General features: G+C 46.3%; 1 protein-coding gene and 1 non-coding gene across 2 annotated transcripts; one reads left to right on the top strand and one right to left on the bottom strand.

Moving 5' to 3' along the window:
• Nucleotides 1-39,965: 39,965 nt before the first annotated feature.
• Nucleotides 39,966-44,647, bottom strand: LOC136551607 (phosphatidate cytidylyltransferase 1-like). The gene is made up of 11 exons (XM_066543156.1): nucleotides 44,202-44,647; nucleotides 43,832-44,085; nucleotides 43,598-43,749; nucleotides 42,995-43,136; nucleotides 42,045-42,201; nucleotides 41,444-41,491; nucleotides 41,118-41,204; nucleotides 40,890-41,018; nucleotides 40,758-40,814; nucleotides 40,301-40,384; nucleotides 39,966-40,208 (listed from the first exon to the last, which is right to left on the bottom strand). Exons 1-11 carry the CDS (start codon nucleotides 44,292-44,294, stop codon nucleotides 40,131-40,133), a joined length of 1,281 nt encoding a protein of 426 aa, XP_066399253.1. The 5' UTR covers nucleotides 44,295-44,647; the 3' UTR covers nucleotides 39,966-40,130.
• Nucleotides 44,648-60,809: 16,162 nt separating this feature from the next.
• On the top strand, nucleotides 60,810-60,916 carry LOC136553067 (small nucleolar RNA R71). The gene has a single exon (XR_010782972.1). It is a non-coding gene; the product is annotated as a small nucleolar RNA R71 (small nucleolar RNA).
• The last annotated feature ends 11,173 nt before the right edge of the window (nucleotides 60,917-72,089 follow it).

Raw genomic sequence — 72,089 nt, 5'->3', positions numbered from 1 at the left:
TTAAACTTGTGTTTGAGTCGAATAAATGTGTTATGTCAAAGTATGGAACCTTTGTTGAAAACGGCTATGAGAGCGGAGGCTTGTTCCGCTTGTCTTTGGTTGATACTTTACCTCTTGCAGTGAATAATGTCGTTAATAACGTTAATGTTGAGATGAATGTTTGGCATTCTCGATTATGTCATGTTAATCTTGGTTGCATGTCCCGCTTAGCTGGTTTGAATTTAATTCCTAAATTTGACGTTGCCAAAAGCTCCAAATGTCATACATGCATTGAGGCAAAACAACCTCGCAAGCCTCACAAGGCAGTTGCGGCGAGAGAGTTGGCACCACTTGAACTCATCCATTCCGATATTTGTGAAATGAACGGAATTTTGACAAAAGGTGGTAAGAGATACTTCATAACGTTCATAGATGATTGCACTCGATATTGCTATGTGTACCTAATTAAAACAAAAGATGAGGCATTACATTATTTTAAAACCTTTAAAGCTGAGGCTGAGAATCAACTTGAAAAACATATCAAACGGTTGCGGTCCGATCACGGGGGAGAATATTTCTCTAATGAATTTTCTGAGTTTTGCGTGGTGCACGGTATAATTCATGAGAGGACACCTCCATACTCACCACAATCCAATGGGATTGCTGAGAGAAAGAATCGCACTCTAACTGACTTGGTGAATGCCATGTTGGAGACAGCTGGTTTATCTAAGGAATGGTGGGGTGAGGCAATTTTAACTGCGAATCATGTCCTAAATAGAGTGCCCATAAAGAATAAAGAAATCACTCCATTTGAGGAATGGGAGAAAAAGAGATTAAATATTTCTTATCTTCGCGTTTGGGGTTGTTTGGCCAAAGTGAACGTGCCAATAAACAAAAAGCGAAAGCTTGGACCAAAAACTGTAGATTGTGTTTTCCTAGGCTATGCCATTCATAGTGTGGGCTATCGTTTTTTAATAATAAATTCTAGTGCTCCTAATATGGCTGTTGGAACGGTCATGGAGTCTAGAGATGCCACGTTTTTTGAGAATGAATTTCCAATGAAAATAGGTGCATCTAGCATGTCTAGTCATGATCCTGTTCCTGAACTTCATAAATCAAATATACACGCTGATGATAACACCCATGAGCTTGAGCAAAATCCTGAGGAGGATGATAATACTGTCACTCGAAGGAGTAAGAGGCAAAGAGTTGCAAAATCCTTTGGAGAAGACTTTATTATATATCTCGTGGATGACACTCCCACAACTGTTTCTGAGGCATACTCCTCTCCTGATTCCGACATGTGGAAGGAGGCAGTGCAAAGTGAGATGGACTCCATTATATCCAATGGGACGTGGGAAGTGGTTGACCGTCCATTTGGTTGCAAACCTGTGGGCTGCAAATGGGTGTTTAAAAAGAAGCTGAGGCCTGATGGTACAATTGAGAAGTACAAGGCTAGGCTTGTTGCTAATGGTTATACACAGAAGGAAGGTGAAGATTACTTTGATACTTACTCACCTGTTGCTCGATTGACGACCATTCGTGTGTTGCTATCCCTGGCTGCCTCACATGGTCTTCTCATTCATCAGATGGACGTTAAGACAGCCTTCCTAAATGGAGAGCTTGAGGAAGAGATCTACATGGATCAGCCTGATGGGTTTATTGCAAATGGTCAAGAGGGTAAAGTTTGTAAGTTATTGAAGTCCCTGTACGGCCTAAAGCAAGCCCCCAAGCAGTGGCATGAGAAGTTTGATAAAACTTTAACATCAGCCGGCTTTGTTGTGAATGAAGCTGATAAATGTGTATATTATCGGTTTGGTGGTGGTGATGGTGTGATACTATGCCTATATATGGATGATATATTAATATTTGGCAATAATCTAAATGTGATTAAAGAAGTAAAAGATTTTTTGTCGAGTAACTTTGAGATGAAAGACTTGGGAGAGGCTGATGTTATTCTCAACATTAAGCTTTCAAGGGAGGAAGGAAATGGTGGGGTAACTCTTATGCAGTCTCACTATGTGGAAAAGGTCTTGAACCGATTTGGGTACAGTGAGTGTACGCCTGCTCCTACTCCGTACGATCCAAGTATTCATTTGAGGAAGAATCACAGAATTGCAAGAGACCAATTGAGATATTCACAGATAATTGGTTCTCTTATGTACCTAGCTAGCGCAACCAGGCCTGATATCTCGTTCGCTGTAAGCAAACTGAGCCGGTTTGTGTCAAATCCGGGAGATACTCACTGGAATGCTCTTGAGAGAGTGCTGCGCTATTTGAAAGGGACAATGAGTTACAACATTCATTTTTCCGGGTATCCGAGGGTACTAGAGGGTTATTGTGATGCTAATTGGATTTCTGATGCGGATCAGCTGTATGCCACGAGTGGATACGTGTTTCTATTTGGAGGTGGTGCTGTTTCTTGGAAGTCTTGCAAGCAGACTATCTTAACGAAGTCTACAATGGAAGCAGAACTGACCGCATTGGATACCGCTAGTGCTGAGGCAGAGTGGCTCCGTGATCTCCTGATGGATTTGCCGATTGTTGAGAAACCAATCCCAGCAATTTCCATGAACTGTGATAATCAAACTGTGATCACTAAGGTAAACAGTTCTAAGGATAACATGAAGTCCACAAAGCATGTGAAGAGACGTTTGAAGACTGTCAGAAAACTGAGAAACTCCGGAGTAATTGCATTGGACTATGTCCATACATCAAATAATCTGGCAGATCAATTCACTAAGGGTCTATCACGCAATGTGATAGAAGGTGCGTCGAGGGAACTGGGTTTGAGACCCACATAGAGCCATCAACAGTGGTAACCTATCCTATGTGATCGGAGATCCCGTGAATTAGGATGGCGAAACAAGCTGTTGATTGACTGAGGGAGAGACCCCTTAGATTATAGCTCAGTTCATTGGAGATGCACCGTTTCTCCAATACTGTTAGGCAGGATGATTAAGTTCTTAATGTGATCCGAGCGGCTTGGTATAGCGGGGATGTTGTCCTACAGAACATCCTATAAGGAACACACCTATATGAGCTCGATTGCTAGTCACAATCTATAAGATGTGGGTAATCTCTAGATGCTCATGAAAAGGCCTCGAAGTGTGACTTATATGCTTCAAAACAGAGGGAAGGTACTTGGCAGCCTAGTATCAGTTAAGAGGCTATGTGAAACTCATCTCGCACAAAACTGTCAATTCAAGGTTCTGTCCATTGTTCAGTTGTGGATGAGTGTAGCTAGCTTTCTAGATGGATGTTCAACTTAACAGTCTCCATCGAAACACTGATATATAAAAGGAATGTGGTTCTGAGAACTTCAAACTGCGTACCCTAGAGTTTGGTGGGGATTGTTAGATATTATGGGCTTGGCCCATTTATTTAATATCTTTATTAAACTCTATGGTCCGTACATGTACATTAATGGTTTTATACCATATGGGAATTTAATCGAGAGGCGACTCTACTTAAATACTTGATCATTGATCGATCTATTTGAGAAGTAAAAGTGAATCACCTAGATGCCACACGCGCGCGCGCGCGCCGCCGCCGCCGCCCGGCCCGGCCCGAGCCCGTGCGCGTGCGCGTGGGCGTGGGCGTGGGCGTGGGCGTGGCGAGGCGAGGCAGGCGGGCGGCGGCGAGCGAGCGGACGGGCGGGCGAGGCCTTTATTTTTGAAACTCCGTTTCCGTTTCCTGTGACGAATTGATTGGAGGTTAACTCCCGTGACTTCTGGCTCTCCGTCTCCGTCTCTCCCACCGCAGAAGGGAGATGTGACCCCTCGGCGTCGTCGACTTCTCGTCTTCTGGCCTCTGCCTATAAAACAAATACTCCCCTCTCGGTTAAGTTCTCTTGGCGAAGTACACCACTTTCCAGCAGCGCAAGTTCTTCCCGTTCCACCTCCGGCGAGCACCAGAGATGGAAGAGTAGGCCTCCGGAACGCGTCTCCGTCGTGGGCTTCACCTGCTCGGGTGAAGACGGGCGATTACGTTTTTGGGGAGTGTCGGTGGTGGCACGACTACTCGCTGGTGAACCTGTAGCGGTGCCTCTTCACGGCGTCCTTTTCTGCACTGCATCGAGCGAGACGACTACAACAGCAAAGCACCACCATGGCTTTTCCTGGTGCGAGCGGCTCCGCCGCAGGGTATAATCTCCTTCACCCTCTTCTGAATTTCATTATCAATATTATGATGTTCCTAGGCAATACTGCTTTTATATTCAACATGCTCTGTTTGGTTGATTTGGATGATTATGCTAGTACTGGTTTTCTGGTTCCTTTTAATTTTGTGATCATCATGATCTTGATATTTGAGAACACATCTTTTATATTTGTGATCATGTCTGTGATGCTTCAGCTATGTAAAACGATCATGTCTGTGATGCTTCAGCTATGTAAAACAATGTTTCACATATGTTTCGGCTCTATAATTTGTCTTATCATCATGTTAACATTTGTCATGAATTGTTTCTGTCTTTTTATTCATGACTTCACTCTCCTTTTTATTGCGTTATTTTTATGGATTAAAATAAATATGAAAATGCCTTATTTTTCAACAATTATTTCTTGCAATCCTAGCAAGGCTTGCATCTGTTTCTAGCAGAAGATTAACAACGTCAATGTGGCTCTGAGTTGCAGCGGTGTCCAAAGCTGTGGCATTTACAGAATTTGTTGTCATAGCTAACACGGGAAAGGTCTGCAATAGCTCTTTCAAGACATCTGCAAAACCAAAATTGAACTAATGGCTCCGTTCGGCTTACCCATATTCGGCTTGTTCAGCTTGTTTTTTCAGCTAGAACAATGTTTTTCTCTCACAACAATTAAGCCAGAACAATGTTTTTCAACCAAGATTCACCGAGCCGAACGGGGCCAATATGAGTCTGTTTTTCTGAAAGAACAAAGAAGAGAATATTATACATGCTTTGCAAAAGAAATATCGCATTGATGGACATGAAGTGTACAATGCACACAAGCTGGTCAGCTATTGTTATTCACAACATCAGCAAAAATGTGGGTACAACAGCTCACTAAACTCAATTTTCTGAAAGCTCACAGAAAGTCGAACAGTCGGTTGAAGAACTGGCGACGGCAAAAGGTCAGATTTCATAAACTAAATGTTCGGCTAATGTTCTGTCAGTCTCTAGCTTTCAGCTTTGCTTGCTGTCTGTAGAATGTAGTTTACATGTGCAATATGCATGCATCCGCATATATAAGTTTATGCTAAAACTTTAGTTGACATGATGACATCACACTTTGTAAAACATCACATATTTACAAACGAAATAAAGGAAGTACATGTTATAATTTGCTTATGTATACATTATCATGTACTCCCTAATGTCAAAAATACTCATCACATTTTACTTTGCACGGTCCATGATGCACGTTTGACCTTGTCAAATTATTAATACACAATCATGGATTCCTTCAAATTTATGAGACTTTGCAAATATTTTTCAATGCAAATATACACATATGTATCTTAAATCTTTCTGTAGTAAATAATTTATGAGTTATTAATGTTGTTTTTAAATGTTTGATCAAATTTTGTTCTAAATGACATGTTCTTGTGACCGGAGTATTTGGGGCAACTAATAAGAACGGTGTATATTTGATTGGCGACGAGGAATTGAAGCTAAGTCCAGCGTGCCTAGGACAAGGCAAATCTATTGTAGATAGAACCACGGATCTCGCTCAGGATTAATAACGGTATAAAAACACTCAATCAAAGGAGAAATGACCTCTAGTCTTCTTTTTAAAAGTAGGGTCCCACCTAGGTGTTCCCTTTGCTTTCATCCAAAACTAGGAGAGCATCTCCAAGAAGCTCTCTACATGGTTCTCCATCTCAAATTTTACAAAACGAAATAGGAAATGAGGTTCAAATAAGTTCTTTGAGCCACTTTCCACTAGTGAAGTGGAGCTAAATCTGGCCAAATTGCCAACTCAGTACTCCCTCCGTTCCAAATTATAAGACATTTTTTTGTTTTTCTAGATATGTAGTTTTTGCTATACACTTAGATATATACTATGTCTAGATACATAATAAAAACAATATATCTAGAAAAGCCAAAACATCTTATAATTTGTTTTTTTATTACAGGTTTCTCACCTCTTCCTACATGGGCGGTGGCCCTCCATGGCCCAGGACCCAAACAACAGACTTGTTGATGCTACCTCCCATGCAACCACCACGCTATCTAGCACAATGGTGCCCACCACGGCTCGTTGACAGCCCCATCTAAAGATGGCAACCTGAAACCTGATGGGTTTTTACCCTATTAGGGTAAGGATATGGGTTAATTTCTCTACCTATGGATTTGTTAGTGGGTAAAAAGTCAGACTCAGCGGGTTTGCGGGCATGGGTCTGGGGACGTAGTATCTAAACCCGCAAACCCATGAGTTTTTTAAACCGGGTCTATCATAACAGCACTATGCCACACAATCATATAATTATATTGATTTGGAGCAAAAGTCAAGTAATCATACTAATATATATATTGATTTAGAGTTATTTATTGGGGCCTAGGGATACCGCTGAAGCGTGAAGTCGTCCTTGGGCTCTCGGCTGAGAAGATTAATGTATTAATATATATTTCTTCGAGGATTTGCGTCATCTGAAAAATAACCAATATAAATAAATTATATTTAATAGCAATTTGGATACTAGTTCGATATATTGAACATTTGTGCTATTCATAAATTTGAGACCCCTCGGTCTAAAAATATTTTTATGGGCAACCCGTTGGATACCCAACACCCGAATGGGCATGGGTTTGGACATAAAATTGTACCCGTGATGGGTCATGGGTTTCTTAACAGGTAGAATTTTTATCCACGGGTATGGGTTTGGGTTGGTGAAACCCAACGGGCTTGTACCCGTTGCCATCTCTATCCCCATCTACTCGTTTGAGGATTTGCTTGCGAGGCTGACTCTAGCACCATAGAGAAACTCTTGGAGCTCCTCCCTAGGAGTTTCTCCCTCAAAAGCAGTCATAAAGGAGTCTTTTAGTTATGTGCCATTATAAAAGATGGTCCAGATCTATGTGCCACTAAAAAGTTCGAACGTACCCAGATGCCATGACGCTAAACTTTCTTGCCTTCCACGTCATTCCGTTCACTTTGAGCTCTAACGCTGTCTAACTGGGATGGGAGAAGTCCAAAATACCCTTGCCTGAATGCACGTAAGTGTAGAGGAGAGAGGCATCAGAGACGATAGTATAGGACAGCGTGGGGCCAATAACATAAAAATCAACTTGTCAAGAGAAAAGAAAAAAAACAATGAAGCCCTTATCCTGACTCGAGAAGCTCCTGTCTGCACTATGGGCCTAGCGCGGCCGATTTCCGACGAGGGAAGGCCATGCTGGCAGCAAAGGATGGCTGAGCGCCCACCCTAGGAGGCACGCACACCAGCCGGTGCTCGTGTTTTTGAAAGCAGCGGCCTGCAGAGATGATGCTAATGCCGAGCGCCATTGACTCAGACGCGGAGCAGCGCTTCAACCACCGTCCCACCACTTCACACCCTTGCAGGCCAAGCCGAGGTCGCCACCAAGCCCGCCTCCCGCTCCTCCACCCCGCGCTCGCAACTTGAGATATGCCTGAGTTCACCATTCCTGCCGGTTGTCGCCGCCATGGCTGCCACGCACGGCAACCTACAGCAACCCCCTGGGCACAGCACAGCCGCACCAGACTCCCCAGCACGGGCACGTCGAAGACCGCAGCCGGGAATGCCGGCAGGGACACAGCGGCGTTGACCAGCGTCATGCTCCGGACGACCCCTGTGTTCGCCGACGCAAACGCGGCCCCGGCCACGAGCGCGGAGTCGTGCAGCACAGGGTGGACGGGGGCCACGCCGAGCGCCTCCACGGCGCTCGCGACGGCCGCGGCCGCCTCGTCGAGTGCGTGCGGAGACCTCCGCGCCGGCGGGACGGCGGCTGGCGCCTCCTGGTACAGGACCTCGCCGGTCTACACGAGGCGCTCGAAGATGTGGAAGATGCCGCAGTTCATGATCTCCTCGAGCGCTGTGGCATGGACGCCGTGGGAGGAGAGCGACTAGAGGCAGCATTGAGGCAGCGCCTTTCGTTGGCATCCAAGACGGTGCTGGCGGTCGCGGCCTCGCCGTCCCCATCGTGCTGCGAGCGCCCGCTGAGCCGGGGTGGGGGAGGGGGCAGCGTGGGGTGCAGGTCATCGTTGGAATTGCTCGGCGGCGCGCCGTTTCGGCGAATGGGTGGTCATCGCCGGCAAAGGATCCAACGAAGGCGGTGCATAGCTCCCCGATCAACGAGGGCATGGGCACGGGCTCAGCCTCGGCTGGCGTGTGACACCCCCTCCGCCGATGTCCCCTTGACGCACGCACTCCATCCTCGGAGTGGTGGTGCCGGTCGACGACCACGCTCGCAGGACGCCCGAACGAGCAGCAGGTCGAGGTGGGAGTAGGCATGCGGAAGCTTACAACGGCTGGCCGGCGAGAGGGGCTACGGGCGCGGCAGCCGGTGTCCTGCTCAACTTCCGCACGCTGCTCCTGTCATGTTCCTCCATGGACGCGAGCGCCAAGCCCTGCCCCAAGGCTGCGTGGGACGTCCCCGGTGCCAGCGTCGCGGCCGCCGCTGTGTACGCCCTGCCCCACGCCGCGAACGTGCAGACACCATGAGCGCCTTGCCCTGCCCTGTGGCCGCACGGGCGCCGCCACGAGCACCCCGCCCTGCCCCACGGCCGCATGGGCCATCCCCGGTGTCGGTATCGCGACCGCGGCTGCATGTGCCCTGCCCCACGCCGCCGATGCGTGTGCCGTCCTCGACACCAGCAGAGTGGGCGCCGCCACGACTGGCCCGCCCCACCCCCGTGCGGGCGAGCTCCGCCCCGGCCACCGCGACGGCGCACAGACGAGCTCTCCCCGGCCGTGTTCTTGAGGAGGAAGAAGTTGCCCGGGTCACTTATAGCTTAGCCCCACCGGACATAAAGAAAGAAGTGAGAGGATAAGGTTGTGAGAGAAGGATATTTTAGACATTGTGACTGACTGGGCCCACATGTCAGGGCTGCCCAACGGTGGAAACTAAACGGAAGGTGGACGGAATGGCGTGTGGGGCAAAAGAGTTTAGCGTCTTGGTATCAGAATGTGTTCGAACTTTTTAATAGCATATAGACCTGGATCATCTTTTATAATGGCACACAGATAAAAAGCCTCGTCATAAAGCCATAAACCTCACGCGGTCTCTATGGTACAGACAAGGAGAGGCACTCTACCACCACACTTAATAAAGAATAAAGAATAAAGATGAAATCGGATCATATACGAACAAACATTGCAAATGTGCGAATTCAGGTAGTAGTTTGTTTCTATGATTTAGAGTCAGATAGGAGCAGTGGCAGATGTGGCAAAAATTGGCACTTATCTCAAATATGTATAAAAAATCCAACTTTGAGGGTATTTGGATTCAGATATAGTATAAATATTAAAGAGTTAAATGCATCGTTGGTCTATTATTTTTTTATTACTCATATTTCACTTAAGTCCATCAACTGTAAAAATGTTTTTTCGATCCATAAACTTTTAAAGCGATGCATCTCTAATCCATACCAATCGTTCCTCTTTTTTATCTTTTGGGATTGGGACAGTCTACGGTGGCGCTGATCTATCTTCCGGAGGTAGTCCACGGTCAGCACATGCGGCGGCACCGCGTCCGGCTGCTCCACAGAGGCAGGGGCGGTACCTGGCCACGCGTGAGCTCGCCAAGTTGCACTACATCCAGCTGCTCACCATCGTGCAGCTTGACAGCCTACGGCGGCGGTCGGCAGGCGATGAGCAATATCGTGGCGGCGAGGCTGAGCCAGGGCGAGCCGCCGCTGCGTTGGGAGGTCGTGGAGTACATGCTCCATGCAGACTCGCACGTCTGGAGCATCAGGCGGAGCCAGGCCAACTTCTTCCGCGTCACGGCGCTCCTCTTAGGCACGGCCAGCACCGTACCGTGCACGGCAGGCCTCTAGAACTACCGTCGCCGGCCACCGCACATGGACGCGAGGCTCTCGTGCGCCGAGGCGACCCACCCGACGAGCTCGACGAGGAGCTGGACATGTTCCCGACGTTGAGTCCCAACGCTGTGGTGGGCCTGCCCTACGACCGGCTGCGGAGCGCGGACGGGAGGGAGAGCGCATCCGGGTCGTGTCGCTCGTCGTCGGCCTGTACGTGCTCCGCCACCCGAGGTTCCGGGGCCGGATGCCGTCGGCTGCCAGCAACTTTAATTTTCCAAGAGGCTGCCGTCCCGATCTGACACTATGATGTAGCCTACTGCAGTTCATTGCCACTTTGCGATTGTATTGGTGTTCAACAGCAGTACTGGAATTCAAGTTCCAAACATCGATCATAAACCCAATTGCATTTGCATTTACATTTACATTTACAGAAAACTCAACTGACAAGCTCATTTTTCAGCATACGAACCATTCCATAACTCGAACCGAGAATAGAATCACGATTCTATGTACACTTGTTAATGCAATCACGATTCAGATCATCTTGGGCAGCATGAAGGGAATGCAAAAATAGAACGCTGATCATATATAGATTCACAGTACAGCCTCCAGCGGATGCAAGGCCAAACCAAGACCAGGGCCCTGCTGGGCAACCTCAAGGAGGTGCAGTGGATATGGGGCCATGGGGGAGGCCTTCGCGGTGAAGCACCTCGTCGGTGCCGACGCCGACACCGTGGGCGCCGAGGCCACGCTGCTCACCATGGCGCGGTGAAGCACCAGGTGGCGCAGGTGCCGCTGCTTACAGTGTTGCTTATAAAGAAATTTGTTTGATTTGCTAAACAAGTGCTAGCCGTTTGTTTATATTTGACCTTTGCATATCAGTTATAAAACTAAACCATGTATCCGGTTTACAGAAAATGACGAATGCAATGATTTACTGCATGTCCTGCATGTCCTTTATGTTGAGAGGAAAGGAGGTTGATGGGCCCTACTGAAATTAGGGACTTCATTAATTCCTTAAGATCTACATTTTCATCCTTTGAGGTTTGTTGTGAAATAACAATATATTTTTCTATATCTATACGTTGCTATCAGATTTTTTAGAAAAAATAGAAAATCCATGGTGATGAAAAATACTTTAGATAAAGCTATCCAGACTAATTTTTCATGACATATGCAGTCTCAAATGCCTTTTAATTGGCTCTGCCAGATCTTCACATATGTGGTAGTCATTCTAATATGCATCCATCTTATGCTTAGGGGTAAAGCTTTTGCTTATTTCTTTCACTAAAATGAATGCATTTGTTTTTCTTTTCAAAATGATTTCTGGTGAGGATGCAAAATTTAGTTTGCTAGAGACTAGCCTTGCTATTATTCCAGGGTATGTCACTAGTCTGTTCTTTACTTTGTAAGTTCTTTTTTTATACGTACTGATGATGTTTACTCTCAAATAAGAAATAGCTAAACAGACTACATGCTTTGTTTGACAAAAGAATAAGCAAAGTTATTGCCATCAAAAAATTCCCAGCAGATACTTTCTTTTTCTATGTTCATTAATTTGCTTCAATTGATTCATGTTGCCTATTAATCAAAGTTTATCAACCATGAAGTTGCCGGTTCATAGCCTGTGTTGCTTTCTTGCGGTTGGTAATGGGTTTCAAGTTGTTGGTGAAAAGATATTTTCATTGAAACTGATCTATGTTGCAAACAAAAAATTTGTACTTGTATAGCTATCTTCATATTCCAAGCCATGGCCTTATTTTCTGGAACAAGTTGTTTCTAAGAGTTTCTTTTCCAGCCAGACTACCACAAGCAGGAGTATCAGTTCAAAGCTTAGCTGCAGTCAGGGTCTTGGTGCATTGCAGCGACTGCCATCTATGCTTAATACGAGTCATTGAGATGAATGACTTTTAATACGAGTCATTGAGATGAATGACTTTTAACTTAGTAATTTTTTTATTTAGATGGACAAGAGGACAAAGATTTGAATTCAATGATGGCTGCCATTATTCAAACTAGAAAAAGAAAAGGATGTGAACCTAGAGAAAGAAAGAATTACTTATGTGGTCCAATAGATTAGAGAGATAGAATGAGATCTTTGCATATAAATAACAAAATATGGAAGAATAATGTAACTTGTGTGGACATGGAAATTATAATAAATTTATTTTTTTCTGAAACAAGGACTTTTTTTTAAGATGAACATATACATGATCTGTGTGTACGGGCATTGCAGTGGCTGCCATCTATGCTTATTATGTGGCATTGAGATGAATGACTTTTAACTTAGTAATTTTTTTTCATTTAGATAGACAAGAGGGCAATTTAAATTTATATAGCTGCAGCATAGATGTTGCTTTCAATGATGGCTACCATTATTCAAACTAGAAAAAGAAAAAGATGTGAACCTAGAGACGCTCCAGGATTTGAGTGGCAGGACACTCGTGCAAGTTGAGGGCCCTGATTTGCCTTTGTTTGTGCTTGAGGATAGGGACTTTAGAATCTGAACAGTGACAAGGTGCTATGAAACAAGCAGACCAACATGCTATTCTGATATAGACATGTATGAAAACTGATTTTCATTGGCCGTCAGCTGCTTTGATGTATGCAATATTAAATCAGTTTGTGTCATTATTGGTTTCTCTTGCACAAGTTTAAAACCGGATATGTTGAACCACCCAGAGTTACTGGAATTGAATGCCACCCTAGCATTTGAAGCTACTATTTGGAGGAAGTAACCATCAAACCATTGTGTTTTTTGTTGGCAATTGGAAACCCCACCGAGAATGACACTGGTCCAAGAGATATCCCTGGCTTTGGTGCTACTATGAGCGTCTGGCTACTATGGAGATACCTTGGATTGTGGTGACCAGGTGGCCTTTAATAAATTGTCAAACAATTTCGACTCCTAAGCATGCTTTCTCAAAGATGTGTTTTCCTATATATTTGGGATCATTGCCTTGGTTTCCCAAGCTATAGAGATCAAGCATGTGAAACAAAAGATGTTGATGTTTAAATCCTCTATGAAACATGCCTATAAACGAGCTTGTCCAAGCTTGGCATCTCGTGCTTCTGTTGAGTCGGAGTCTGAGTCTGTCGGCTTGGATAGATATGAGGCTTGGCTTGGTTTTTTTGTCTTCCTATCATTTTTTAGAATCATAAGTCAATCTCATTCTATGTTTGAGTATAATTTAAATTACCTAATATCACAGTAAAGTTAGCACGGGCATTATACCAGCAGTAACTGTAGTTTGAGATTTCCTAGTGGGAAGAAGAAGGGTAGTTCCCTCTCAGAGTAGTTTCAGACTTCAAATGTGATAAATGAATTATTTCACATTTTTCAGTTATTAATTATCTCAGTGACTTTTAGTTTTCTTTCACACCTAAGAGTAAAACGTGGACACCGTCATCGTGCGACATACGTTGGGTCATCGGTGAAGGGACTGTGACGTCTAAGAGGGGGGGTGAATTAGGCAACTTAAAAACTAACTCTTAACTATGGCCTCTTTTTCTAACTCTAGCAAAACATATGCAATAGATAAACTATCTAAATGTGCAACTACGGTTTTGCTAGTGTGTTGCTATCTCTAATGCAAAAGGAGTAATACAAATAATGTAAATGCGGAAGCTAAAGAGCAAGGTAGAGATATGCAAACTCCCATCGACGACTCCGGTATTTTTACCGAGGTATCGAGAAGCGCGCAAGGTTTCTCCTAGTCCTCATTGGAGCCCCTCGTAAGGAATCCCTCGTAAGGGCCAAGCTCCTAGTCGGGTAACTCCGTGGATAGCCTCGGACCTTCCCCACGCGCAAGTGGGTCTCCGACGTGCCTTTCGGCAAGCCTCTCTCAGATGCTCCCCGTCGTCTTCACTATCAAGTTTTTGACCAAAACACCGCGGACCTTGTTCCCTCCAGTACACGGTGGCGGCCACACCACAAACTCGATTGGTGTGATCTCACAAGACTACAAGCCCCTCCGATGTACAACAATGGTGCTCGCAAGCACCGAGTGATAAGAGGTATGCAAACCTCACTAAACACTAGGCTTATACCTAAAGCAAGCGCATAAGTAGTGGTCTAATCAACCTAAGCACTTCGCAAAGCACCTATGCTAATCACCTAATAAAACACTAAGTACTATGCAAGTGGAGATCACTAAAATGGTGTATCAATACCTTTGGTATGTTTTCTCAGCTCCACACACCACAAATGGCTGGTTGGGGTCTATTTATAAGCCCTACTGAGAAAGTAGTCGTTGGGGACGAAATCACGCTTTTCTGCTACTGACCGGACGCTGGAGTCGTCTTGATCGGACACGTCCGGTCGTCCTGACCATTGGAGCCACGAACAACTGATCGGATGCTGCCAGCGTCCGGTCACTTGCCATCGGACGCGTCTGGTCGCAAGTTCGCCGCTCTAGAACCTCTCTGTACTCGATCGGACGCTGTTGTCCTACGTCCAGTCGATTTGCCGTCAGCGTCCGGTCACTTGCTGAGTGTGTTGCCGGACTGATGAACAGTGCCATCCGTGCGTCTAGTCGATTCACTTGTTCAGCGTCCGATCGCTGCTGCTGATGCCTGCTGTTGCCGAGCCACTGATCGAAGCATCCGGTCACTTTCTTTCAGCATCCGGTCCAGCGTCCGGTCACCTCTGTGAGCTCGTTTCTTCGTGATCTTGCGTACGGCTTAGTTCCTTTCTTCATGCTTGGACTTTGCTTGATATCTTGGGTCTACTCTTATGCTCCTAAGGTCTTGCTTAAGGTGTTGATCATCGGATCATCACGTCGTCTTTGTCCAAGTCACATCTTGCATCCTATTGAACTACAAAACAATCACTTGCAAATTCATTAGTCCAATTTGGTTGTATTGGTCATCAAACACCAAAATCCAAAGTAAATGGACCTAGGGTCCATTTTCCTTACAATCTCCCCCTTTCTGGTGATTGATGACAACACGACCAAAGCAAGCAAATAATAAAAATTTTGAATTTAAAACTTATCTACCTGCTAGGATGCAATGCAAGGGGCAAGGTTATATGATGCTAAAAGATACTACTTGTAAGACTACATAAAAACTTATCTTGCCCTTGCAAATGTCCCTATGTGGTATTATGGATTTGAGCCCTGCTTCCTATAAATTCTTCCCATTACATAGGCTAATCCATAATCCACTACATAAAAACTTATCATGCCCTTGCAAATGTTACTATGTGGTATTATGGATTTAAGCCTTGCTTCCTATAAATTCTTCTCATTACATAGGCTAATCCATAATCCACTATCCTCCCTTTCTCAGACCATTACTATAAATTAATGCTTGCTTTTGGTCCTCTAAATTCTCTCCCTTTGGAATCAAACACCAAAAAGGAAGACATTAGTAGCACAAGAGAGGGTCAAACTTTGAGATCCTTTGTGTGTAGAGTGAAATAGATCACAAAATTTGACTCTCACATTATATAGACTAAGCTCCCCCTAAATATATGAATACATATGATAGAAGGCAAAGCATATACATAATTGGCAAAGTATTGCACAAGGGAATTTAATCTATATAATGCACGGAGAAAGCATATAAATATCAAAATGAAATCAACATGATGATATTGGTTTAGAAATACCATATGTAGATTTCTACCACTTGCAATCGGTGGTGGATATTTGAAGTATGATGCTTAACTCCGAGGACTCCATTTTTCTTGCAGTGAGACTACTACACACATGATAAGCTTGAAAAGGTGTTAGTCTCAAAGCATCCAACTTATAGAGTGATCTCCCCCTAAATTTGTGCATACAAGCATGGAATACTTGTAGGAAACATGCAAATTGATTTTAGAATAAAAAATACCACTTGAAAGATGACATCACATGAATGTGAGAGTCATTTTCAAAGGCGATATTCGGGAGAAATTATCTACAATTTGGACTTTGGCACATATTAGATGAACAATTGAAGGACAAGCTATGTGTCGTGCTCCTAAACAATTTTAAACCATGTAGGATTGCTCCAAGGAATAAGAATGAAACCGAGCAAGCCTACCATATGAAATACTTAGTGTATGCATGACAAAATATATAAGAATGCAAATGCAAACCTAGGCATGAAGAGCAACTAGATACTAAAAGATACCAATTGTAGGAAAAATTTAAATCTAATACCAATTGAAGTAAATTGAATCTAGTTACCTAACATGGGAAGGGGAATTTGGGTCCATAGTATTCACTAACGCACTTGGCAATGCTTTTGTCCATCATGATGCATCCCATGAAATGCACCCATACTTTGCCAAGTCTCTAAATTCCCTGAAGTCCACCAGACTTCTCACTTCCCTTTCGGGATCCAAACCTTATTGGTGCTCTTCATGTTGGAGATGATTTCCTTTAGCACCCAAAAGCATTTGACCCCATTGTTGGCTTGCTTGTTCACCTTGATGGCCACCATCTTGTCATTTTTCTTCTTCTTCAAGAGATAAGGTGTGGAGACCTTTTTGTCCACCTTGTTGGTGTAGGTGTTGGAGAGCTTGCTTGTTTGTTTTTTCTCTTTCTTCTTTGTTCCTCCCCCATTCTTCACCTTGCACTCATAGGACTTGTGACCTTCCTTGTGGCACATGTAGCAAACCATGGTTTGTCCTTCATCAAGCTCCTTTACACCCTTGATGATGTTATCTTGATGAAGTCAGGCTTGCTTCGCCTTGCCTTTCACTTGAGTCATGTCCTTGGTGAGGCGAGCTACTTCTTGCTTGAGATGCTCATTCTCATTTGCAACCTCTTGTGTGCATGTATCTACAACAATTTTCTCAACACAAACTTGGCTGCACAAAGATGAGTCTAAACATAAATCATTACATGAAGTAGAGGCATCTTTTTTAGACATGTTAGAACTTTTCTTTTTAGATGCCTTAGTGGGGGTTGTACTAACGGCTTCAAGATTAGCAACTTTATTAGTTAGCTCATCACAGTGTTTGCACATGGTTTCCATTTTAGCAAGCAAACTTTTATAAGCATCTTGTGAGCTAGCTAACTTTTCTTTTAATTTTTCATTTTTCTTTACAAGTTGCTCATCATTGATTGTGCATGCATTTGTTGTTGCACTAGCCTCAAGTTTCTCAATTTTAGTAGATAGTTCAACATTGAGATTAGCAAAGTTCTCATATTGTTCAAGCAAAGTTTTATATGCTTCTTATGAACTATCTAGCTTTTCTTTTATTTTTCCGAGCTTCTTTTGTTGACTAGTGCAAACTTTAGCATAATTAAAATTTTGTTGTACAATTTCTTCATACTAAGGCATTTCATCATCACTATCACTCTCACTAGAGGATGAGCTTTCGTTACCTCATGCCATAAGGCACACATATGAAGAGCTTGATGATGAGTGCTTGCGCTCTCGCCTCTTGTGATGGTGTTCTTCTTCACTTGAAGAATCATCCCATGACCTTATTGATGTGAGGGCTTGGTTCTAGCACACCTTCTTCTTTGTCTTGGGTGTGGGCTTGTTTGGACAAACTTCCACAAAGTGCCCCAACTCGCTGCATCCATAGCATCCTCTTTTTCTTTGCTCATTTCTTTGATTGGTGAAGATGATATCTTGAATTTGGATGGGCACACCCTTAACATTGAGCCTTTGGATCATCTTCTCCACCTTGTTGATAAGTTTGATTGATTCTTCATCAAGGTGGGAGGTGGAGGAGGAAGATTGATCATCATCACTTGAATCTTCTTCATCATCATCATCCTCATCTTCTTCTTCTTCTTCACTTGAGGAGGTTGAGCTTGAGCTTGAGCTTGTCTCAACTTGCTTGCCCTTCATCTTTTTTTTCTTGCCACATGCAAGAGCTTTGCCTTTGCTTGATGAAGAGGCTTCTTCTTGACCCATCTTGCATGACATTTCAAATGCCACTATCTTGCCAATGACTATGGCCGGGGTCATGGTGCTCAAGTCCTCCATGTTGTGAAGGATGATGATGATGCTTGCATATTTCTTTTGTGGTAGCACGGAGATGATCTTCCTCACGATGTCTACGTCGTCTAGCTTTGTTAATCCAATAGAATGGAGCTCATTGATAATTAGATTCAAATAAGAATACATATCACGAACAAGCTCATCATCATTCATTTCAAAGGAATCATAATTTTGTTTAGGTAGACAATGTTTTTGCTCATGAACATTACTTATGCCCACATAGAGCTCTTGAAGTTTTAACCAAATTTCATGTGCCATATTTAAAGTGAATACTTGGTTAAACACATCCATGCTAAATGATTCAAACAAGAAATTCTTTGCTCTAGCATTGAAATGAATTTCCTTTTCATCACTCTTCGTGGGTTTATCAAGATTCTTAATGGGTTTCATCCCATCATGAGTGACTCTCCAAACTCCTTAATCAACCGCCTCAGGGTAGCAAGCCATTCTAGCTCTATAGTATGGGAAGTTAGTGCCGTCAAAGTGTGGAGGCCTAGAGTTATACACCCCAACCACTCTAAATAGCGTCGGCTCAATGGCGGTTAAGCCAAAGGTCCAAATTGAGCCAACCGGCTCTGATACCAATTGAAGGGATCGTGACGCCTAAGAGGGGGGAGGGGGTGAATTAGGCAACTTAAAAAACTAACTCTTAACTATGGCCTCTTTTTCTAACTCTAGCAAAACCTATGCAATAGATAAACTATCTAAATATACAACTATGGTTTTGCTAGTGTGTTGCTATCTCTACTGCAAAAGGAGTAATACAAATAATGTAAATGCAGAAGCTAAAGAGCAAGGTAGAGATATGCAAACTCCCATCGATGACTCTGGTATTTTTAACGACGTATCGAGAAGCGCGCAAGCTTCCCCTAGTCCTCGTTGGAGCCCCTCGCAAGGAATCCCTCGCAAGGTCAAGCTCCTGGCCGAGTAACTCCGTGGATAGCCTCGGGCCTTCCCCACGCGCAAGTGGGTCTCTGATGTGCCTTCCGACAAGCCTCTCCCGGATGCTCCCCGCCGTCTTCACTATCAATCTTTCGGCCAAAACGCCACGGGCCTTGTTCCCTCCAGTACACGATGGTGGCCACACCACAAACTCGGTTGGTGTGATCTCGCAAGACTACAAGCCCCTCCGATGTACAATAATGGTGCTCGCAAGCACCGAGTGATAAGAGGTATGCAAACCTCACTAAACACTAGGCCTAAACCTAGAGCAAGCGCATAAGTGGTGGTCTAATAAACCTAAGCACTTCGCAAAGCACCTATACTAATCACCTAATAAAACACTAAGGACTATGCAAGTGGAGATCACTAAAATAGTGTATCAACACCCTTGGTATGTTTTCTTAGCTCCACACACCTCAAATGGCCGGTTAGGGGTGTATTTATAAGCCCCACTAAGAAAGTAGTCATTGGGGATGAAATCCCGCTTTTCTACTACAGATCGGACACTTGAGTCGTCCTAATAGGACGTGTCCTGTTGTCCCGACCGTTGGAGCCACGAACAACTAATCGGACGCTGCCAGCGTCCGGTCACTTGCCATCGAACGCATCCGGTCGCAAGTTCGACGCTCTGGAACCTCTCTGTACTTGATCAGACACTGCTGTCCTACGTCCGATTGATTTGCCACCAGCGTCCGGTCACTTGCTAAGTGTGTTGCCGGACTGATGAACAGTGCCATCATTGCGTCTGGTCGATTCACTTATTTAGCGTCCGGTCACTGCTGCTGACGCCTGCTGTTGCCAAGCCACTGATCGGAGCGTCCGGTCACTTTCTTCCACCATCTGGTCACCTCTGTGAGCTCATTTCTTCGTGATCTTACGTATGGCTTGGTTCCTTTCTTCATGCTTGGACTTTGCTTGATATTTTGGGTCTTCTCTTATGCTCCTAAGGTCTTGCTTAAGGTGTTGATCATCGGATCATCACATCGCCTTTGTCCAAGTCACATCTTGCATCCTATTGAACTACAAAACAATCACTTGCAAATTCATTAGTCCAATTTTGTTGTGTTGGTCATCAAACACCAAAATCTAAAGTAAATGAGCCTAGGGTCCATTTTCCTTACAATCGGTCTACCGCACGCCCCTGCAATCCCGCTCGACACCGGAAGGTGGTTCCAAATACATTGATCGGGGCTTCTCTATGGCATGTGATCCGTGGCTCGAGCAACCGCTCTCGCAACGCCTCGCCCTCTCCCTTGCGCTGCCATCGCCAGCACCGTCGCCTCCTACTCATGTCACCGACGCATTGGTTCCTAGAGTTGCTCCGTCGCCCCGATGCCGCCGTACGCCATTGCCTCCACGATCGCTAGCCGCCACCCTGATGTGCTGACAACTCCACGATCTGAGCATCGCCTAGAAAAGGTAACCTCACTTGCCTCCTTCTTTCTGTTTCTCAGGAGGTACAAAACCCTAGCAGGATTCTCACTATGTATTCTCTCCGTCTCGCTGCGTTGATGGTGAAGCAGCAGGTGGATTCGTACCAGGAGGTTAGGGTAAGGCACAGTGAAGGACCTAACGCCAGAGCTAGTGAGCGGAGGGTAGGGCAAGGGTCCAGCACTACCACGCTACCATCCTCGATGGCGTTGTCACTCCTAGGTGAGGTTCGCTCTTGCAATCCTTTTTGTTTATCTCAGACTCCCTCCATCCCGAACTCTTCTCTTACAAGCCCGCGGGTAGAGTGGAACATTAGAATTCCCCTGTTTTGAGTCGTTGTATGAGTCAGGATATGTGCTTAGGGTGTTCTGTAGATGCAATTTAGGGCATTTAGGGTGTTTTGTGGATACGATTTATTAAAACTTTATGGCAATAGAGTTATCTTAGGTTGAGGTGTCCTTATATCTAACTGCAGACATCAACTAGGTGTGGTATTAGCTAAGTATGGTCTTATGTTGTTGAATTTGCTTTTTTGGTGTTATTGCCACTTGTGAAACACCATCGCTAAGTTGAACTTGGAGACACTTTGTTGTCTTTTAATTGAAGGCTAATTTGTAGATTTTATTTCAGATATAGCACAATAAACTGGCTAATTTATATATCATGCAACAGACTGACTATCGGGGACCAATACTAGGGTACCCAAAGAGGAGGAGCTAATAACCATCAACGTTGACTCACCCGAGTGGTCAATAGCACAACTACAACTCTTGCCGACCCCTAGGTATGCAAGCTCCGCCTTGCCCGACACCGAGGCCATGGGCTCCACCTCGCCTGACCCCTAAGGGTGGCTCCTCCTCGCCCAACACCGAGGCCAAGGGCTCTGCCTTGCCCGACCACCGAGGGTGCACTCCACCTTGCCCGACCTCTAGGGGTGGGCTCTGCCTCGCCCGACCCCTAAGGGTGGCTCTGCCTCGCCTGACACCGAGGTCATGGGCTCTGCCTCACCTGACACCGAGGCTACTGGGCTCTGCCTTGCTTGTCCCCCGAGAGCGGACTCTGCCTCATTTGACACCGAGGCTGTGGGCTCCGCCTCGCCTAACCTCTAAGGGCTGGCTCTACCTCACCCAACCCCCAAGGGTGGACTCTGCCTCACCCAACCTCTAGGGGCAGGCTCTGCCTCACTTGACCACCGAGGGCGCGGGCTTTGCCTCGCCTGACCCCCAAGGGCAGGCTCCATCTCGCCTAATACCAAGGCCATGGGCTCCGCCTCGCCTGACCTCTAAGGGTTGGCTCCGCCTCGCCCAACCATTGGGTTTGGGCTCCGCCTCACCTGGCCTCTGGGGAGGAACTCTGCCTCGCCCGACCCTAAGGTCGGGGGCTCTGTCTCGCCCGACGGAGACCCACGCCGCCGCCAACCACTCTAGGTCCAAGCGTATGGGCCTAGGTCAAAGCTCCGACACCAAGAAGAAGACTGACACGCCTCAATGTAACCCACAACCACGATGGGCCATACTTGAGAGTTCACATCAGGAGCAGCGTCGGGGGTACCGGCATTGTTCTATCTAACCCCCGTACAAACACTGATGGGCATGTCAGTTCACCATGATGTCTGGCAGAACCAAGTGGAGCACCATGATCGACAGACGACGCCTAAATGTGGTGCCAGTGACAGACAGGGCTACGACATGAAGCTGTCCCTATTGACATCTACGGGGTTGGTGGGACCTGCATAGAACAGAAGAAGAACCCGATGATCCTAGAGGACTTATTCTCCTTCTATTTCTTCTTTTTCCCCTCTATTGTAACCCCTGCTTTCCCTTGGCCTATAAAAGAAAGCAAGGCATCCCATTAGGGGGTTGAACCAACGACCGATCTGGCATCCTAACACATCCGAGCTCGACTCAAATCCAAACCGATTGGAACTCATCGCAACACACCACTAGAGACTTGGGACTCATCCCTCTCTCGACCGTTTGTAACCCCCACTATGAACTTTTAGTGCTAGTAACATGAGCAGTAGCAATAAACTAGATATAGGGACATTCTACCCGAACCAGTATAAACCTTATGTCCTCTTAGCACACCATCCGGGCTAGACACGCAATATTAGAAATTTACTTGTTGGTGGCAACTCGAAACACCGACAATTGGCATGCTAGGTAGGGGCCTTTTGCGTGTCTCGACATCCACACTAGGCCTTGGATGGCTAGTAATGACCTTAGCTGGGTCTCGAGCGCACACGTGCACTTCGGGGACCTAGACTTCATCATCATGGCGGAGGGAGAATTGGCAATGGCTCCTACCGCCATCTGGCCTCTCCACTTCCCTAGCCTTGACGCAATCGCTGAGGCACTTGAGGAGCTACAGCTGCATGCACTAGAGGCTCGTGCCCTCAGAAGCAACCGGCTCCTTGATTTTGACTATGGGAGGTTAGAGCGCCAGCTCAATGCCTTCCTAGGACCCTAGCCATCCTAGAAGGGCATGTGCCACCTCACCTTCTCGTTCACCAACGTCATGGCGTAGCTTGCTAGACTGGGAGCCACTCTCTCTGGAACACCTCATTCGGAGCACCCCGATAGTGCCCCCATTTAGTCTCTGCAACGCCGCAGAGACTGACAGCCACCCTATGGCGCAATGCATGCCTTCATCCCCCACGAACGATGGGTTTGTGGGGATGACCGAATATATCGCGGAGTCTTTCCATGACCTCCTTGTGGGAGAATTAGAGCTGCCCTCTGGCTCTGACTCTAGTAGAGGGAGTCATCACTCCTCTCGTGAGTGTTTCATGGCAGGTACCCTCGAGGGACATGTTGAAAGCATCCACGAAGAGGAGGCTACCCCGATGAATGATCTCGACGATGAGGTCGTGGGGGAGACAGGGGCCCCACCCCGCCTACAGATGGAGTAGCTGAAGGCCCAACACCTAGAGCTCGAGGAAGCATGACTCTAGCTCGAGTAGGAACGTGCAGAGCTCAATCAAGAGATCGAGCATCACAGTGATGGTGGGTGTGAGCGCACCATGGCCCGCGACGTGAACCAGAGGATCATCGCAGATGCTGAAGCCCTCCCACACTTTGCCTGGGCAAGCCAGAACATCACTACTATGGTGGCCTTTCTCCATGGGCTTCTAGGGCCCACGACGCCTAAGGATCGATGGGCCCACCACGAGATTCGCACGCCGCTCGAGCATGCGGCAGCGCAGCAGGCCAAGAGCTCGCTGTTTCGGTGATACGAGCTTGATGCCAGCCAGCGCACACCCTTAGAGCGACCCAACAAGGACGCGTCAGTCCACCAGGCGCCACAAGGCAACAGGTAGCGCACCATGTTCCTGGTGCATGAGCATCTCGGCTATAACCGTGATGCGCGCGACACCCTCAATGCCTGCAAATGTACCCGCGATGATCCGAGAGAGGGAGCTAGACATGGCTATCACCCTCATCATGGCAGACACTATGATAGTGCACAAGGACCAAAGCCCAAGTCCTAGCCTACCGGGGCCTCAGGCCTTTGGCCGACACACCCTCAACGCTGCCTTCTTGCCAAGGTACAGGCCCCCATCAACATCTCGAAATACTCTAGGGAAATAAACCCTAGACTGTGGCTTGAGGATTATCGGCTTGCCTGCCAAGCTGGTAGAGAGGATAACGACAATTTCATTATCTGCAACCTTCCAATGTTCCTGGTCGATTCGGCGCGAACATGGTAGGAACACCTTCCGCCCAACAGAATCCAAAGTTAGGCGGACCTAAAAGAGATCTTCGTGGGGAACTTCCAGGGCACGCACAAGCATCGTGGGAACCCATGGGATCTCAAGAACTGCTAATAGAAAGCTAGAGAAACCCTTCATGGGTACATCTGGTGCTTCTCCCGGCAGTGCTATGAGCTGCCTAATGTCGCCAAAGCCGATGTTATAGGAGCTTTCCTATCTGAGACCACCTATGAGTCCCTGGTTCACAAGCTAGGACATAAGGGCCCACAAACCACCAAGGAGCTCCTCAACATCACCACTAGCCATGCCTCGGGCGAGGAGGCGGTCGGAGCAATCTTCAACCGCCTCAAGGGGCAAGGCAAAATGGGACGAGGACGTCGGCGAAGGTGCCTCCAACTGTCCCATCAAGAGGAAGAACAAGCAGTGGCATGAGGGCTCACTCATGGTTGTCATCGATTGCACTATTAGAAGCCTATGCCTCCAAGCGCCATTAGAAGCTCGTGCGCCACGAGGTCTATATGGACAAACTGGCTGTGCCTACCTTCCTCCGATGGTCGGAGTCTACCATAACCTTTGACCGGACCGACCACCCGGAGAGCGTCCCACAACCAGGGAGATACTTGCTCGTGGTCAACCCGATCGTCAGCACAAAGCAGCTCACCAAGGTACTGATGGATGGAGGCAGCGGCCTCAACATCATGTACGCCAAGACGCTCGATGCTATAGGCATTGACCAAGCGTTCATCCGACCAACTAGAGCGCCTTTCTATGGCATCGTGCCTAGAAAGCAGGCCATGCCACTTGGGCAGATCGATCTACCCATCACCTTCGGGGGTCCATCCAACTATAGGATGGAGACCCTCACCTTCAAAGTGGTTGGGTTCCAAGAAACCTACCACGCCATCCTGGGATGACCATGCTACGTGAAGTTCATGGCCGTCCCCAACTACACCTACCTAAAGCTAAAGATGCTAGGCCTAGGTGGGGTCATCACCATCAGCACCTCCTTCTAGCATGCCTATGAGTGCGAGGTCAAGTGCTACGATCACGCCACGGCAATCATCACCTCCGGAGAGCTCACGACCATCAGGAAGGAGGTCACCGAAGAAGCACCCAACCCCAAGGGGTCGGTCGAGTCCTTCAAACCAATGGAGGGTGCCAAGGAGGTCCTCATAGACCCTAGCAACCCTAAGGGCAAAGTGGTGCACATTGGCATCACACTTTCCTCCAAATAGGAAAGCGCGCTCGTTGGCTTCCTCCGTGCCAATAGAGACATCTTTGCACGGAAACCCTCGGACAAGCTAAGCATCTCGAGGGAAGTCACCGAGCATACCTTGAAGATCCGCTTAGGCTCCAAGCCAGTGAAGCAACATCTGCGTTGCTTCAACGAGGGGAAACATAGGACCATTGGCGAGGAGATCGTGAAGCTTTTGACGATTGGGTTCATCAAGGAAGTGTATCACCCCGAGTGGTTAGCCAATCCCATTCTTGTACGAAAGAAGAGTGGGAAATGGAGGATGTGTGTTGACTACATGGGTCTCAACAAAGCATGCCCAAATGATCCATTTCCTTTGTCACGCATAGACCAAATAGTTGACTCTACCTCAGGGTGTAAAACCCTTTGCTTCCTTGATGCATACTTTGGGTACCATCAAATCACGATGAAAGAGTCCGACCAGCTCACTACATCTTTCATCACAACCTTCAGATCATTTTGCTATGTCACGATGTTGTTCAGTTTGAAGAATGCTGGGGCTACGTACCAGCATTGTATGCTCAAGTGTTTTGGAGACCTCATCAGGTGGACCGTTGAGGCCTACATAGATGATATCATGGTCAAGTACAAATGGGATGACCAGCTCATAGCTGACCTTGAGCAGACCTTCACAAAACTCTGAGCAAAGGGCATTAGGCTCAACCCCGAGAACTACATTTTTGGGGTCTCAAGGGGCATGCTTCTTGGTTTCATCATCTCCAAGCATGGCATCGAGGCCAACTTGGAGAAGATCTAGGCCATCACAAGGATGGGCCTGATTCAGAATGTAAAGGGGGTACAACGAGTTACAGGGTGTCTCACCGCGCTCAGCCGCTTCATCTTGTGCCTCAGCGAATGAGGTCTCCCCCTTTATCAACTTCTAAAGAAGGCCGACCACTTCTAATGGACGTCCGAGCCCAAGAGGCACTTGACACGGTCAAGCAGTTTCTGACGAAGGCCCCGATCCTGGTTCCTCCGACCGATAGAGAACCCCTTCTGCTCTATATTGTGGCCACCACGCAAGTGGTCAGTGCTACCCTGGTAGTGGAGCGAGAAGAAGAGGGACATGCCCTCAAAGTACAATGCCTCGTGTACTTTATTAGCGAGGTCCTATCCGATTCTAAGACCCGCTACCCCCAAATTTAGAAGCTCTTGTACGCTATCCTCATCGCCAAGAGGAAGCTGTGCCACTACTTTGAGTCATATCCGGTGATGGTCATGACATCCTTCCCCCTTAGCAAGGTCATCCAAAGCCAGGATGCCATGGGAAGAATCATGAAGTGGGCACTCAAGCTGATGGGTCAGGGCATTATGTATGCCTCCCGGACGGCCATCAAGTCCTAGGTGTTGGCTAATTTTGTTGTAGAGTAGACTGAGGTCCAAATGCCACCAATGGTTGTTAAATAAGTGTACTGGATGATGTACTTTGATGGATCGCTGATGAAGAAAGGCAACGGTGTGGGGCTAGTCTTCATTTCACCCATCGGGGTACGCATGAGGTATATGGTCCACATCCATTTCCCCTCCTCCAACAATGTGGCCGAATATGAGGCGCTCATCAATGGCCTACGCATCGCCATCGAGTTGGCCATCCGATGCCTCGACGTCTGGGGTGACTCCCAGCTGGTCATCGACCAAGTCATGAAGGAGTCGAGCTGGCACAATGCCAAGATGGTTGCTTATTGCTGAGAAGTCCGCCAGCTGGAGGACAAGTTCTATGGCCTCGAGCTCAACCATATTCCAAGGCGTCTCAACGAAGTGGCTGATGTGCTGGCAAAAGTGGCGTCTAGCCAAGAGCCAGTGCCAATGGGTGTCTTCACTAGCGATCAGCATAAGCCCTCGATTCGCTATGAGGAGTTAGAACAAGCCAATGATGGGATGTCCACCCTAGGCTCAGGGGCTAACCAATCATCGGTTCCATCCGACCCTGAAGTCATGGAGCTCGAAGAAGACCCAGTGACAGAGCCTAACCCTCTAGTCGACTGGAGGATGCTCTACCTTGACTACCTCCTCCATGTGGCATTGTCAATGGACAAGATGGAGGCTGGATGGCTCACACATCATGCTAAGTCCTTTGTCCTTGTTGAGGGAGAACTCTAAAAGCGCTGCATCCCCATCGAATAGGGGAAGCGTTTGCTGAGCAATATCTACGGTGGGGTCTACGGTCACCATGCCATGCCTAGAACCTTGGTCAAAAACACGTTCCAACAAGGCTTCTACTGGCCGACCATAGTAGCCGACGTCGAGCAGATTATGCGCACCTATGAAAGGTGTCAGTACTACACTCGGTAGCCTCACCTTCTAGCCCAAGCACTCCAGACGATCCCCATCACGTGGTCGTTCATAGTCTAGGGGCTCGATCTGGTTAGACCCCTCAAAAGGGCGCCTAGGGGCTACACCCACTTGCTTATCACTGTAGACAAGTTTACAAAGTGGATAGAGGCTCGGCTGATCTTTGCAATCAAGTCCAAGCAAGCCATGTTGTTCTTCCTCAACATCGTCCACCGCTTTAGAGTCCTGAACTCCATCATCATAGACAACGACACGCAATTCATCAGAAAGAAGTTCCTCCAATTCTGCGATGAATACCACATCTGGGTCGATTGGGTCACCGTGGTGCATCCCCGCCCGAACGGACAGGTCGAGCACGTGAATGGCATGGTCCTACAGGGCCTCAAGCCTAGGATCTTCAACCGGTTGAACAAGTTTGGTAGACGATGGGTCGCTGAGCTTCCTGCAGTGATATAGAGCCTGAGGATGACCCCTAGCTGAGCTACCGGCTACACACCATTCTTTATGATCTATGGTTTTGGGGCTATCCTCTCGACCGACCTCAACTATGGAGCACCTAGGGTTAGGGCGTACGACAAATAGGGAGCCGAGGCATCCCTCGAGGATGCCATGGACCAACTGGATGAAGCGCATGACATTGCCCTCCTCCGCTCAGCCAAGTACCAGCAAGCATTACGCCAGTACCATAGCCGTCGAGTGTGGGGTCGGGCCTTCAATGTCGAAGACCTGGTCCTCTGCCCTGTCCAGAGCAGCAAGGACCACCACAAGCTCTATCCACCATGGGAGGGACTGTACATCATCATGTAAGTGCTCTAGCCAGGCACCTACAAGCTCAAGACCATCGACGGCGAGGTCTTTGCCAATGCCTGGAACATAGAGCAGCTACATCGCTTTCACCCTAAATAAACACACACTTTCTCTTATCGGTTTCATTATCGAACTCCCTGATCTTTCATGACACCTGACCCCAGCAACGCCAAGGGCTTGGGCCTCACTCGGGGGCTAATAAGAGCATAGCTATCTAGTAGACATTCTCTATGCCCGACCTTCTCTCACGCTAAGATCTAGAAGCGAAGCTTGTGGAAACAAACACTGAGTAAAATTGGTCGGACTGCGAGAAACCTACGCCTTGGTGGCTACGGCATCTTTGCTCACCAGCATAATCAGAGTTTTTTTTCCACACCCTAGGCTTTTTGACCTTAGCCACAGAAAGGGTCGGTATGCGTTTAAGAGTATGTCCGCCTGGCAAACACTTCTCCATGCCAGACCCCCTATCATGTTAAGAACTAGGAGCTAGGGTTGCGGGAACAAACTTTGAGTGTGACTGGTCGGATTGTGAGAGACCTACGCCTCGGTGGCTACGGCGCCTTTGCTCACCTGCGTAATCAGAATTTGCTCACCCGCCGCCCGAGCTTTATGACCTTAACCACGGAAAGGGTCAGAATGCACTAACCTTTTTATGCAAAAAGGGGAGAAGGGCTAAAAAGTTGTTTTGCTATAACAAAATTTAAGAGCATGTCCATTTATTACAAGTTCTCCACCTAGCTTATCTGCCTAACTAAATTCTTGCATGGGATATTCTCATCCTCTATCTCCGCAGGTAAGTCTTGTCTTAGAAGGTAACACAAGTCAATCGGATGGCTTGGCCACTGCCAAAAAATGGGTAGGGAGCAGTAGGATGCCCCACGCGGGTTATGCCAACCCCGTCACGAACGATGGACCCGGATCCCGCTTGATCATATCCGGTAAGAGCTCCCTGAAGCCCTCACTCATTCCATCGAGGTAAAACATGTGCCCAAGTCGATAGAATGTCCCAAAGCCGCTGTCGAGAGATGGGTCACCCTTACTTTATGCGTATTAATTTTGCTATTGAGCCTCTGACCCCAGCAATGGCAAGGGGTCGGGTCTCGCTCGGGGGCTGACAAGAGCATCTATTTGGTAGACACTCTTGATGCCTGACCCCTTTCATGCGCTAAAACTTAAAGGCAAGGTGTATAGAGACAAGCACTGAGTAAAGCTGGTCGGACTACGAGACACCTATGCCCCGACGGCTACGGCATCTTTGCTCACCAGTGTGATCAGAGTGTTTGTCCCCGCACCCTGAGCTTTAGCATCCACCTTCTCGGGAAGGATCTAGAGGGGCCCACCTATGGAATCTACATCGAGGAGAGACCGGTAGGTTGCCTAGGTCGATTGGATGACTCAGGCCATTACCGAGAGATGGGCATGGAAAAGTGGGATGCCCCATGTAGGTTACGTCGGCTCTATCATGAATGTCGGACCCAGACCCCACACGGACATATCCGGTAAGAGCTCCCTAAACCCATCACTCGAGCCATCGAGATAACTTTATCAATTCCTACTTTTTCTTTTCCATTGCATGATCATTCATTCATCCATTCTCATGCATGCATTCATACATTCATTCATACATTCACTCATTCATCCATACATTCATCCCACACATCCAAGCATTGCATATGCAATTACTGCATCACAACGCTTTGCGTCATGTCATGAAGCGGTAGTCGTCTCATTCAATATGAGCGGTGACTGACCGAGGTTCGAAGGTCAGCCTGCGAAGGGCTCGAGGCCGCCTCACGTCAAATAGAGCCAGGGGAGTAAAACCAAGATGAGCCCCAACAGCCTTGCCCGACCCTACTCAGAAGCGAACAGGGACATCTCGACCTTTCTTGTTCGATCCTAACCTTGAGCCAAGCCCACAAAATCTCCATCGAGGAGAGGCCAACGGGCCACCTGAGCCCATCGAACAACTCAGGCATCTGTCGAAAGGTGGGTTAAGGAGTAGTGGAATGCCACATGAGGGCTATGCCGACCCTGTCAATGGATGATGGACCCAGATTCCACTCGAACATGCCCGTTAGTGAGCTCACTGAGCGCGACACTTGAGCCATCGAGGCAAGTGTCATTAGCTTAGCCCCTCTAGTTGCAGAAACTGAGGATGGGGTGATGCAAGAAACATGGCTGACCCCTATTGAACCCCATGGGGAATGGGGGCTCGGGTCGCCCGACCCTAAATCAGGAGACCGAGGTTCGAAGTCCGGCTTGCGAAGGGTCCGAGGCCACCTCACGTCGAACAGAGCTAGGGGAGAGAAGGCAGATGAGCCCTAGTGGCCTTCGCCTGACCCGCTTAAAAGTGGACAGGGTCATCTCAACCTTCTCGTTCGATCCTAACCTAAAGCTAAGCCCACAGAATCCCCATTAAGAGGAGGTCGTGGGCTTCATAGCCAGGCGTGAAGCCATGGCTCATCGCCTCTAGGTTGATGCTGTCCCCGTAATGAGAATGAGCAATTGCAAAGGATTGATTAACCCCAACACAAAGGGCATTCCTCTTGAGGTGGCGCACCCACGCCATGATCTCGACGGCACGGGCCACAAGCGAACTAGTCCCCTCCGATCGCACCACCTCTAGGTCATTGTAGACCACTCCAAGGGCGGCGCTCAGGATACCAAGCTCATCGCTCTCTGCCTGAAGATTCCTCCTTGCCTCAACGAGGTCCATGGCTAGCCCGGTAGAAATGCTTTCGACCTCTAGGTTCTGGGCTGTTGCATTCCCAAGCTCGGCGTGGAGGGAGCCAACCTTCTGATGCGCATCATCATGCTCTTGGTAGGCCTGGTCATGCTCTCAGAGGGCCTGGTCACTCTCCTTGTGAGTCATGCCATGCTCTGAGTGGAGCCTCTCCATAGTTTGGAGCAGCTCATCACGCTCCTTACGTAGTTGGGCAACCGTCGCGGCATCCAGACTCACCCTCTTCTCTAGGGCCGTGAGCTTCTCCTCGGCCACCAGCTTCAGCTCCCGTTCCTTCTCAACCTCAGCCAGAAGGTCAAGGATCCGCTGGCAGGTCTCGACATCCTTCTAGAGCAGCTTGTCCCACTCCTTCTTGACCTTAGTGGCCTCCTTGTCGTCCTTCTACGATCTCGCCGATAGGGCCTTGAACGCCCTCTTGGCATCGTCCGCGCGCCGATGGGCCTCGACTACCCGTGACTGGAGACTGTCTGCCTCCTCAGTGAGGAGAGTCAGCTCAGCCACCCTCTGCTGGGTGGCAACAAGCTTAGCGGTCACCTCCCCACGTAGTCATGCCTCCTCAACGAGGCGGTCCTAGTTTTCCTTCTGCTCATGAAGGAACCAAGATTTCCCCCGGCTGCGAGCGATAAGGGACTAAAAGGAGATGATGGTCATAATACAAAATATATATAGAGAAAGAAAAGGGCGAGAAGAAGGGTCAAGCGAATACCCGGCCGAAGGGAATGACAACATCATGCAAGGCACCATAGGCGTGGTCCAGGGCTTCGAGCACGGATGCGATCCCCACATCGAGGCTCTCTCGCTCCATGCTCTTTGCAGCAGTCGTCGAGAGTGAAGAGCATCGACGTCGGGTCCTCTAGACTCACCCACTAGAGTAGGGGCTCGCCTCGCTAGGTGAGTCATTGCTCATCGATGTCAGGGCCAAAGATGGCTCCCCACTGGCTCCGATCGCTACCGACCCTCCTCGTCGTGATGTCCCCACCGGGACACTCCCCCTAACACCAGAAGGGGTCAGCGATACGGATGCTGACTCCTCTCCCAACACCACGACCTTCGAGGATCCCTCGGCCACATCCCCCTCTGTCTAGGCAATGCCAGATGCTGTTTCCTCAGGTGTCACCATGATAGCGCCCGGTTGTGACCCACTTGTCACAACAGCCGCCACACCCGCTTACGTTGATGGGGTCCTGACCGACTACTTCACGCCTGCCACACTTGGCGCCACGAGCATGGTCGGTAGCCCCGGTTGCCCCATCATCGACAGTGGTATCGCCTCCATCGCCGATTGCTCTATGACCTCTGAAGGCATCCCTTGATCCCCCGCGTCCGCCTGTACCATCGAGGGCACAGGCGCCACCATGGGCGACTCCTGACCGGCTGACGACACAGTCACACTAGCGCTGCTCCCGCCCGAAACAAGTGTGACACTAGCTGACAGCTGCTGCCTCACTTGAAGGGTGACGCTCTTCTTTTACGCCAGCGCCAAAGGATTACGCTGCTTCCTGATGCTACAAGAAACGAAAAGCATAAGTCACGATGAAATCTGACCAAAACAGGGAAAAACAGAGGAGCTAATGACTCGCCTTAACGCCATCGGGCATCAGATATGTTTGGGGGGAGAACCCCTCGACCTCTGCTCTGCCTCGTTGGAGCGAGGCCATTTCGAGCCCGCCCCTTGCTCCTCGGCAGAGGGGCTCGCTTCCCTTGTGTCTTGGGGCACGACGGAGGAGCCACTCGCCTCTGCTGGCACCTCGAGCACAGTGGCAGAGCCACCCACCCCTATTGGCTCTTAGGGCAGGCTGATGGTATGACCCATCTCCACTGGCTCCCCAGATGTACCCTCCCCTCCGTGGAACGGGAAGGGTCCCAACTCCTTCAAGGAAAAAACGATACCTGTCAGCACATCCTTATTCTCCAAGTCATCCCACTTGATGTCGTCGACTACCTCATCATCATCATCGTTGCTATCGGTGTCCTCCCCTCGCTCCTGTGCCTGTAGCTTCCGTTGTTTCTTCTTCCTCTTGTCCTCCTTTGCCTTCCTTAGCCACTCGCCCTCGGCATAATTTGTCGCCCTCACGAACGAATCCCTCGGCAATGGTGCCGAGTGATCCGTGAAGACGAGGTGCCTCAGCTGGTCCCATCCCTCTCAAAGTCAGTATTAAGAGGTTAGGAAATCAATTGAAGGGGAGGTATGAGGAGGGGAAACTTACGAAGATGACATGGCCTGATTTTGGCCACATCAGAGGATGTCCCAGCACCGGGAAGACGAAATCTAGGGGGGCACCCGTGTCGTCCCACGAAGGCTCCATCACCTCCTTGATGCGTTGCACGACCTCGGAGTGAGGGAGCGCTCCGTCATCAAGCGCCATTTCATCGAGTGACGCCTCGGGTGCCATTGCGTACAGCGGGAGCGCGCGCATCATCAATGACGCCACCCTCCTTGTGTGGTAGGCCCCGATGACGCCCGACCCCTTTAGGCCGTTCTCCTTTTGGATGTCGATGGCGGCGATGTGGTCTTGGATCTTCTTCTTGTCCTTCTCTAGGATGCCCCACTTCCTCCACAACTCCGGGGCCTCTTCGATTAGGTGCCCGGTGAACTCCGGCACAAGGGCGGCAGCGTCGTTCTTAAGGTAGAACCACTATGAGTGCCACCCCTTGTTGGACATCGAGAGCCACATCGACGGGTACTCACTGACCCAATTATTTAGGACTTGGATGCCGACACACCCCATCGGCATGTGCAGCTCCTGCCTGTCGCTCTTCTCCCTCTTCTTCTAGAGGGTGACAGTGAAGAAGTGCCTCCACAGGGCGACAAACGCTTCCATGTGCTGGATCCCATTGGGATTGAGGTGTTGTAGCTCGATCTTGTAGTAGTGCAGCAGCCCTAAAGAAATCTGTGGGCGGGGGTCGTGAACCCACACTCATGGAAGTGGGCAAACGACACCACATAGCCGTCGGGCGGCAATGGCAGATCCTCCTAGCCGGGCAGCAGCCACTCCTCGGCCGAGGTCCATGCACGGAGAAGACCATGACGGACAAGACCTTCCATGCGTTGGAAGGTGATGTCAGAGCGGCACCACGGATCCATTGGAGGTGGGGGCAGACGGATGCGGGCTCGACGACAGCGAAGATGCGGAGGCAAGAGACCTAAGTGATTGGCGGTGGCGGTCATGGTAGCGGAGGCAAGGATGCAAGGTATGAAACCCGGGGGGCGAACCCTTTGGTTTTATAGGGGTGACGGATGTGAGAAAACCAACCGCTCGCCTAGATCTCCACGCCTGCCACGATCAGCCACAATGTCTCGCCGTGGGAAGTGCGCACGCAATCTCTGTCTGTTCCCTCAGAAAACTCACCGGATGTTTCGCCTCTCTAGACGGGCCATGACTCATCACAAGTAAGAGGAATATGGATCAAAAAACACCTCTATGGCCCGCCTGGGCCTAGGAGTTCGAAGGTTGGCCCATCGACGAGTTCAACAACTGCTTCGGGCACCCTTAGAGTAAAGGATGCAAAAGGGATGGGCCTGCAAGCCGCCAGTACCTGGGCACACGAGCACCACGGGCATCTCGACCCACGATCGAGTCTCAGCCAGGTACGATCCATGGTTTTCCCCTAAAGAAAGGCAGAGAGCCCTCGGGACCGGTCGAACAGACCTGAGAACTATATGGATTGACCGTTGAGAATCTAAAGTCGGTCACCAAGATGACCCTGGCCGGATCCCCATGAATGGGATGTTGGGACCCCACTCGAACTAGCCAGCTAACAACTCACCAAAATCTCATGGCCATACCCGCGTAGGGTTTTACCTTGGCGAGAGGGAATCACTGTCCTCAAGACGTGCCGTGGGCGACAAAAGAAGGCCAAGGCCCTCAGAGTCCTCCCATTTAGAAAAACCTTCGAAGGAGTATTCTACTCCTCCGCAGGCTCGGGGGCTACTATCGGAGGCCAATACTAGGGTACCCGAAGAGGAGGAGCTAATAACCATCATTGTTGATTCACCCGAGCGGTCAAGAGTGCAACTACAGCTCTAGCCGACCCCCAGGTACGCAAGCTCTGCCTCGCCCGACACCGAGGCCACGGGCTCCACGTTGCCCGACACCGAGGTCGAGGGCTCCCCTGGCCCGATCCTTGAGGGTGGACTCTGCCTCGCCCGACCTCTTGGGGAGGGCTCCGCCTCGCCTGACCCCTGAGGGTGGCTCTACCTCGCCCGACACCGAGGCCACGGGCTCCACCTCGCCCGACTCCTAAGGGTGACTCCGCCTCGCCTGACACCAAGGCCACGGGCTCTGCCTCGCCCGACCCCCAAGAGCGGACTCCACCTCGTCTGACCCCCCGAGGGCGGACTCCGCCTCACCCGACCTCTAGGGACGGGCTCCGTCTCGCCTAACTCCAAGGCCGCGGGCTCCGCCTCACCCGACCTCTAAGGGCTAGCTCCACCTCGCTCGACCCTTGGGTTTGGGCTCTGCCTCGCCCGGCCTCTGGGGAGGAACTCCGCCTCACCCGACCCCGAGATCGAGGGCTCCGTCTCGCCCGACGGTGACCCACACCGTCCCCAACCACTCTGAGTCCAAGTGTATGGGCCTGTGTCAATGCTCTAACACCAGGGAGGAGACTGACACACCTCGATGTAACCCGTGACCACGACGGGCCATACTTGAGAGTTTATATCAGGAGCAGCGTCGGGCGTACCGACGTTGTTCTGCCTAACCCCCATACGAACACTGATGGGCACGTCAGTTCACCACGATGTCTACCAGAACGAAGTGGAGCGCCATGACCAGCAGACGATGCCTGCACGTGGTGCTAGTGACGGACAGGGCCGCGACGTGAAGCTGTCCCTGTTGATGTCTACAGGGTCGGTGGTACCCACATAGAAGAGAAGAAGGACCTGATAATCCTAGAGGACTTCTCCTTCTGTTTCTTCTTTTTCCCCTCCGCTGTAACCCTTGCTTTCCCTTAGCCTATAAAAGGGAAAGCAGGGCGTCCCATTAGGGGGATCGAACCAACGACCGATCTGGCATCCGAGCTCAACTCAAATCCGAACCGATCGGAACTCATCGCAACACACCACCAGAGACTTGGGACCCGTCCCTCTCTCGACCGTTTGTAACCCCTACTACGAACTTTCAGTGCTAGTAACACGAGCAGCAGCAACGAACTGGACGTAGGGACATTCTGCCCGAACCAGTATAAACTTTGTGTCCTCTTAGCACACCATCAGGGCCAGACGCTCAATATTAAAAATTTACTTGTTGGTGGCAATTCGAAACACCGACACTGACATAGATATAGGTCAATCAAGAAAAGCATGAAAGAAGCACGAGAGATGGTCAGTGCATTACTAATGTGGATGTAATTCATTCTGATGACATTCTTGTGTCAACAGAAGCAATTAGTATGCTTTCAAGTAATGTTACTTTTATTCTTGAGATATACTGAGCTTGTTTACTTATTAGTTGGAACTAGGACCGCTTCTGATTCTGGCATAGGAAAAGCCGTCTAAGAAAGCAGGTAGTTTCATCTACCTGATGGTAGATAGTATTTTCCTTGTGCATGAGGACTGTATTTAGTTTCTGTTTTCTGTCTCTATGTTGAACAACTTGAGAATAGCAGGCTGAAACTTAACCAGTTGGAGCAGGAGCTCTGGTGTGCTCGGTATGGTCGTCATGTACTCGTGTTTTTTTGGATTCGACAAAATGTGAGCTATCGCCTTTGAATGATTTTATGGTAGCTATGTTTGTTCTGAAAAAAGTTCAGAAACCCTACCCTTGTGTCCAAAGAGAAGAGATCATAGTATTATGAAAAACATGATGATGTTACAACATACTACGAGAATCCATCATCAATGAAACTACTGATTATTCTATTTGTTAACAATATATTGTTGATATAACCAGTTGTTTCATCACAAACTAGATAGTGTTAGCTATTATGCCTCACCAGAAACAAGCTGCTACCATCCAGTAGGCCTCGTTTGGCTTACCTCATATTTGGCTTTTTCGACTTCTTTTTTCAGCCGGAACAATGTTTTTTTCTCACAACAATTTAGCCAGAACAATGTTTTTCAGCCAGTTTCAGCCAAAATTCTGTCAGCCGAACGGGGCCATAGAGTTGACAATGGAAAGACCCTTTTTACTTGGTTACTCCTATTCAAACTTGGCCTTGTTATGCTTTTGGTAGCAACAAGAACGGAAGCCAGCCTCAAGCGACTAGCAGTCAGGGGCCTGCAACAGCCAGCCGCCTGCAGTAATAGGTTAGTGTTGGACAATCCAACCACTGAGTCACTGACAGCAATAGCATCGATCTCTAATGTGGAGCTAGGTGATCTACCTTTTCCAGATTTGAGCATTCGAATTCTGATTAGCATTAGTATCTAGAAATAGAGATAATCAGTGAGAAATTGTTATTTGTCGACTTCTGTGATCAGATCTTAAGTCTTGCAATATTTATCCTACATCAATTCTATCTAAAGATATAGAGTGTTGTCCGAAGGAGCTGTAGTCAAGCTGCATTTTCAAAGTTTTTTTTTAACTTCCTGGTGACCAGCAAAGAGTTTCTTGAATAATAGTTGCATCGGTTTTCCATTTTCAAAGTTTCCTAAACTTCCTGGTCCAACTGGTCTATCTACATTTTTAGGTTCTGCATTTTCAATGTAATTCAAATAGGATATGGTATTCATTTCTTCATATAATTTAGACTTTTCTAGATTCACATAGTTCAAAGTTTACTAGCAAGGTGTCAAGGTTCAGTCCTTAGGTTTCGGTTGTTTTCCCATTGCAACGCACGTTGTGACTATTTTTCCGTTGCAACGCACGAGTATAATCCCTCTGCAGAGGTAATGGATATCGGAGATTTCTTCCTACCGATGTAAAACATTATTTTAGCCGCATCATAAAAAGGTCCATACAGTACAGTTTGTGAGCCTGCGATGCCGTGCTCTTCGTGACCTGTGTTAATTTCATGAACTTTGTTTTTTTTATTAAATGTCATTTTAACGTCGGTATTTAATTTCACAGTATTGTCATCTTACCGTACGATCTGTGTGTTTTTAATACAAAAGTTTAGCTGTTCCGTAGCAACGCACAAGCATAAACCTGGTGAATAAAAGATGTGAAATAGAAATCAGCTAACTGCTAACGGAAAATTACGCCAAAGAGCCACAATAACTGCAGGCCCCGGCTCAATAATTGTAATTAATTACCGAGGAGCCACAATACGTTGGCATGCATGGTTCCCTGTGTGCCAGCTAGTGTAGTAGGGTCCTGCGTTTTGTCGCATAGCATAGCAGTCCCAGGTGGTTCGCTCTGGCTCAGCCCTTGTTTAGTTGAGGTGGAAGTTGGAATTTGACTACTGTAGCACTTTCGTTTTTATTTAGTAATTAGTATTCAATCATGGACTAATTAGGCTTAAAACGTTCGTCTCCCAATTTTCCACTAAACTGTGTAATTAGTTTTTTTTCATCTATATTTAATGCTCCATGCATGTATCGCAAGATTCAATGTGATGGATACTGTAGCACTTTTTTGGAACTTCTTTTGGAACTAAACACGGGCTCAGCCTGCATGTCTAACGCGTCTAAAATTCTATGTAGCAGCGCCAGCTACCGTGCTTGAACGCGCACCGGATCCCGGGCAGGCGCCCAGGGTCCCCGCCGCCGTTTCCATCGGAAGTTCGCCCCAGCCGGCCCGTCCGCCCCGGCAGGCAGCAGCAAAAGCGAGATCACGAACAGAACCAACAGCTTAGGCGACGTCCCATGGCTGCTGTTGAGTCGAGTGCCTGAAGGTTTGTTTCTTGGCTGATCGGCATCAGAGGCCAAAATCTAACTCCGAATCTCCCTCGCCAAGGATCAACAAAGGCGCAAAGTACCAGAAGTCAGGAACAGAATAACGAATCACTTCAGCGGCCATTGATCGCTCACGCAGCGGCATCACCCCATGAAGCTACCCCGCATGCATGCTGTCGCTGCCGTTCACGCGGCTATGGGAGCGGCCGTGATGCTCTTGCGGGCCGCACTTGCCTCCGGAGCACCCCGGCGTAGCCACACGCGGCCACGATCACGGCCGCGCTCGGCGACGCCGTCGTCAGTGGAAGCTGCACCGCGCACGCGTGCACAGCCAGGGCCGCGCCACCGGACTCGAGCCCTGCCTCACGGACGGCCGCGCGGCATCGGAATACGCGAGGGTGGCCAGCCGGGGTTAGACGTGCCGGCCGGGGTGGACGGGATGGGTCTGGAGGCCCGGGGTTAGACGTGCCGGCCGGGGTGGAGGAGGAGCAGCACGCCGGCCGGTGGCGGTCGACGGAGTCGCGGTCGCGGGCGACTCCCGACTCGTGCGAGTCGCGATAAGCTCGGGAGAGAAATAGGGGTACTTTCATCTTTTCCCATATCTCAAACAGTGAAAAAGCCCCTAAAAATACTAAAAGAGAAAAAAAAACTCAAAAAAAAAAACAATTCACATGCATAGGGTTATATTTTAAAACACCTGCGAATTGGAGGTTAAATGTTAAGGGGCATGCGAATTAGGTGTTAAATATCAAAATTTCTCCGCCCCCACGGAGCAGCTGGACACGGCACCGCCAACTACCTCCAAAGACATATCAGCACCACCATGTACAGCGTCGGATTAAAAAGGGCAACCAAAGGTATGGACTAGAGATGCATCATTTAAAAAGTTTTTAGACTCAAAAAATCATTTTCATAGTTAATGGATCTAAGTGAAATATAGTACAGTGACAAAAACATGGATGCATAGCGTACTACTAGTACTAGCGAATAAAACACTGACAGGAGGAAACCTCCTACAAATTGTCAAATACCGAGAACCTTTGACATGAAAAAACAGTAACACAAATGAAAAAAGGTCACACAAATCTCTAAAAACGCGGGAGCTGTATCCTCCAAAACATCATACAGCGATGCAATTCCTGTCAGCGTTGCGGTTCTTTGTTTCGTTCTTAGGGGTGTTAGGGCTGTACAAGAAGATTAACAAAAGCAAGGCCTCAAAAGCACTGCACATTATCCTTTTGGATTAGGTGCTTACAGGGTCCCTGTTAGCATCAGTTCGCTCTCACAAGTAACTTGCCTAGCTGTTCATACAGCTCATGCTGCTCCTCAAAGGTCAGATTCCGTAGTATCTGCATTGAAGGGTATGCTGTTTAGCACCTAGATATCTTTATGGAGCAAAGGAACTAAAGTTAGCATACAGGTATGGCAAAACCCAGATTACCTGCTCTAGGATAGTCTCAACAGATAAGTCCTGTACCATCACAAATGATTGGTAATAGATGTACGCGAAGACAGCCATGACCATCTGCAAGACATATTTTGGAGTTTCTCAGCCAAAAAAAAGGAAAAAGAAACACTACTGTAAACTACCAGATTTCACATTGCAAAGCAGACACAATTTTTTTTTAAAAAAAAAACATAGTTGAAGTCTGAACTGCAAGCAGCGAGAATGAGCATAACTACATACTTTTCCTAAGGTCTGGAATTGGCAGCAAAGCTATTTATGATCATGGATAAAGACACATTCTTTTTTAATCACCGATTCACACTAAATATATTACAGAGAATAAACTAGAAGCAAACTAGAAGGTACATTCAGAGATCGATTTAACCCATTCAAAATCACCACTACCAAATGTGTGACCTTTTTGGAAACAAAACAGGTTAAAAGTACATACTTGGCAGTCCATCCTATCTGTAAATCCACCATGACCAGGTATGCTGTCCCCAAAATCCTGAATGTATAAACATAATGAGATTTTTGAGGGTGATATGTATTTCCAACAAATAATTCCAAACAAAATAAGCACCTTAAATTTGAATGCCCTCTTGAAGCCACTTGCGAAAAAGCCACCAAAGGGTGCTATTATTGAAGCAAACAAACCAAGAGCTAAGGCATGCCATTGAACGGGCATAACTGCAATTTCTCTCCATGGAAACTGCACAGTACCAATAAACTATTGGAGCAACAACTAGAACAGATGGAATGTAACCGTTTCCAATTGAGAATTTGAGTTAGGCTCGAATTGCTTGCTTACCCATTGCGGCATCCATCCTGGTAGATCGTAACTTTCTGGTGTAAACATAGGACCTGGGTCACAATGAAGCCATCCAGTTGATAAATCCTGTAGACAGAGTAATGAAATAAGGTAAGCTCAGTAGAAATACATTTACATCACATTTGAATGGGTTCTGTTCTATGACAAAGGAGGTAGTTACCACTGTTACAATTGCTCAATACACCATTGGGATGTCTATAACATATGGACCTGGGCCACACATGTCAATGACAGAGCCGATGGGAAATATGGGATTGAGCAATTTTGCAACGGCAGGTGAAAAAATCATCCAAGAGGAACTATACCTTTCTTGGGCATGTCAACCACTGGAAATGGCCCATGAAATTAGCAAGCTGCCAAAACAGGAAAACTAAATTAATAATGCTAGACCCAATTATTTTAAAAAGTATTAGCAAACATACAAAATAAGACGTTTAAATGCAATCTCGCTCACCAATCAAAGTGTTTAAAACACACTACAGTGAAATCATCACAGATTCATTCATTTGATAAGAGGATCAATAGTTGTTTTTCAAAGACACAAGGTTTGGAGCTTTTTGTTCACCCTCAAGCATACACTTTTTCTGGCTAATAACTAATTTCATAGAAAGTATGCCCAATTGCAGTGCAGCAGGCTGGGGCACCAACCAAACAACCCCCCACCATTTTCCAGCCCATGGGTGATAAAAAAAAACTGTTACAACAGGACATGCGGATATTGAAAATTTTACAATTTATAAGTGTTCATAATTCAGATAAGCAGGCATCTCCAACATTTGCAGATAGAAGGCAACCAAAAAAACCATTGAACAAAAATATTTATGCACCACATATTTTGGTTACATGGACATTAGTTAGCAATAGCAAACAGAGATAATTTTAGAAGACCAGTAAGTATTTACTGACCACAAATGCAGAAAGCAATGTTGTCACTGATGCACCTATAAATCCTTCCCATGTTTTCTTTGGAGAGAGCTTGATCAGTGGTGTTTTCCCAAAGAAAAATCCAAAGAAATATGCAGCAACATCATTGATAGCAATTAACGAAGCTGGGAGGAGGAACCTACAAAAGCATCATCTTTATGTCAGCCTTACAACTAATCACATAGGGCCCAGTTGAATGCGGGACCTGAATCAGATTTCAAATAAATAGTAACAACCCCCAGAGAAATGCACCCCCACCTCCACCCAGCATCCAGGCATAGTTTAGCTGTCCAAGCTTTATCAATACCATCATGTATTTTGGCAAGTGCACAATCTCAACATGCTATGCAAAACTAAATGAAGATAAATGGAGTAAAGCAAAAATCAATAGGTATGAAGATCTTAAAAACAGATTGGTACAAAAGCAGATAAAATGCTTTTTCCCTCTTCTTTACACAAGATAAGTTGATGCTGCCTTCCATTGGCACTTGCGAGGTCACAAGAATAAACAGAATAGCCTGTATTAATATTGTTTTGGATCCATACATAGTTATGAACATCACCGAATCATTCAGCTATTGCTTGGTACATGAACCCTACGTACTTCTTGAAAGAACGATCACTCTTTAAACTAGTAACTTTGCAGCTAATTTCTTACAGGTCTCATTAAGTTTAAGTCAACAACAAAATTTTATGAGAAAAATTATTAGCACAAGCATAAAGTAGGAATTAGTATGCCCTCCAGTCATGAATACATGTCATAGATTGTTTTGTTTGTCCAAAATATCATGTATTCATGACTGTAGGATGTAAACAACATTTTAGGCTCCTAAGCTGGTATTCATAACTATGTCTCGTTCAAGCATAGCACTGGCATCCATATTATACTATCAGATCAAAGCATTAAAGCATGCTGTAAGATGCAAACTTACCAGAATATTCCATCAAAAATGTTTGCCACAGTGAAAGATGACTGGGCAAATACCATGAGAAGGATCATGTGAGTCCATGAATATTGACTGAACTGGTACTTGTATGCCTTTTTCTTTAGTGTGATAATAAACCAAACAAAACCTGGATAATAAATAAATTAGTATGGTGGCAACAAGCAAGCAATTTTCAAACTTTATGAGAATGCATTTGCATCATTTATTTGTAAACAACAGCTTAAGAATTTATGTGCTATAAAAGCTTAAGTGCTTAAGGACCCAAACTTAATGAGACCAACATAGAGGATTATATTGCATTGTACAGTCACATCATACAAAACCACCTTTACTCAATAAACAAAATCAACTAAAACGAACATCCTGAACTGGAGAACGAGGGAAGATTTGATGGCACTACTTCTCCAGCCTACAGTTCTAAACACATCTACCAGGAAATGGACCAGATTTCCATGACAGTCTGAACTTACTGGGTCCAAGGCCTGCCTATCAAACCAAGAACTAACAAAATATTGAAGTTCCTTATGCTGTAAGCTTGTACTTTTTCATGACCATTGTTTGGAGAAAAAATGAAATGGTCACAGTTACCTGCTATGTAGAGAAAGTAGCAAATAAACATCTGGTACTTGATGAGCCTGCTCACCAACTTGTACAACAACTTATCTGAAGTCACCGTGTTAACAAGCTGATGGCTAAGGAAGCGGCCATAGGTAAACAACATCGCAGTAAAGAAAAAATGCCTGTCACATCACAGATTAAAATGTAAACGCCAGGTCATCCAATGCATCAATCAATCAGCCATATATCCTACCACCACCTCACCAGTTGAGCATCCTGAACCCTGGGAGCTGCCGGTCTTCATTGGCCTTCCGGAGAAGGTTGAAGAGCTCCTTGGCCATGAAGATTTGGACGACCACCACCATGGCCCAGATGTAGAGATGCCCCATATATATCAAGAACACGACCCCGGCCAACATCCACAGCGAGGAGTAGGTACGAACTAGCATCGACTTGTACTTGTTCTGATCGTTCAAGAGCAGGTTGGCGCCATTAGTCGTGTTCACGTCGCTGGGAACCTAAAAATTAGAATAACAAGAAGGATGCGCAAAGATTGCAAGATGAGTCCTCCACCTCTAAAGCCAGGAACAGAGAGGCATTTCTCATTTCTGTATGGATAGGTAGAACAGATCACCTCGTTGGAGCGCTTCCGGTGCCTAAGGCGGCCACCGTGCGTCGGGCTCGGGGTGCCCGGCGTCCGGTCGCCGGCGCCGGTGTCCCTCTGCATTTCTTGCGCCCTGCAGCGTTCCTCCGAGCAAGCGTCGGTTAATTACCAAGAGAATGACAGATCGATCCAGGGCCTGCTGGGTGGGTCAATGGTCATGGGCAGACGGATCTCCACTCTGCAGCAGTTCAATGCCACTAGCGGGATAGGGGGACTGCGCCACTGGCGGATGTAGACTTGGATGCGAGGACGGCTGGGTTGTTATGCGCCGTCGCCGGTGGTGAGGTCGCCGGCGGTGAGGCACAGCAAATGGTGGCGGGCTGGCGGCGGTAGGAGAGAGAGACAGACGAGAAAATGGGAATTTTTGGCTAATGCCTAAGCGGGTTTCGTTAAAATGCTGCTATGTGTTTCACGTTATTTTATTATTTCATGTTTGTTTTAATTTGTAAATTTCTAACCTATCTTTTTTATCAGGCCCGTGATCGTTTTACCTCAATCTCCTTCTATTTATTCTCTCGCTCTGCTTCTCACGGTCACGGTAATTTCTCTTTTCTCTTCGGTTCTCTCTCCATCTCGACCGGTGTGTGGGCCCGACGTCACCAGGCGTCCTCGCCCCGACCGTCCGCGCCAGGCCGGACGACGCCGGCTCAGACCTAGGCGGGCGGACGGTGCTGCAAACGCAGCAGTGCGGCTGGGCCCCACCCTGCTCCACACGAGCGCTCGAACTTGGAACTGAGCGCTCGAACTTGGAACTGAGAACGAAGAACAGAAGGAGCGAGCGCTGCAAGGCCTGAGCCGATTTCTGCAAGACTGAACAAATCAGAAACGCAACAGCAAAGGGAAGGGCAGGGACTGCATTGCGCCATTCCACTTCACACCGGTGGCTACTGTCCCCAACCAAAAACGCACGAACAGGAAGCTGAGCGGAACAAACAGAAAAGAGCGCCTCCAAGAAATTCAACCAAATCCTACCCGAACCTCCATGAACCGCTCCCAAACTTTGCACAGATGCAATTCAACCTAGCATGAACCTATTCCCCCCAAAATCATTGTCTGAGATTGACCCAAACTCTGAAAACCGGGATTGAAACCAAGAACAAAAATGGGGAAAAATAGGACGTGTGGTCGCCGGCCTGGCGCGGACGGTCGGGGCGAGGACGCTTGGTGACGGGCGGCGGCCTGGCGCGGACAGGAAGCGGCGGCCAACGTTGGGCTCCCGCCCGAACACCGGTCGAGACGGAGAGAGAACGGGAGAGAAAGTAGAAATTGTCGTGACCGTGAGAAGCAGAGCAAGATGATAGGATAGAAGGAGATAGGGGTAAAACGGTCACGTCTGGTTAAAAAGATGAGTCAAAAATTTATAAAGTTGGAAAAAAAAAACACGAAATGGCAAAATAACGTGAAACATATCTTTCGTAAGGACATTCTGGCGAAGCCCGGAAACTTAAGGGCATCCTAGCAAAACTCACTCAGCGTAAGGGCAAGATTTCTATTTTCTCGAGACAGACAGACAAAAAGAGACAGGGATCATCGTCCGAAGTCCGAACGGCAATTCGACAAACCCTGGGGTCCCCCCTCAATTGAGCAGCTTGCCAGTTTTGCCCCTGGATCACGGCAAAATTGAAGACACGTTTTGAAATGGGCAATTTGAATTTGAATTTGAATTGAAATGGGCAATTTGAATTTGAACTAAGGATCTATATATTCGGGGATGCATTCAGCATTTGGAATGTGCGATATATTGCTAGCATTTGAAATTGAATATACGTTGTCTTTATGTCATGGTAACAATACTTTGACATTTATCGCATATAGAAACACAAACTCAAGGATTGAAAATATGTTATTGCGCACACCTTTTTTTTTACCGAATCAACAGGGGAACCTCCTACCTTTTTTTTTCAATTAAATGAAAGAATGTTTATGTACAATGACCAAAGCTAAGAAGAAAAAAGCAAAAAGTACAAGGCAACTAGGCCCAAAAGCAAAAGATAGAAAAAATCAAGAGTAACTATCTCTCCAAACACTAAGTGCAGCTTGTCTGATTGGCTTGGCTTTGGTGCATACCAAACCAAGTTCTTCTCTGAATTTCCTCTTCCATATGTTGATGTTAACCCGTCTATTGTCAAAGATCACTCCATTTCTTGTAGTCCAAATTATCCAGCAAGCAGTGATAACTATTTCTCTGAAAATTGCATTACCGAAGGCTTCTCTGTCTTGTAAGATCATGTCCAGAGGGCTCAAGTTCAGGTTCCAATTGATAGAAAGAGAAGACCAACAATCTTGGCTGAGAGGGCATTCAAAAAATAGATGAAAACAAGTTTCTTCACTCTCAAGATTGCATAGGACACGGTCATAACAATCCAAGAACATGTTCTTCCTCCTAAGAAGATTTCTGGTGTTTAGCCTATCTCGAAGAAGTAGCCAAAAGAAAAACTTGTGTTGTCCCAGGTTGCTTGAAGCCCACAGCCATCTGAAAAGAGGAGAAGCTGCAGAGTTGTCAATTTGTATCCCATATGCCTTCTTACTGCTAAATTTAGAAGAACCCCAAGTGTATCTCCATATATCATTCACCTCTTCATCCCAAGTTCTGTCCTCCAACAAAATCTGAATTTCAAGCAACTGTGATGCTGCTAACTGTGATAGAGGTAAGCTGAACAATCTCTCTTCATCTTGGTGTAGGAAAAATTTTATGGAGCATTTAGGTTTCCTTGTGAAGGAAAACAGTTGAGGGAACTGATCTTTCAGTACTTGACCTGACCAATTATCAGACCAGAAGAGAACATTAGAGCCTCTGCTTGGGGAACAAATAGCAAGTTTCTGAAACTTGCTGAATAACTTTAGGATGTCCTTCCACCAAAAAGAGCCAACTGGACATCTAGCCTGTGGTGGAACTTGATTATTAGAGTAAAAAGCAGCCCAAGTTAGAGAGACCCATGGTACATCAGAGTTATTAAAGAACTTGTCTAAGAATTTCATTAGTAAAGCCTCATTCTGACTCTGAATATCTATAATGCCTAAACCTCCCTGATTCTTTGGTTTACATGCAACTTCCCATACAGCCAAACATCTCCCTTTTCTACTTATATCTCCTTTACTCCAAAGACAATGTTTTCGAAAGATATCAATCTGCTTTATAACTTGTGGAGGGAGTTTCAGGCTACACATGTAAAAAGTAGGGAGTGTTGAAAAAACTGAATTTACCAGAATAAGTCTTCCATTGTAGGAAAGAAACTTGCTGATACCAAATAATCTTCTTTCAATTTTGGTAAGCAATGGGGTAAACTCAGCAAGAGTAGATTTTGTAGTTCCCAATGGCAACCCCAGGTATGTGAATGGCATATCACCAACTTTACAACTAAAAGTATTAGCTAAATGACTGGCTCTGCTAGCATTCATGTTGATAGGCACTAAAAAGGATTTTGAAAAATTGACATGTAGACCTATGGAATCTGAAAATGACCTGAGCAGACCTTTGAGGTTGAAAAGAACTCTTGCATCACCAGGCAAAATAAGTAGTGTATCATCTGCATATTGTATAATGGGATAATCACCAGCAAAAGAATCACTTAGTGGGTGTTTGATTACCCTAGAATGCCATGCTTTGTTGATGACAGATTGAAGCAGGTCAGCAGCCAAGACAAATAAAAGAGGGGAAAGCGGGTCCCCTTGCCTTACCCCTCTTCTACAAATAAAAGGTTTGCCTGGGTTTCCATTGAGAAGAATAGAAGATGTACCAGATTGCAACAAATTTTGAATCCAGTGAACCCACTTGATTGAAAAACCTTTATGCTGCAAAACCTGAAGGATGACTTGATATTCAAGCTTATCAAAAGCTTTCTCAAAATCCAGTTTTAGAATGACAACTTCCTTCTTTGATTTATGGCAAAGGAGCAAAAACTGGAATGACCATGCTAAGCAATCTTGTATTGTTCTCCCTTTAATGAATCCATACTGATTGGCGTGGACTAACTATAGGATCACTTTCTGTAACCTTGTTGAAAGTATCTTTGTGATACATTTGAGGGAGTAGTTGAGCAGTGAAATTGGCCTGTAATCATCAACAGATTCTGGATTTTCTTTCTTTGGAATAAGGGCTATGAATGATGAGTTTATACTAGAAAGGTCAATATTGTGTTCACAGAAATCTTTGAATAGTCTAAAAGTGTCTTCCTTAATAATGTTCCAACATTTCTTTACGAAAAGACCATTGAAACCATCAGGACCAGGAGCATGGCTATTTGGAAGATTTTTTATTACTTGTTCAATTTCTACATCTTGCATATTACTCCAAGAGAAGTTTCTGCCACTGAAAGGCATGCCAACAAGATCCAAATCTGAGATTGCTTCATTGAATAAATTCATCTAACTTAAATCACCACCTGGTTTATTTCTATTTTCAGGATTCCTGATCAAGTTGAAGTCTCCCCCTAGAACCCAGTCTTCAAATTCACTTGTATCAAAATTCATGAGCCATGTGATGAAGCCCAGTTTCTGTGGAGCACTAGTAGGACCATAGATGTTAGTAACATGGATTGTTTTGTTATCAAGCCTGCTCAAAAGCTTAACAGTAACAGCATAAGAGTTAATATGGACAACATTGCCATCAAACAAACTGCTATTCCAGACTGTAAGGATACCACCAGAAGCTCCCACTGAAGGGGAGAAAGCAAAGTTGTCTAGATTTCTAGGACAGAACTTCTTGATGTAAAACTATCAAAATGTTCCCTCTTGGTTTCTTGTAAGCAAACAACCTGCCAAGCACTTTCTGTGATTTTATCCCTTATGGCATCCCATTTGTCTTGAGAATTTATTCCTGTAATGTTCCAAAAGAGAATCTTACTATACCTGCTATTGTTGTTATTCATGGGGGACAGGAAAAGAGCAGGTTAACTGTTTGGACCTCCAGGGGCCAAACCACAAACAGGAGAGTGAAGTAAAAGGAGCAGTAGATGAATGCATAAAAGCAAAAAGAGTTGAGATGACACATGATAAAGGTACCACAAACATAACTGATAGCTGGATAAGTGTCAACACCCACAGAGTTTAAAAGATAAAGCTTAGAGCTCCAAAATAAATTACAGCAGTGTAGCATCTTATTTTGCCAATACATGCACTGGACCAACAAGCTCAAGTAACTAACAAAAGCAAAGTGCACTAAGCATGGACCTAGTGCACAACTAGACACCATGAGACAACTATTCATCTAAGTCATCCTTCTCCAGCAAAGCAGCAGAGACAGTCTCAGACAGAATCTGAAGAAAGCCTTCACCAATGCCTCTGAGAACTTCCTTGGGGAGATGAGGGGCAACATTGCAGCCAGGAGGGGGCACCATGGCAAGAGGAATGGGCTCAACTTCTTCTGTAGCCGGTTCCTTGGCTTTCTTTGCACTTTCAGCGTCCTTGAAGCCTTGGAGCTTGTTGGAAATTCTTCTGCTACGCCTTAGAAAGCTATCATCAATCTTCTCCTTCACACGGACAGCCCTCTTCTTCATTGGTGTCTTGAAGACTGGTGGAGGGGCATCCAAGATCTCAACGTCAACATCAGTTTCCTCAAAAACATCAGTGGCTTCAAATCCAATAGGACCATCTTCTGTTTCCTCATCTTCCTCCAAATAGTCAAGCCCAATCTTCTTTAGAGCATCATCACCATCTATCTGTGGATATTAAAAGGAGGGCAAGATAGACCAAGATGAGCTTATCATTGAAATAAGATGGTATGAGAGTATCATGATTAATGTCTAATAAGCTCAAAGATCTTAAGAAATTGGAAGATGGGCTAGAGGGTATATGATTTAGTACCTTTTTTAGCAGAGAGGGTACAACAACAACCATGGGTTCAGAGACTGAAGAAGGTCCAACGATGACAGACTTCAGAGCTGGTAGTGGGCCCTTCACAGCACTGAGAACAGGGAACTTGCCCAAAACTGCACTGTTCCTGACTTCCTGAGTAGCAGGTACCACAACATCTTCTTGAGTCACAACTTGATCTTGAGCAACAGGCACATCTACATGTTCCATCACTTGATCAACAACATTCTGATCAGCAGCAGCAGAATCCCGGGGGGGCCAGCTGCTCTTGCCAGCGACTTAGTCCTCCAGTATCAACATTCATAGCTTCACCACTGTTGGATCCAACCGGAGTGGCATCATAACTAGCAGGTGGAACAGGCCCCATCCAGTGAGGAGGCTAGGGGTGTAATGGTCCAACCGTAACAAAGGCTTCTTCATCTTGTAACTCTGTAACATTCTGTTTCTTCAGAATAAAGCAGGGAACAGTCCAAGATCTCCCTTTCTGAGAAAGGCCAGCATTCACCTTCACTGAATCTGGGATTTTCGCATCATCATTCAGATAGACTTTTGCAACAACTCTGGCCAAACTTTCAGGTTCATGCCGCTATGTCAAAATGCCAAAGCCCGACACTGCCTTAGCTATCTCCACTGAGTCCTTAAGATCCTCTAGAAAACCAACCAACAACACCCAAGCTTCGCGATCCAGATCAAACGAGCGTGCATTTTCAGCTTCATCGTGCCAAATAACAGTCATAACATAACTGGCCCAATGAACCTTTCCCTCTCTAAGGCACTATTGAAGCGAACATAAGCATCACCTAATGCACATGGTTGGATCTCAGCTGTGCGAACCTGATGGACGTCATGGAAGAAGGTGCTGAGCGCTGCTTTGAGTTCATCAAAATCTTCCTTGTGCATCGGCGGTTGCATCCTGATGATCGCCAAATCCTCATTGTACAGGGTGTAGCACCGAGTGATGTAGACCTCGTGGCGCAGCAGGGGCCTGTGCGCCGGTTCTTCAAGCGTGAACCCGGCTGGCACGTGAGGAAGAGGATCGACCGCCCAGTTCGCCATGACGGCACTGGGGTTTTCTTGGGAGTGTGACGAGACGGTGTGGGCGGAGGATTGGGGGGAGACGGAGGGACCGAGAGAATTGGTTTGGGGGCACCAGGATATAAATGACGAGTATCCGGCCCTTCGTCTTCTAAACGGGAGACAACCCAAAAACGCCGTTGGCTACGTTTTTTTGGAAAGGCACCGTATGGCAACGTGTCCGTAATTGAAGCAGGCTCTGCAGCGGACGGATTGCCTGCACTCCTTGTTAAAATGGCCAGGGCCCAAACAATTGTGACAATAAAACTCAGGCGCAGGCTTCTGAGCTGGGCCTGAAAGCAGAAGGGGCCAAGATTTTTGAATCAAGAGGAGCAGAACGTTCCTGAGATGCGCCTCATTCAAATTTTCAATAAATGTCCCCTGAGAAGGCGTCGGCTTAGAAGCCTTTGCTTTTGGAACCCAGCGAAGAACACGCGTGGGCTTAGGTGAGGATCTAGAGCTCGGATGAAAATCCTTAGAAAACTTGTAACCAGGAGATAAAACACATTCGAAATCCTCTTAGCACCAGGATCAGAAGAAACATAATTGGCAACATGATTATTGGGATAATTCAGACGGAGAAAGATAGAGCGTTTAGGAGCCAGCGGAGAACGAACAACTTCAGCAAAACTTTTTTTTATCTTGGAACCAACCGTTGTCCACTCGGCATCCTGCTCTAAACACCAAAGATCATAGTCCCTACGCCAATTAGGACATCCTCCACTCCAAAGGTGGAAGAAGGCAGCAAAGGATTTGCAAGTAAAGCTCTTAATAGATGAAAAATATTGAAATCTTTGGCAATACCAAGGCATGCTTACAAAATCAGACCAACCGAATCCTCATTGAGACGAAGAGTAGATCTACTAAAACTCACAATGAGGTGAGAGCCTTTTGGGGGAGAAGGCAGTGGGCGGACTCACCGAACAACCAAAGCGCTCCTTGACCAGTTGGCGAAGCCATGGGAGGGGAGAGGTGCCGTGGGGAGGGAGGAGGAGGGGAGAGGCGAGGTGGAGAGAGCGCTCATCGCGGGAGGTGTCTTCTTTTTTGCACACCTTCTTTCTGATTCCATCTTTTTTATTGGGTATAATTTAGATGCACATAACCCACACACTCCACACTCACACAAAAAAGAGATTGGGAGGCTCTCTGGTCTCCGGTGTGCGGAAAACGCGCACGCGTACGTGTAGCCTAACATCTCTAAACTAAAAATTTCCGTTTGATATCATCTGCCCGGCTACCTTGGATTCACCTCTACCTTTGACCCACCCGGCGATTCCGCAACCGCATCCCACCCGTCTCGTCCCCGGCTTCCCGCACCCCTCTTTTAGTATTCCATAAAAAAAAACTTCTATCGTGATTTTCTCCCTTCCCTAAAAAATCTTCTACCGTGATTTTCTCCCTTCTCTAAAACCGCTCTCACCTCTTGATCCTGCCTCTCAACGTTGCTCGCCAATCCTCCGGCACCGCCGAGCCCCCACGGAAGCCAGCTAGACTGGCAAGACGAAGGGCTGGACACCGAGATGAAGGGCCGGCCACCATTGCTGCCTGTCGTGCCGCTTGCGCCGGAGGACAACCGCGACCTCGGGTGACAGGCTACAGCGCGTGCCCTGCTGCGTCGCGGCTGCCCGCATCCCGCCGCCGCTACCCCACGCCCAGGTCTCCGCCGCCGCCATCGCCGCCTGCTCCTTGACAACCACGACCTCGGGCGACAGGCTACAGCGCGTCGCGAAGCCGCCTCCACGCCGCCGAGTTAACAGAGCGGGCCGCCGTCGGACGCTGCCGCCACCAGTGACGAGCGCCAAACAGGTATACCATTTGCTCGCTAATTTTTATTTGGATCTGGTAACGTGTATTATGCCTACGATCCCTTTCAAAGGTTGGTAACTTGTACTATGCCTACTAACTTTGATCCTTTTCAAAGATTATCAGTAGTACATGTGCACCCTCTCTTTTTCTCTGTTTTGGTTCATCTTAAAGTTCCTTTTGTGAGTCTGCAATTGCCTTCCAACAACCGTTAGTAGACAGATCGAGGCTCTTTACAAACAAAATAAACCATGTTCGTTTGTAAGTGCATTTATTTACTGGAGGATCAGTTCTGTATAATTCGCTCTTTCGGAAGTCTGAACCTGCAACTTCATTTGTTACTATTGGCTCACTGTTCTTTGTCATGGTTCTCAGTCTCATCTTTAGTCACCTTCTCTGTTCTCTGTTCCTATTGTCTACTCATCTTCTTAAAATAACCAAGCATTCGATACAAAGTACCAGGGAATACATATAGATGCATTGAACTCCTCTTAAATTACCAGTGATTCAGTGAATACAAATTATACCTGTGAGTGCTTATTATTGGACCTAGACAGGGTCCTTACTAGATGTGAGAAACCTGGGATTCACTTTTGAGAAACCTACTAATTAGAGCAATTGTATCTGCATCTGCATGTAAGTTTCGTTGGCTAATTAATGAGTTCATGCGTCTTGGTAGTCTACAGCTTCGCAAGCCAAGAACCTGTCGATTGCACAAGGTACATAATGATTTGGGAAGTTCAGTTTCTAATGATTTGGGAAGTCCACGTAGAGGGCAATATCAATGAACTTTTTGTTGATTATTAGTAGTCTGAATCATCCACTACTTATTCAAATCATTCCTTTCATTCACATACTAATCCAGTTCAATTAATATGTGAATTAGTCCATCACAAATAGTTCACGTCGAGAGGTTGAAAGGTCCTAATAGCCAGAGGGGGGAATAGCCTATTAAAAATTCTACAATAACACTAAGCTAAGTGATTAGACAAATATGAGGCGAAATAAGTGTTGCACTAGCCTACTAAAAGTGCAAGCCACCTATCCACAATTTTAGTTGCTATGATCTTTATTTCACACAAATGCTAAGTCACTACTCTCTAAGTTAGTGAGCTCTCAAAGACTAACTAAAGAGCTTCACTAACCAAACTAACAAGACACAAGCTAGCTCTCAAAACTAGTTACACTAGGAAAGTAAATACAAGAGAGGTAGTAAAGTTTATACCGCCATGGCAAGAGACAATCAATCAATCACAATGAGAAAATTGGAGACAATGATGACACAATGATTTATCCCTGAGGTGCACTTGCTTGCCGGCAAGCTACATCCTTGTTGTAGCGATTCACCCACTTGGAGGTTCACGCGCTAATAGGTATCATACGCCTAACCCGCAATCGGATGCCGCACAACCAACACAAGATGGGGATCCACAAGCTATGAGCAATCCATTATAGTGCCTTTTGGCTCTCTATCGGAAAAAGATCAAGAACCCCTCACAATCACCACGATCAGAGCCGAAGATGCCTTCGCTCGACGATCCTCGCTACACCAAGCTGTCTAGGTGACGACAAGCACCAAGAGTAACAAGCGAAATCCATAGTGAAACACAATCACCAAGTGCCTCTAGATGCAATCACTCAAAGTAATGCACTTAGATGCTTTTCAATCTCACCAAATGATGAATCAAACAAGCAAGGTGAGTGAGAGGATTGGCTAGGCTCACTAGGGTGTATTCTCAATAGAAATGACCAAAAGAGTGAGCCCAAGCCGGCAAACACGTATTTATAGAGCCCAAACAAATAGTGCCGTTAGGGTCAAGGAGGGGCTCACCGCGAGCTGATCGGACACGCTGGTCGGGGTGACCGGACGCACCCGAACTAGCGTCCGATCAACAGATGTGTGCCACGCGTCTACGTGGTTCAACCTCGGCCACACGATCCCAACAGCTACCTGCTTCCCACACGCGCGTTAAGTGAAGACCGAACGTGCCCCAGGGCCGATCGGACGCACCATCACCACGTCCGCTCGCCCACGCGCCTGCGCCACCGACTTGACGCACCGCTCAACTGACCGGACACTCCCCAGCTAGGTCCGATCACTTCCTGTAAAGGTCCAGACAGGCAAAATCATGACTGGACACGTCAGGTCACACATGACCAGACACAGACCCGAGTTCGATCCTCTCTGGCCAACTGTTGTGCCTTGCGTCACCATACATCAGCGTTGATCGAACGCATGCCCAGCGTGTTCGATCTCCTCCAGGCGCCAGCGTTCGGTCAACAGACCGAGACCGCGCCTCTCTACGCCCACTGACCGGACACGCCAAGCGAAGTTCGATCCTGCCGAGGCCAGCGTCCGGTCACTCAAGACCAGCTCCTTTACTTCTCCAACTCCTCTATCCTTGCTCAAATGTTCTAACCACCAAGTATATCACCTTGTGACATGTGTGTTTGCACTTGTTAGCGTAGGTACTAGGTTTGTATCCCCAGGGATGGCGCCAGAAGTGCCTTGTTGGTATTACTTAGCAACATCACTAGAAATTAGCAATGCCACTAAGTAATAGCCTTGATAGTTCCTTAACAATTTTAGATCACTAGAAATTAGCAGTGCCACTAAGTAATAGCCTTGATAGTTCCTTAACAATTTTAGATATTTATCTGCAAGCGCACGGAGCTATCATTGTATCATTTCACCCAGAAGTATTTAGGGTATCGTTATTTATATTTTCCCAAAGAAAGGCATTTGATTAAGATTCTAGTATGGATATGAACTTAAATAATAATGCTTGCAAGTACACCAATGTTTATAGTAGGGGTAAAAATGGTGATTTCAAGATAGTGGACACACACTTGGCATTCCTCAAAGGATAAAATAGAAAAGAAAGAATAAAAAATAATCCTAAGTCGAGCAGGCATTGGTCTAGTATAGTCATACAAATATTAGTTAATGATCATACAAATTACATAATTAGTTTTAGGGCTAAGTGTGAAGCAGGTCGGGAGGCCACCGAGTACTAGTCTGCTAGCAACCTCATGTGACAATTTAGACTCCTACACTAAACAAACGTGGGGGATTACAAGGGATGGACAAAGCTATCACCACCTGTCGCCTACCCCTCAACCGTGAAGAGGGACAATGCATTCATATGTCTCTCCATACCCAAGCACTACGCTTGCGTATATAGAAACTACCCAAATCCCCCGAGTCCCCGACCCTACAGATCAATAGGTAAAGGACTTGGGCACACCCAAAAGCACGATGAACCGCCACATCAACTTAGCTCTAATTCCGATTATATAAGTTATATGAGTAGTTAAGCATAAAGTCATGTATGCTATTCTCATGATACAAAAACTATAGACTAGTTCATATATCAAGATTATAACATAACAAGTATACTCTAGTTCATAAGTATGACTATAAATGTAAGATGAGAGCATGACTTTGGAAGAACGCATATTTCTATTCATATCCAATGGTCTCTTCTTCCAAGGAGCCAAGCTCTCCAAGGTACCTTTGCCTTGCTCTAAAGTTACTAAAAAGTAAAAGCTACAACTAGAGAGTGAGGTGTGTGAGGTGATGCTCAAGTTGAGTGTGTTATGAGAGGGGGTACCCCCTCTATTTATATAAGGAGCTAGGCGGTGCTAGAGGCTATTCTTGGCGTGAGGACTGGGCTGCACCGCCTCTGCATGGAGCCTCGCCACCGCCTGTCAAAGGAGAGGTAGAGGAGCACTGGCAGGGGGTCAAGCGCTCGTAGGGGTCGATCGCCCCCTGACTGAGCCACCTCACCACCGCCTTCGCGTGGCGGGCTGTGGGCTGGTGGGTGTTTTGCCCCGGTTGAGTCGAGTTGATGGGTGCCTCCCTTGTTTCTCTACGCGAATCAACGTCGGAAAGCGCCTTTCAATGAATTTTTCCATGTATTTGTGTTTGTGACCTGCAAAATAATATTCTCCAAATACATGTGGAACTTGGTTAATAGTAAATGCATATGTGTTTAAGATTGCCAATTTCTCCTCTTTTTCACCTTAGTTGGTGGTCGGATTTGATCGGTAAAGACCGCCAACAAGATCCCCAAGCTTAACCTTTACGTGTCCCGAGCAAATAGCTAAGTTATTGGTTGTTGATCAGGAGTTGCTACTATGCCGAATATAATTCATAAGTGTCATGCCTATAACAAAGTATTCTTCCTTAATTTAAATAAGTTTGGCATTCTATCTACCCTTTTTAACTTAATCCCTATGAGGCTTATTGCTTTTCCAAGTCTTAGGTGGTTGCAAGATAGAATGGTTGTAACAGAATTACCAATCATTCATTCTTTGATCAATCTTATATCCGGAGGTTTTATGAATTTTGCAAAATGAAATATAATTTCCTCAAATGATTCACTCTATCGCTCAATGTGTATGATCCTCACTAAGGCTTTTGATTGTTTTGCCTTCTTTTAATCCTATCTCTAAAAGGCTTTGAGTGGAGTTTTTAGGTAGGTATGAATGAGAGGCATACTTACATCACATATATTGCTAAGTAAAAAACCGGATCCAAGGAGATACAAGTCATATACTTTGATCAAGATGTGCCAGTGTGTGGAATATTTTTCTAATCCAAATATTTTTGGTACTCCTTTTGATCATGACTTTCTCTTTTTAATAATTGTCTTGGAAGTATGGGCTATCTCTTTTTTCAATACTTTAGAACCTTCATGTGTTTCTTTTTCTTCTTTTCTTTTGCTATTTTGAGAGCTTCATGTGTCTCTCTTTTTTCAATACTTTGCAACCTTCATGTGTTCCATTCTTTTCTTCTTTTCTTTTGTTATTTTGAGAGCTTCATGTGTCTCTCTTTTTTCAATACTTTGCAACCTTCATGTGTTCCATTCTTTTCTTCTTTTCTTTTGTTATTTTGAGAGGCCCGTACTTCTTTTTTGGCATGTGAAAACTTTGTAGAGAGACTCATGACAAATGAATGGAGTTTTTATTTTAGGTGGATGAAAAACATGTTTTTGCATAACTCTTAGCGTAAGAGTTAGCATTTTATTTGTGGGTGTATGTGAATCTTGATCATGGGTGCATAACTTGAATCTCTACAATGGTCACAACAATTTGACAAAACTCAATATGAATATAAGTAGCATATGACTAATATTTTAAATTGAATCATGTCATATGGTTGTGGTAGAAATTCATAACCATTGAGGAACTTTTGATTTTAGTATTTTTAAATAAAAACTCTAGATATCAAGTTTCTCTTAGAATAAAGTCATAGCATATTCTATTTACCATATCATAACTTGCAACAACTTAGAAAAGGATCATGCTTTTGCAACCCACAAGTTTAGTTTTAGGATGAGATATTTTAGCCAACAAACTTAAATCTTGTGGAATACTAAGTTACAGCCTAGGCACAGATGAATTATAGACAGAGTAACTATTTATCATTTCAACATAGGAGAAACTAAACATTTTTAAATCACATATGAGAGTGGAATAAATATTTTTGTTGTTTTTATCATATTTCATTTTTTGGATTTTTTATTTTTTTTATTTTTTGAATGCTAATAATTAAATAAATGTAGAAAATAAATAATGCAAAAATTAAAATGTGGAAAATAAAAGATAGTACTAACCTCTGCGGGGTCCTCCCCCAAGCTAGCTCGTCGCCAGGTTAAGACTTCAAGGTACGTTATTATATTTATGTTATGGTTAATAATTTTATGCCTCCGTTTATTTAAATTCAACCAATGTCTATACGTAGCAGTTTTAGTACAATGATCAAATTTAACATCTGATGAAGGTAGGCTAATCAACCTAAGCACCATGCTTAATTTAAGAAGCCTATGAAATTATGATCTAACACTAACCATACTCCAAACCAAAACATGCTTTGTGTAAACATGGTAAGATAATTATGCTTCGACAACAGAAGTAATTTAAAGGCGAATCTTTATAAGTTTTTGATCTTATTAATGCATTAACTAGGAATTCTAAGTTTTTGCATAATTATAAAAGATAACTGTCAATTTACCTTTGGCAAGGACTCACTTCTCCGTTCATTTCTTGCTTTTTGATGGAGCACCCAATCCCGGAGAAGTGGACGCGGAGGGCTCTCTTTCTTCGACCTCCACACCATCTTTTGTTCTTTGTGGTGTGGTGGTGGACTTCGGAGCTTCTTCTTTTGGTTTCCACACCGATTTGTTTTTCTTTGGTGGTGTGGGAACGACTTTTGGGGTCTTTTCTTTTGTTATTTGTTTAACCTTTTTTCTGCTCTGGCTTCTTTTTGATTTCTTAGTTCTTTTTTCACCAAGCTGTCCACCAATTGAGGTTGGATAGGAAGCTTCCTTAGGCCTTGTGGGTTTGGCCCATACTTAATACGGATCATAGAGCATTGCTCCTTCCTGGACCGGAAGGCGAATTTTCTTCATTACCATTGATATTGAAGCGGATTTCTCGGGCTCCAACATCAATTTGGGCTCTTATAGTGCTCAGGAAAGGTCACCTAAGAATAAGTGGTGATTCTTTCGTGACCTCCATGTCGAGCACCACAAAGTCGACGGGGAGAAGCAACCCTGGATTTTCATCGGAATGTCTTCAGCTATCCCCGTTGGGTAGCGGACCGTTGAGTCAGCCAGCTGGAGCATCATCGGTGTTGGTGCCAGTTGCATGCGGTTCAGTTTGTCGAAGATGGCCTTGGGCATAACGCTTACGCTAGCCCCAAGGTTGCACAAGGCGTGCTCAAAATATTGGATCCCAATGGAACAGGCAATTGTGGGGCACCTAGGATCCTTCTTCTCAGGAAGACAGTCGAGTATAGCAACGCTACACTCTTTCATCAACTTGACGACCTCCATGGATGGTAGTGGTCACTTGTTGTTGATGATGTCCTTGATGTACTTGGCATAGGAAGGTACATGTAAGACATCTATTAATGGACGCTTACATGTATCTTCTCGATCATCTTAACAAAATGAGCAAATTGCTCGTCCACAGCCTGCTTGCGGTTCCTTGTGGGGAACGACAGGTAGTTGGTGTCGACGAAGTCTTTTGGTGCCATCTCCTCTTCTTTTTCTTTTTCTTTTTCTTTTTCTTTTTCTTTTTGTGTTGTTGAAGGTACCTCCTGGCGCCCTTTTGTTTTCCCTATAGACTGGTTAGGATTTGGTGGATCATGAGTGGACTTACCACCCCTCGTGGTCACCGCATTTATTTTCTCAATACACTTTTCAGGTTGAGCAGGAATTTTTCCATTACTATCAACAGGGATTGCAACGGCTATTTGAGTTGTGTTTCAACCATTTTATTGAAGCTCATTTGATTCTTAACAGCAGATGTTAAACCTTTAATTTGAGAGTTTATGTTTTTGAATCATTAGTTGTAAGCTTTTTATTCAAACTCTTATTTATTTTTGCTTGGCTTAGTACTAAGTCTTTCAAAGAAGGTTGATTCGAATTGTAATTGGAGTTATAGTTTGAATTACCTTGCGAGTGGGACTAGTTGTTACCTTATGGTTGGTGAAACCCATTGTTGATGTAGTCGGCTTCTTCGTAGGTTTCGGGGCAGTCATTCCCCGAATGGCCAACATCGCCACAGACCTCACACGTCATGTGTGAGTCCAAGGCCTGGACGGTGCCCTTCATTGCTTCTTTGTCTTGGGCCTGTTCGTCTAGTCTTTTCATCAAAAGATCTATTTTTGTGGCATGCATATCCGTCTCCTTCGTGGTATGCATGCCTTTTGTGATTTTTTTCTTCCCCCAGCTTTGATTAGACACCATTTTATTGATGAGAGTCGTGGCTCCATCAATGGTGAGGGAAAGGAAAACGCCTCTAGCTACCACATCAATGTGCCCCCTAGATATGTTTGTTAATCCATCATAAAAATATTGAAGCACTAACCAATTTTCAATCCGGTGGTGCGGGCATGCTTGGATGTAGTCCTGCAGCCTTTCCCATGCCTCGAGAATGGATTCCGTGGCGTATTGTTAGAGGTTGGAGATTTGTCCCCTTAGGGAATTGGTTTTGCTCATGGGGAAGAACTTGGTGAGGAACGTCGTGGAACACTTGTCCCACGAGTTGACAGCTTCCCGTTCTTTGTAGAACTACTAGTTCGCTCTCCCCGAGAGGGAGAAGGGAAACAAGTGGAGCCTTGTCGATAGAATATCGTCGATAGTCCTCCAAAGGATATCCCACAAAGGTATATTGATCGACAAAGAGGCGTGTAATCAAGAACAAGAAGGCAACAGAGACACATGAGTTAGACAGGTTCAGGCCATCAGTACGACATAATACCCTACTCCTATGGTCTGTTGGTTCGTATTGGCTATCGTATGGAGGGGGTCCCTGCCCGCCTTATATAGTTCGGGGGCAGGGTTATAAGTCGGTTAGATCTGAGAGATAACCAGAAAGTAATAATAAGATTACAAGAATCATGGGATCATATGTATCCCAACAGATCTCATAGCATCTTTAGGATATCTTCCTAGTATCATGCGGGAGGCGCCGAGCAGAGTCATGCCCCATAAGGCTTCATCTCGTGGGCAAAGCCGCCCCTGGGGGCATAGCCCATGTGGTCTGCTGTGGGTATCCAGGGTCATACCCCCACAGCTAGTTCCCGAGCGCCTTGTATCCGTTGTGCAACATCGTCTTGAGCTTGTCCGAGCAGGTGTGAACAAAGCCGAGTAGTCAAACTCATGGTCCGACCACCGTGATGAGTTGTCGAGCAGTTGCGAGCAGTTGCCGAGCAGGTGAACCATCGTCGAGCAGCGTGAATTGTCGCCGAGCAGCGTGAACCGTCGTTGAGCAGTGTGAACCGTCGCCGAGAAAAGGAGATAGTCTTCTTTAGCTTTAAGAGGCGCTGAGTCTTCCAAATTAAAGCAAAAACACTCACCGCAAGGTGAAGTGTGCCCACTTAGTCCCCGAGCCTGACAGTAGATGACGTAGTCATGTGGTGCCAGGGTCCAAAGTAGAAAAATAGTAAAAGACCAGCCGAGCAGGCAGCTAGTCCCCGGGTGATGAGGACATGGCACCTTCGGATATGAACAATGATTATAAGGTGCGCTCATTCCTACATTTGCATAGTGGCTTTGGTTATAATTCACTTGGTTCCACATGTACATGTCACTATTTGATTATAGGTTCAAATGTGTTTCATAATGGAAGTTCATCAAAGTTGAACTTTTGGTTCGTCGGCAGCCCAACGGTGCTTCATTGGGAAGGCCATAACTCATCCATCCGGAGTTCGATCGAGGTCAATGAGCACTTGATGGAAAGCTTGTTTGATAAGCTTTCAAATAGATCTGGTCCCATCTCAATATCACATTGGCAAGGCCTCCAAATCACCAATATATTCTGTTGCTATTTCTGGCGGGAGTTACACTGTCGTTATGGGCTTGTTAGACATCCTTGGGACCCAGGCCCAAGTTGGAGCACGCCCCAAGAAGATGGAGAACACCTAAGAGATGGCCTTGGACGTCCTCCTCCTTGGCCACCACCTTAGGAGGCCAGCAAGGACGTCCAAGCCAAGCCAGAGGCCCAGTCCAATCTGAGTTCGAGTCTGCCTCGGCCGTCAGGACCAGTATGCAATAAAATGGACACTTAGGACGCATCCGGACTCCGTTTTTGATGATCCACATATGGATGGAAATATAATTTGATAAGGAAGCCAATCCAAGTGGTTTCATGTCAAAAGCTCTTCGAAATCAATGGGAATCATCGAAACAAGTCAGCGTCCAGAATCTGCCAAGGTGCTGCGACACCTTCTTTTGGTCCGTTGGGCCGTGTATCGTGTTTGGGCCCAATAGGGGGCGTGTTCAGGGTAGGCGACGACCCTAAGACCTTTATAATCATACGCCGCCACCGTCACTAGGTTTTGGGTTTTGCTTAGATTATTCTGTCAAGAACAGTTTCACCGTTCATCGGTTTGTGAGACCCCAACTTCATGAGGTTAATCATTCATCTGCAATTTGGTTACATTCTTTCTTGTTCTTGCTTGTGTTCTTCGTTGCGCAGGTAGGGATTAGCCTTCTTGGCGAGGTCAACCTGGTCCGTGACTTGGTTGATAACCAGAGTAGCTGTGGTGCTAAGATTGCAGGGTTCGATCTTTCGATCTGAAGTCGGATCGGTGTGTCATTCTCTGCCACAACGATAGTTACCAGTACCTGACGGAAGATCGGGACTCCTGTCCCCATTAAGTGGTAATCAGAGCTAAGGTATACCGTCAGGTTCACTTTTATTCCCTAGTTTGAGAGTTTCGCATTCGTCGTATAGTCCAGTGCCATACTTTTATTTCCTATCCTAGAACCTTCCGCGCCATAGCCTTTGCATATTTTAGTTTCAGATTCCGTTATTGAGTTTGTGTCCTAGGTTAAAGTCTTGTTGCTAGTTTAGATTGTGTTCTTTTCTAGTTTGTGTTGACCCCTCCACCCGCCGCTATTCCGTATCACCATCGGTTTGCATCTTGTGTCCACTAAAACCCTTATTCGAGCAGCTTCCTTAAAACAGTTATAACTTTTACATCCGAACTCGAAACGGGGAAAATTTTATATCTACGGAGAATGCCAGAAAATTTTAGATCTATTTCATCCCAGCATAGCTGGGTTCGCAAAAATTAGATTTGCAAAATTCGATTAGGAAAATTGAGTTTCTGGATCCATAAGTTTTGGTATGCTTTTTAGAGCACAGTCCTAATTTTCTATAGGCCACATCTTTTATTCAATTGAGCTCAAATTTTTTGTAGTTTATTCTTGTGTGCTCCTTGCTGAGAAAAAAATATCAAAAGAGTAAAAGCAAGAAAAAAAGATTGGACAAAAATAATAAAAGAAAAAAAATAGTAAAAGAGAATAGAAGATATCGAAAAGGAGCACATAAGGAATACTCAATAGCTCTATTGTTTGTGGTACCTTTTGCCTTGTTCATATCCGTTGCTACCTTTAATACTTGTTTTCCTTTCATCCTTGTTTCCTCTCTTGTTTATCACAACTGGTGATAGGAACACGTATAGGCCAGCAACTAGGACAAGTGCTCTGGACATTTATTCAATATTGCTGTCTGTCACTGACTTGTGTGCCACATATATATATTTGTTTTTTTCGTGCCTCCCAAGCTCCACATATATACTTCAGATCAGTACAGAAAAAAGGTCCTTGCAATCTCGGTACCACTACCTCATAGGTATCATGAACCAGCTGCCGGTTGTACCGCCCACTGCTTGCATTGATAATAACTTTGTAAGAGCTTGGTAAGACGCTTCCACTTACTGTCAAAAGTGACACCACTGCAACCACGTAGTCATTTGATAGGGATAATATTTTTGTATTGTCTTTTGCTGTCTTCTAACAATGATAGGTTGTTCGTATCCACCGACTTATGATGGTATAGGTGCTGATGAGTACATGGAGTGGGAAATTACCATCGACAACATATTTGCTACTCGCTTTATGTGTCCAAGGAGGAAGGTAAAAAATGCAGGTAGTGTTTTGCAACATTCTGCTTTATCTTGGTGAAAGTCTTTAGATCCTTCTGATAAACCTCAAATTTGGAATGATATGAAACTTCTTATACGAGAAACCTTTGTTAATCCACCTCCAGTTTTAATTTCATATGATGAGGTGCACCATTTGGAGGAAGAATCTGTTGTTATTTCTCTTGCTATGACTAACCTTCTGCAGGATAATATCCATAAGCGAGAGGATGACATGGAAGAAAATGAGGAGCTCACAACCTCATATGCAAATTCAGAACCATCACTTCACAATGCACCTATTACTCATGCTGAGAACACAGGTAATGCCCATGGTGCTACACTCACAGAAGGTGAAAATTGTCTTAATGTACTAAATTTTTCCACAAACCATGTTATCATAGAGCAATTGTTAGTGGAACCCTCTCTTGATTTATCTTTGTCCCATGATAATTTGCTTGATGTTCCTTGTGATAAAGATGAATTAGTTGATGATGCTTCAGTTTTCTATATTTTGGAACCAATTACTTATGCTGAACATAAACGTTTGCTTCCCATTGCTACCAAAAAAAAGAAAAGAAATTATTGTATTCTTCAAATACTTTGGGTTATATTGAGTTTGATACTTTATATGCTCTTAGTAGTTTAGAAGAGAAACTTAAATGTGTTGAATTGCCATGGTTGTCTACTTGTACATATCATTTTATTGGAGAATATAATTGTAAAGGAGAGTATATGGTGCATCGTGTCTATATTTATTCAACTCTGAAATCTCCTAATATTGCGCAAAAGTATGATTAACCAAAGGATTCCAATTGCTATAATCTTGTCATGTCGAGTTTCCCTAGTTTTGTTATAAAGAAACATGTTAAATTTCAAGAAGGGGAGCAATGTTGGCTACTACCAACAATGTTTCCTTCAGCTAATCCCAAACCGAGGACGGTTTGTTGTCAAGAAGGGGGATGATGAGGACATGGCACCTTCGAACATGAACAATGATTATAAGGTGCGCTTGTTCCTACATTTGCATAGTGGCTTTGGTTATAATTCACTTAGTTCCACATGTACATGTCACTATTTGATTGTAGGTTCAAATGTGTTTCATAATGGAAGTTCATCAAAGTTGAACTTTTGGTTCATCGGCAGCCCGACAGTGCCTCATTGGGAAGGCCATAACTCATCCATCCGGAGTGCGATCGAGGTCAATGAGCACTTGATGGAAAGCTTGTTTGATAAGCTTTCAAATAGATCTGGTCCCATCTCAATATCACATCGGAAAGGCCTCCAAATCACCAATATATTCTGTCGCTATTTCTAGCAGGAGTTACACTGTCGTCATGGGTTTGTTAGACATCCTTGGGACCTAGGCCCAAGTTGGAGCATGCCCCAAGAAGATAGAGAACACCTAAGAAATGGCCTTGGATGTCCTCCTCCTTGGCCACCACCTTAGGAGGCCAGCAAGGACGTCCAAGCCAAGCCAGAGGCCCAGTCCAATCCGAGTTCGAGTCTGCCTCGGCCGTCAGGACCAGTCTGCAATAAAATGGACACCTAGGATGCATCCGGACTCTGTTTTCAATGATCCACATATGGATGGAAAGATAATTTGATAAGGAAGCTAATACAAGTAGTTTCACATCAAAAGCTCTTCAGAATCAATAGGACTCGTCGAAACAAGTCAGCGTCCAGAATCTGCCAGGGTGCTACGACACCTTCTTTTGGTCCGTTGGGCCATGTATCATGTTTGGGCCCATTAGGGGGCGTGTCCAGGGTAGGCGATGACCCTAAGACCTTTATAATCATACGCCGCCACCGTCATTAGGTTTTGGGTTTTGCTTAGATTATTCTGTCAAGAACAGTGTTGCCGTTCATCGGTTTGTGAGACCCCAACTTCGTGAGGTTAATCATTCATCTGCAATTTGGTTGCGTTCTTTCTTGTTCTTGCTTGTGTTCTTCATTGCACAGGCAGGGATTAGCCTTCTTAGCGAGGTCAACCTGGTCCATGACTTGGTTGATAACCAGAGGAGCTATGATGCTAAGATTGCAGGGTTCAATCTTTCGATCTGAAGCCGGATCGGTGTGTCATTCTCCGCCACAACGATAGTTACCAGTACCTGACGAAAGATCGGGACTCCCGTCCCCATTACTGGGCGTAGCCCTGAAATGAGAAAAAGCACATTCACCGCAAGGTGAAGTGTGCCCACTTAGTCCCCGAGCCTGACAGTAGGTGACGTGGTCACGTGGTGCCAGGGTCAAAAACAACAGTCAACTAAAGAAATATCCCCGATGCAGTGAGGAACCAAGATGTAATGCTGACGCAGTCCCTGAGCAACAAGAGGAATTCTTGGAGAAAACAAAATTATGGAGAAAATACCGAAGTAATGGTTGTATAGTAGTAATTACTGAGCCGTAACGGTCGGCAGAGAAGTCGATGAATATTCGATGAGCTGTAACAAATTGCGTAGAGAAATCGACGATATGGGCTGCGGTTACGCGAAAGCCTAGGTAACGGCCCACCTTGCTGTTACGGAGAATTCAGAGAGGCGCAAATCACAGGAACGGGTTCCCAAAAACTCTCGAATGCGAAAAGGTGGGGGAGTACTTTATAAATGCGCCACCGCATCCCGTGCTCCCACCTTTGCCACTTTGCCATTTCATCTTCTTCCTTAGCCCTCGCATTTCCAGATTCACATCCACGCGGGCTTCCGCCGTCAATCCCCATCCGGATCTAAGAGATGGCACCGAAGAGGGGAGCTATGAACCCAAAGAAGGCGAGCGCTGGAGCTAGTCGTGACGAAGAGTGGGTGCCATCGCGCATGGGGGAGGCGAAGCTCAACAGATAGGTGGAGGCAGGTGTTCTTCCTGATCGCGTCACCGTTGGATGGCGGTTGGCCCTCGGTGAGCCCTTCCCTATGCCTCATTTGCGACGAAGCTGTGGTATTTGAGGACTACTTTTGGCGCGGGTTAGGTTTTCCTGTTTACCCGTTCTTGAGGGATTTGTTGGAGTTCTGAAGAGTCAGTCTATGCAACCTCCACCTAAACATCATATTGCACATTTCTATCTTTATCCATTTCTATGAGGCGTATCTCAGAATCCTTCCCCACTTCAACCTCTTCCGCCACCTATTCTGGCTGAAGAAAAGAGGCGGCAGTGATTCCAAGGTGGTTGGCGAAGTATATCTTTAGCTGCGTGATGGAATGGCTAGCAAGTACCTTACTGTGTCGCTAAACACGTTGCTAAAGGGGTGGAACGCCAGGTGGTTCTATATGAAGTAGAGCCACCCAGCTGTTCGCTGTGATGCCGACCACATCCTGGAGAGCCAGAAGAGCTAGTTGAAGATGCCAAGCAACGCTGATATGGAGCAAGTAAAGGAGCTCCTTGGCTTAATAAAGGGCGTGAAGACCAACGATGGATTTGTGGCAGCGAGCTTTATAGTGCGCTGTGTCTAGCCCTACAAGGAGAGGGCTCACGCAGCCTTTGATTTCAAGGGGGAGACCGACGATACCTGGGAGAGGATGGAGATGCTGTCGAGGGACGTAGTGCAAGAGTGAGCTGTAGAGCTATTCGCTCCATTTGACTTGTTCAACTTGCCAGGGCAGATGAGACCCTTTCATTGCAAAAATCTACCTCCTCAGGTAAAATATCTCAATTGTGTGTTCCTGATGCTTTTTATCTTCTATCGTTGACGAGTAGTGGACTGTTTCACTTATGCAAAGATCCATTCACAGGAAAGAGCAGTGTACTTCTCAGGAATGCCGAGGGGCGACTGGCTGTAGGTAGTAGATGCTCGACCACTGATGCAGCCTGAAGAAGGAGCCATCAGCATCTTGTCAGAGAGTCCATCCCCTATGTCAGAGAAAGTCTAGGGGAAGAGGGCAGCGGCAGATGAGCCAACTCGAAAGAAGAGAAATACGGTGGGTGTCGCTCCCCTCAAGCTGGGTCATGATTAATCACAATTACCCATGCACAAGAAGTATGATCTCCTCATCTTAGCTGAGCTCCTGAACAAGAAGTATCTAGTGTTGACCCTTGCGAAGTGCTTAATCGCAATTTCCCATGCACAAAGGGTCGTGATTCATGCAAGAATCGTTACCCTCAACCTTTCTGTGACATCATAGTACAGGGCAAGGATTCATACAATGATTTACAAACAATGTGAAGATGGTCAAAAGGAAAAGGTTTGTGGCCATGAGCTGACAACAGATGGGTTGTGCCTTACATCAATGTTGAGGCATGTGGGAGCATCAAGGCAGTCAAGTACATCTACAAGGGACATGACCGGACATTTGTGGCTGTGAGAGAGGCTAACAAGGAGGACAATCAAGAGAGCATTGATGAGATCAAGCAGTATAGAGACTCTAGATGGGTAACCCCTCTAGAGAAGCCTTGTGGAGGATATACGGTTTTGATTTGAGAGGTGTTTTGTCCTTGCAACTCCATCTTCAGACATGCACATGGTGTCATTTCACCAGCGCGAGGGAGTTCGACGAGTTCTTAATCATCCTGGTGCTAAAAAAATCAATGCTTACAGTGTACTTCGAGATAAACAGAACAGATGAAATAGCCCAAGAAATATTGTACTGGGACTTTTTTGAGTTCTATAAGTGGCAATCACATGGCAAATTTTAGCAAAAGAGGGTACGTCATGATACATTACTACAGATCGGAAGAATCGTGTCTACCAATCCAACCAAGGGGGAGCGTTACAATCTTAGGGTTCTCCTAAACCACATGGCAGGTGCAACCTCTTTTGAGTGTCTAAGGATTGTTGATGGCAAACTCCTACCGACCTTTCATGAAGCTATAGAAAGAAGAGGCCTAATCGAAGAGGACAACACGCTGGACGAGAGTCTTGGTGAGGCAACCGGGTGGATGATGCCATATGCGCTGCGAAGGCTCTTTGCAATAATATTGATATTTTGTGAGCCCAACGATGTGTTCGGACTATTGGAGAAACACAAGGAGGCAATGTCGAAGGACAACAAGCGCAATAAGCAATCCACCTTCATGGTGGAGCAGATGGTCCTCATAGATATTCAAAAATTGCTACAATCAATGCAAATTGTAATATGAAGATGATAGATCGTTTCCATGGGGATGATGAGATTGTAATCTGCCCTAGGCACAAAACTATAAAGTTCCATTAATACAAAGTGATTAACTACCATTGTTGTTTTATAGACAACATGCCAAATTAATACCTTCAATACTCCTCACGCTCGACCCCTGACACGAGAATGCTTGACCCAAAAATGATTGACCGACGACACTTGATACAACAATGCCTGACCAACAACGCATGACCAACAACGCATGACCAGCTACACTTGACCAACAACGCTTGACCCAACAACGACTGTTCGATAACGCCTAACCGACAATGCTCGACCGACAAAGCCTGACCGACAACCCTTGACCAACAACGCTCGACCGACAATGCCTGACCAACAACGCTCGACCTACAATGCTCGACCGACAATGCCTAACTGACAACGCCTGATCAACAATGCTTGATCGATAATGCTCGACCGATAATGCCTGACCGACAATGCTCGACCGATAATGTCTGACCAATAACGCTCGACCGACAATGCCTGACCGACAGCGATGGCGATCAATTTGGAGAATGGTCCCAAGAGGGAGTTCAAATGGGGGAGCACCAGGAAATTTTGAGGGAGCCTCATGAGACACTATCAATAGGAGAACAACACTCTATCTCCCTACTTCCATACCAAGACTCGGTTCAAGCTTTTCTACGATGTAGGGTCGAGATGGTGGACTAGAGGGGGGTGAATAGTTATTTCTAAAATTAATTTTGTCAGCTAACCAAAAGAAGTATGGAATTATAACTATCGGTCTAGCCAAGACTACACTCCTCTATCTATGTTCTCAGCACCTTCCAAAGATATTGATTAAGCAACAAAGGTGTCGGGCTAGTTAGAGCTCGCCTAACCAATTCTAGAAGCAAGGTCACACTCTATCTCCCTACTTCCATACCAAGACTCGGTTCAAGCTTTTCTACGATGTAGGGTCGAGATTGTGGACTAGAGGGGGGTGAATAGTTATTTCTAAAATTAATTTTGTCGGCTAACCAAAAGAAGTATGGAATTATAACTATCGGTCTAGCTAAGACTACACTCCTCTATCTATGTTCTCAGCACCTTCCAAAGATATTGATTAAGCAACAAAGGTGTCGGGCTAGTTAGAGCTTGCCTAACCAATTCTAGAAGCAAGGTCATATAAACTTATGCCACTAGTACTTTAAGCAACAAGGGAATTCCTATACAAACTAGTAAGCAAAAGCACAAAGCTATCTAAGCTTACTAGCAATGCTTAATAACAAGGCAACCAATGTCAAATTAGGGAGCGCAAATACTTAGCTACACAAACTTAGCAATGTGACTAACAAGGTTACACAAACCAAGTTAGCCACACAAGGGAGCTACTTCTATGCTACACAAGCAAGAAGGTAACTAGTAAGCTACACAAGCTAACTAATTACAAGAGCAACTACACAAGCACAATGTATATAAAAGTAATTACAAGCTTGTGTAACGAGGATGCAAACGAACGGGAAGAACAAGATTGACACGGTGATTTTTCTCCCGAGGTTCACGTGTTTGCCAACACGCTAGTCCCCATTGTGTCGACCGCTCACTTGGTGGTTCGGCAGCTAATTGGCATCACCTACCAAGCCCGCACGTCGGGCCCCGCAAGAACCTACCCCAAAAGTGAGGGTAGCTCAATGATATGCTCAACTAGAGTTGCTCTTCGTGGCTCCCGTAGGGCGAGCATAATGCCCCTCACAAAGCTCTTCTCCGAAGCACCGCACAAGCTTCTTACAGGCTTCGATGGAGACCACCACCAAGCCATCTAGGAGGTGTCAACCTCTAAGAGTAACAAGCACCACCGGCTTGCAACTCGATCAACTAGTGCCACTCGATGCAACCTCACGATGCAATCGCACTAGAATCGCTCTCTCACACAATCGGATGATCACTATCAAGCATATGTGAGATGGAGGGCTCCCAAGCACTCACAAGCATGGATACAAAGTCCCCCGAGGTGCTCAGCCCCAGCCAAGGCCGTGGCCACCTTCCATTTATAGCCCTATGGGCTAAACTAGCCGTTACCCCTTCACTTGGTAAAACTCAGGACGACCGGACGCTCTGGTCGTATCGACCGAACGTAGGACCTCAGCGTCCGGTCAATGGATGCTCGCCATGTGTCGCCTCCATTCAACCTCAGTCACTTGATCTCAACGGTCAAGTGATGACCGAACGCAGCTGCACAAACTGACTGGACGCAACAACCCCAGCGTCCAGTCATTTCTAGTAAGGTACCAGTCGCGACAGGACGTGTCCGGTCGGTCACGATCGGACGTAGTGTCAGCGTTCGGTCCTTCTCCAACTTTTCTGTGCCACCTACGTCACCGTACGTCAGCCTGACCAGACGCACACTGCCAGCGTCTGGTCACTTCCAGCGCCAGCGTCCGGTCAAAGACCGACGTCTGCATGCTCTCTGCCGCCACTGACCGGATGCAGGACCCCAGCATCCGGTCACCATGTGACCAGCGTCCAGTCCACTCTGAGAGACCCTGTCTTTTCTGTATAGGGCGCCGGTGGCACCGTCGGACACTCCACCGGTGGAGTTTCAAACCCTTCTCGCCTCCGTTTCATCACCGAGTTGATCCACATCAACTCCAACTTCATCTCCTTTGTAAATGTGC

The sequence above is a fragment of the Miscanthus floridulus genome, chromosome 4 (assembly GCF_019320115.1).
Source record: "Miscanthus floridulus cultivar M001 chromosome 4, ASM1932011v1, whole genome shotgun sequence".
Taxonomy (NCBI): domain Eukaryota; kingdom Viridiplantae; phylum Streptophyta; class Magnoliopsida; order Poales; family Poaceae; genus Miscanthus; species Miscanthus floridulus.
The sequence above is the reverse complement of the archived record's forward strand: the minus strand, read 5'-3'. Positions and strand labels throughout refer to the sequence as shown.

Excerpts from the sequence above, each read along its gene's own strand:
- LOC136551607 (XM_066543156.1), bottom strand. The coding sequence starts at position 44,294 with ATGCAGAGGGACACCGGCGCCGGCGACCGGACGCCGGGCACCCCGAGC. Across the intron at positions 42,202-42,994 it reads ATTTTTGATGGAATATTCTG|GTTCCTCCTCCCAGCTTCGT; the intron begins GTAAGTTTGCAT and ends ATGCTTTTGTAG. Across the intron at positions 40,385-40,757 it reads CAGATAGGATGGACTGCCAA|ATGGTCATGGCTGTCTTCGC; the intron begins GTATGTACTTTT and ends TATGTCTTGCAG.